Source organism: Cibotium barometz, chromosome 38, assembly GCF_041138505.1.
Source record: "Cibotium barometz isolate CiBa-2024 chromosome 38, ASM4113850v1, whole genome shotgun sequence".
Classification (NCBI taxonomy): domain Eukaryota; kingdom Viridiplantae; phylum Streptophyta; class Polypodiopsida; order Cyatheales; family Cibotiaceae; genus Cibotium; species Cibotium barometz.
The window spans coordinates 15,589,162-15,661,250 of record NC_141083.1 but is presented as its reverse complement, the minus strand read 5'-3'; the positions used below and the strand labels follow the sequence as shown (position 1 = coordinate 15,661,250).

General features: G+C 40.2%; 2 protein-coding genes across 5 annotated transcripts; one reads left to right on the top strand and one right to left on the bottom strand.

The window, feature by feature from the left end:
* Positions 1 to 35,956: 35,956 nt before the first annotated feature.
* Positions 35,957 to 37,841, bottom strand: LOC147616390 (uncharacterized). 4 transcript variants are annotated; one of them, XM_086777067.1, is made up of 6 exons: positions 37,685 to 37,841; positions 37,119 to 37,189; positions 36,950 to 37,030; positions 36,744 to 36,857; positions 36,605 to 36,641; positions 35,957 to 36,500 (listed from the first exon to the last, which is right to left on the bottom strand). In XM_086777067.1, the coding sequence occupies exons 1-6, from the start codon at positions 37,696 to 37,698 to the stop codon at positions 36,401 to 36,403; spliced, it is 417 nt and encodes a 138-aa protein (XP_086633193.1). In that variant the 5' UTR covers positions 37,699 to 37,841; the 3' UTR covers positions 35,957 to 36,400. The 4 variants fall into 4 exon arrangements, 3 of the variants coding, with proteins under 3 accessions (XP_086633193.1, XP_086633194.1, XP_086633195.1); XM_086777068.1 differs by having other exon boundaries at positions 37,131 to 37,189; XM_086777069.1 differs by having other exon boundaries at positions 37,119 to 37,262; positions 37,685 to 37,833.
* Positions 37,842 to 48,350: 10,509 nt separating this feature from the next.
* On the top strand, positions 48,351 to 51,160 carry LOC147616389 (tubulin alpha-4 chain-like). The gene is made up of 4 exons (XM_086777456.1): positions 48,351 to 48,564; positions 49,242 to 49,476; positions 49,818 to 50,188; positions 50,322 to 51,160. The coding sequence occupies exons 1-4, from the start codon at positions 48,472 to 48,474 to the stop codon at positions 50,976 to 50,978; spliced, it is 1,356 nt and encodes a 451-aa protein (XP_086633582.1). The 5' UTR covers positions 48,351 to 48,471; the 3' UTR covers positions 50,979 to 51,160.
* Positions 51,161 to 72,089: the final 20,929 nt, after the last annotated feature.

The window sequence follows — 72,089 nt, the reverse complement described above, 5'->3', positions numbered from 1 at the left end:
TGCAGGGCATTCTCATGTTGATGGAGAGTCTAGTGGCTCAGATATGAGCCTTGATGAGGAGCTTGGGATCCCAGCTATGAGAACACCTGGTGTAAAGAAGGCTATGGAAGCCATGAATGAAAAGCTGCGAAGATCAGGGAGAGTGAAGAACCCTGTGCAGAGATTTACATATGATGGTTATGTGGCACATCACTATGCATATATGGCAAAGGTTGTGCAGGTTGTTGAGCCCACATGCATTGATGAGGCTATTGGAAATGTGTGTTGGGAGAAAGCTATGGATGAGGAGATGGATGCACTATATGGAAATGAAACTTGGGATTTAGTGCAATTGCCTGAAGGCAAGAAAGCCATTGGATGCAAGTGGGTGTACAAAGTTAAACATAACAGTGATGGAAGCATAAACAGGTACAAGGCTAGATTAGTAGCCAAAGGATATGCGCAGACATATGGGATTGATTATGAGGAAACTTTCAGCCCAGTTGCCAAGATGGCAACGGTGAGAGTTGTGATAGCAGTGGCTGCATCAAAGCAATGGTCTTTACATCAGATGGATGTAAAGAATGCATTCTTGCATGGGGATTTGCAAGAAGAGGTGTATATGTTGCAGCCACCTCTGGTTATGAGGATGTGGGTCACCCCGAGCATGTTTGCAGGTTGAAGAAAGCCTTGTATGGCTTAAAGCAAGCACCAAGAGCATGGTCTGACAAGATTTCTGAATATCTTGTCACTATTGGCTTTCATGTAGCCAATGCAGATTTCTCATTGTATGTGAGACATGGTGATAGAGGGGTTGTGCTTGTTGTCATCTATGTAGATGACTTGATCATTACGGGGGACCATGATGCAGAGATCTTTGATGTAAAGATCTTGCTAAGACAGAAGTTTGAGATGAAGGATCTGGGGGAGCTCAGATATTTCTTGGGCATTGAGGTGATTAGGTCACCACATGGTATTGGATTACTGCAGAGACAGTATGGCTTGGACATGTTGTCCAAGTATGGTATGACAGGCTGTAAGCCTATTTCTGTGCCATTGGATCAGAATGGCAAGTTAAGTGCAGATTCAGGAGAGATCTTGGAGGATCCTACTATGTACAGGAGCATAGTAGGAAGTTTGATCTACATGACGATCACCAGACCAGATTTGAGCTATGCTGTTGGGTTGGTGAGTCAGTTTATGCAGGTTCCACGGAAACCGCATTTGGATGCTGTGAGATGCATACTGAGGTATGTGAAGTCTACTTTACATTGTGGACTATTCTATGAGACTGGGACAGAGATATGTGTACATGGGTACACAGATGCTGATTGGGCTGGTAGTATCTCAGACAGAAGATCTACCAGTGGATTCATGTTTTCTTTGGGGAGTGCTGCTGTGACTTGGAGCAGCAAGAAGCAGCCTACGGTTGCTCTATCGAGTACGGAGGCCGAGTACAGAGGAGCTGCTATGGCAGCATGTGAGGTAGCTTGGTTGAGGAAGCTACTTGCAGATTTGGGTCTATCAGTGGATAGACAAGTTGTCATTTTCTGTGACAACATTAGTAGTATACAGTTGGCCAGGAACCCAGTCTTTCATGCTCGTACGAAGCACATAGAGGTCCACTACCACTTCGTCAGAGAGAAGGTCTTGGCAGGAGACCTTAACCTTGTTTATGTCAGCACAGAGGATCAGGTAGCTGACATCTTTACCAAAGCATTGGGTACAGAGAAGCTCCGCAGATTCAGGGCTTCGCTTGGTGTACATGAGATGGAGTTGAGCTCGAGGGGGAGTGTTGAGATATCGAGCTCTAGTGAGGCGGTGGACACTGATGACCCGCCTGGGGGATAGGCCCCGCACTTACACCACTGGCATGGTTGGTGAGATCTTGGGTGATATGCGGCCAGTGGGATGACAGGCTGTGTGACAGCCACTCTAGAGACTGGCATAGTTATAGCGCCAGCTCATTTAGTCGGGTTCACACTATAGAGAACCCGTGTATGTATTTGGTTGAGTACCTTTCATATTGTGTGTACTCTTATTCTTGTATATGGTGTGTTGAGTGTTGAGTAGAGAAAAAGAAGATTTTCAGCCTCTCACCTTGTATGTTCTCTATTAGGGTTTTGTGAGTGTGTGTGTGTGCTTGCAAGAGCTCAAGCTCTCCTCCCCCCTGCATCTTTTCATAGGCCGCCCGGGAATAAGTGACCCGGGGTGCCCAAAACATAGTTTACAAGGCTTTTCTCTATGATTTGGCCAACTGACCAAGATCTTCTTGTGTGTCCTTCGAAGTTCAATACTTGGGAGAATCTTTAGGGCGTTTCCCTCTTCAAATGACAGGATTTACAATATAGTGCCAGCGCCCATTATATAAGTAGGCAGACATAGTTGTTATAGGAATGTGTTAACCAATATGTGGTTAATAGGTGATAGTTAACTTTTATTCAATTATCGAATAGAGTGGAATTATCGAATAGAGTGGAATTCAATTTTACTTTGTCGAATAACAAGTGAACAGAGTGGTGACAAAGAACTTCTAATTAAATAAAAAATAAAGGGAATTTCCTTATTCTTTTTCGAATAACAAGTGAACAGTGTGGTGGTTGTGAGATTTGATTACTTTAATATTGAAAAGGGAAATCACTTTTTCTTTTGTAAATAATGAGAGACACTTTATGCGCACCCAATAAAGGAGTGCTATTCATTTTTTCATGCACCTAAAAAATGAGAGGTAATCCTTGCATGGGTAAACCATTTAAAGGAATGCTGTTCCTTTCTGTATGCACCCAGTCAATGAGAGGTAATCCTTGCGTGGCCAAACATAAAAAAGGAGTGTTGTTCCTTTAACAAGTACTTTTGGCATGTAACAAAAAGGAGAGGTCCCTGCTATTGAAAGTGGTATGAAGAGGCTATAAATTGTAAAAACTTATGAAGGCCCCCCTCTCTCTCCCACTAGACGTACCATAATTTCTCTAGTTAAACCTATAGTCCCTGAAGAAGCTTTTCATCATTCCTTCTCTGTCTCTCAACCCTAAACACAAAACCCTCATTGTCTCTCCTTCTAATCACTCCAACATGCCTACCTCTTGCAGCACCATGACGAACATGAAAGAAGCATTCACCAAGGTCTTGTCTATGCTATCAGTGCAAGTCCGAGAGAGAGAGAGAAGAGCCTGAACGTGAAATATTTAAGCACATGCAATAGGGTCTAGAAGAGCAAAAGCTATGGAACAATGAAGATATTACATTTGAAGATGGATGTATATCAATGGAATTTGAAATTGAGTAATGCAATAGGGATATGGCGGGCATTTGAATACATCACTGATAAGAAACCATTCTTCACTAACTTCCCAAGAGGAGCTTGGGAAGTTAGTGAAAGAGAAGGACACCGAGTTTAGTAATGGTGCAAGCAGATCATGTAGTGTTACCCGTCGTTAATTGAATAAAGGAGAATAATCAGGGCAGCTAGAATATCTATATGTGTGGATTTGCTCTTTTTGGTTAGTTAGAGAACTCTCATTTGTATGGACTTTTTCTGCTTTGTACCTAGGCTATGCATAAATCTTCTCAACTGTGAGACCGCATACTGTATATCTGGCCTCGTGTTACACACATAAAGAAGGGATCCAACAGCTTGATGATGATACAAACTAGCATCAAAAGAGTCTCCTGCATCTTGAAGACTAAGTCGAGTACCTGTCTCCATAGGTGTAGCCATAGGTTTACATTCGTTAAGATTAAACCTCTTTAATAGCTTCTATATATATTTAGACTGCAGCATAATAATGTCATCATTGCGCTACATAAACTGAATCCCCAAATAGTAATGCAAGGGCCCCAAATTTAACATCTCAAACGATGATTGCAAATCAGCCTTAAAGTCTGAAATCTGATCTATATCGGGTCCCGTGAGTAGCATGTCATCAATGTATAGAATGATGACCAAAAATGTGTCCTTACTCCTCTTCACATAGAGGGTACTCTCGGTTGGACTGTTGTAAAAATCATTTACAAAACCAAGTATGCATGAATCTTCTCATACCATGCTCTAGGAGCCTGCTTAAGGCCATAAAGAGCCTTTTCAACCTGCATACTTTAAACTCTTCTCCTTTTACATCAAAACCAGGAGGCGGCTGCGATACATACACCTTCTCATGTAAATCACCATTCAAGAATGCAGTCTTAGTGTCCAACTGATGTACATTCCACCCATGATGTGCTGCCAAAGCAATGAGACACCTAATGGTAGTCATACGAGATGTGGGTGCAAAGGTCTCATCATCAATGCCCTTTTGGGCATACCCCTTTGCAAACAAAACAAGTCAAGCCTTGTAGCGATCAATGATACTATCTGCTTTGCATTTTAACTTGTAAACCCACTTAGTACCAATGGCCTTCTTAGGTAGATCTGTCAAATACTAGGTGTCATTATTGAGTATAGAGTTATACTCACCCTACATAGCATGCATCCAATGATCATCATCTTGTGCTTCCTGAAAGGAAAAAGGTTCCTCCTCATTACATAAAGTAGAAATGAGAACATGATCCACATGAGAATAATCTGCATGATGAGAACCTGCACGAGTTCTGCTAGGTAAAGAAGCTGCCAACTTGCTATCCCTCAATGTCTGCACAAGCGATTTTGGCATACGCCTAGATTCTTCTATGGCTTCTCTCTCCTCATCCACTACATCCTCAATAATTGCCTCATCAAAAGGCTGATTTTGCACCTGCAAAGGGTGAATTTCAACACTTGGTTGACCATTCAATTTCTTTACATATGGCTACCCTCCATTAAACAAAGGTAGGAGCGAATCAAACATGTCCTATGAGAATACATTCTGCTATTTTTGGCATGAAAGCATGGGCTAAACTAAGTTTTCGACAAAAACAACATCTCTACTTACCAAAATCCGCTTTGAGGCTGAATGGCAGAGTCTATATCCCTTGCTTTTTGAACTATATCCTACAAATATGCATTTACCTGTCTTATCATCAAGCTTACTGCGTTATTTCTCATGCACAAGAGCATAAGCAAGACAACCAAAAACACACAAATGAGCCACAGATCGCTTCGTGCCATGCCAAGCTTCATAAGAAGTTTTAGACTACAAGGCCTTGGTAGGGCATGTAAGATTCCTCCCTCCAACTTTTGATGATGTAAAGATGTAAGAACCTCCCCTTCAGTCTCTTGTAATCATCCCCCCCCTCAGAATGGAAAAAGATCTTGTTTGACCTTGTTTTGGTCTAGAGAGAGAAAATATTCTAGAGAGAGATAATATAGTTTTGAGATATTTTTGGATACAAAGTTACCCTTTAATATTAAGATGAATTTCCCTGAAACAGAAGGTTAAAAAGAGTTTTTTAATGTGCATTAAAAATTAATTGAATATGTGCACTGGACACCTTAGCCTAGGAGGGGTACCTATTTTTAGAAAATTATGGATTAACGTCCAAAGAGTGTTCTAATGGGCCTATATGATTAATCCAAGTGTTTGAGTAGAAAAATTCAAGAAGAAAAGAAAATCCACCAAAAATGAATAAATTTTCACACAAGATGAAGAGTTGACTAGTATTGGTACTAGTCTCTTGTAATCATCCCCCCTCCCCCTCATAATGGAAAAAGATCTTGTTTGACCCTGTTTTGGTCTAGAGAGAGAAAATATTCTAGAGAGAGGTAATATAGTTTTGATATATTTTTGGATACAAAGCTACCCTTTAATATTAAGATGAATTTTCCTGAAACAGAAGTTTAAAAAGAGTTTTTCAATGTGCATTAGAAATTAATTGAATATGTGCACTACTGAACACTTTAGCCTAGGGGTACCTATTTTCAAAAAATTATGGAAGTGTTTGAGTAGAAAAATGCAAGAAGAAAAGAAAATCCACCAAAAATGAATAAATTTTCACATACGATGAAGAGTTGACTAGTATTGGTACTAGTCTCTTGTAATCATCCCCCCCCCCTCAGAATGGAAAAAGATCTTGTTTGACCCTGTTTTGGTCTAGAGAGAGATAATATAGTTTTGAGATATTTTTGGATACAAAGTTACCCTTTAATATTAAGATGAATTTCCCTGAAATAGAAGTTTAAAAAGAGTTTTTCAATGTGCATTAGAAATTAATTGAATATGTATATAGAGACTTTCTTACAACCAAATTTCTACCGTAACTTTGTACCAAACCAAAAATTAGGCATATAGCCTAGGGGTACCTATTTTCAGAAAATTATGGGTTAACGTCCAAAGAGTGTTCTAATGGGCCTATATGATTAATCCAAGTGGTTGAGTAGAAAAATGCAAGAAGAAAAGAAAATCCACCAAAAATGAATAAATTTTCACATAAGATGAAGAGTTGACTAGTATTGGTACTAGTATAAAAAAACAAATTTTGACACCTCAGGAGAGAGAGAACCCCTCATCAAGGAGGCGCCTAGAAATCACATCAAGGAAGTCATTTTTTATTCAAAAAAATCATAAAGTAGCTAGATATTTCATCTCTCCTCTCTCCTCTTCCAAACTAAATCAAAAAGTGGGCATAACTAGTCTGCAACTTGTCCAAATTGGATCAAACTGAAGCTGGAAGCCTCTAGATCCTAGTTAGGCTTGGTTGGTGGCCTCCCTCACCTATCAATAGAGCCTCATTCCTTTGTATTTTCATCTTAGTGTATAAACCTCTTCTTCTCTTGGAGATTACCCTCTTCTCTTGGAAATTACCCTCTTCTCTTGGAGATTACCCTCTTCTCTTGGTGGCCAAGCCTCTTCCTTGCGGTCTACATAACTCTTGCAAGGTAAAGAATCAAGCACACCAAGGGTACGCCTAAACAATGATGTTTACTCTCTTTTTTTATGTTAATATTCTTCCCAACCTCTCTACATGCTTGGGAAGCATTTTATTTCATGGTTTCTTCTTGAAATCATGCCCTTCTTTATTTATGTTGTTGTTTAGATGCAGTAATGTTAATCTCCTATGCTTAAGTGTATTGTTTATGATTTATATTCACTCTTTATGAAGCAATACTCACTTATTATGGTTAAATCCTTCTTGGAAGGTTAAACCTTAATTATTCTAATATCATTTTCTTACCCAAAACTCTTAGCCTAACAAGCTAGAGATGAAGATTAAACATTTTTATGATTATTAACCTACTTAGAATGAGGTTAATTCATTTAAGCTTGTTTTTATGATAAGAAATTTCATATTGATTCATTTTATGATGAAAGAGAGCTTAGGATAACATTCATATATTTATTTTCATATGAAAGTTATATTTGGATATTTTTTTAATAAACAAGATGCTTAGATGCAATTATGCTTATATTTGTGCTTAGGTTTATGCATAAACTAATTTTTATATTAAAAGTGTAATTTTGAGCATTTTCATTTCATAGAAAATGTGGGGAAGCTAGGGCAAAATTTTTAGAAAATGAATTTAAATTTATGCTTAATAAATTTTATGTTAAAAGTGGAATTTTGACTATTTTCGTTTCATAGAAAATGTGGGGAAGCTATGGCAAAATTTTATCATTAGAAAATGAATTTATGCATAATAAATTTTATGTTAAAAGTGGAATTTTAAGCATTCTCATTTCATAGAAAATGCAAGAAAACTATGGTAAAAATTTTATCATTAGAAAATGACTTTATGCAGCATAATAAATTTCATGCTAAAAGTGGAGTTTTGAGCATTATTCATTTGCCAGAAAAATAAAGAAGGTTATGCACAAATCTTTCTAGATTCATTCAATTTATGAGAATTATGGAAAGGATTATGAATATAATTCATTTAGATAAAAATGAATTAGTATGTGTGCATAAATGTTCTATGGAATTATGGGTATAATTAATTTTGTAAATCCCATAAGGTTGTATGCACACTTTGAACAGAATTGAACTTTATTATAGGAATCCATCGATCCAGTGTCTAACCCCATCCAATCCCATGGGTTAGCCAACTGCCCAACCACTGTATTGATGGGATCCATTATAAAAATTTGGTTATGTTTTGTCCCGAGTAGTATCAGCAGGGAAAAGAGTTCCCAGGCCCCCTAGCCGACACTCATGCAAAAATTAAATAGACTCACCACTTATACACCCAATATGAAGTTGCCTTTTTCTTAGATTCAACTATTTCCAAACAGAATTGCAATAAAACCACAGTGTTTCCATCATAATCCTTAGTATTCCATTTCTAGGGTCCAAATTGCAATAAAACCACAGTGTTTCCATCATAATCCTTAGTATTCCATTTCTAGGGTCCAAATTCCAACTTTTCCACATTCCAACCATAAAATCCAAATTCCGGTCATTCCTTCCTCAGCGTACCTATGGCATCATCGGCAACCAAAACGATCACCACCTGGTCAATCCCTCTAGGCTTACCTAGTATTTCACTTAGGGGCCTTTTCAATAGTTCTAGCTCATAGTACCAGGAGTATAATCTCATAAAATCCATATGGACTCTTCGTTGACAATTAGCTAGATTAACCAACAAGATCCATTTACCAAAAAGAGCCATGGACTCATCCGTTGAAGACTAGCAAGGCCAATCAACCAAATCCATGCCCGTGTTTAGAAAACAACTCCAACTCAATGTTCCATTTCTTCCTCGACGCACGCGTGGGTATCCTAGGCCAGAGCCCAAGCACCATATGGTCAGCACCCTCTAGGCTCTTTCGCAACAAGTGACCTAGTGATAGGCCGCTTCCTTGGCCCCTTATCCACCGTACCAGAAGCTCACCATTTTAACCATTAAGACCTTGGCCGAGGACCTTGCCATGCGAGACGTCCTTCTTTGACTCTTTGTCTGGTTGTTGCAACCTTTTCCAATCAGGTCCATGACCTCATTCCATAAGATAGTCAAAATGCTTCCCCAGCATTCTTGACGTAAAACAATCTTTAAAACACAGGTTTCACATGCAAATACAGTCTCCAAGCAAAATTCTCATCTTTCCATATCATTCCACATCAATTCCACATTATTCCTCATCATTTCACATCATTCCACATTATTCCTCATCATTTCACATCATTCCACATTATTCCTCATTATTCCATCATTTCGCATCATTCCACATTATTCCTCATCATTTCACATCCTTCCTCATCATTCCAAATCATGCCACATCATTTCACATTATTTCCACATTACTCCACATCATTCACATCATCCCACATCATTCCACATCATTCAACATCATCCCACATCATTCCACATCTTTCAACATCATCCCACATCATTCCACATTAATTCACATCAATCCACATTAATCCACACATCAATCCACATCAATCCACATCAACCACATCAATCCACACATCAATCCATATCACTCCACATCATTTCACACATCCTACATCAATCCAATTTCTACAAACAATATGGTCTCTTTTCGCTTTGAGCGAATGATTATCAACTTTCCTTGATCTAGTTATCGAAATTTTTATTCCACAATCAACCAGGTTAAGAGTACAGTTAATCCACACATCAATCCACATCAACCACATCAATCCACACATCAATCCATATCACTCCACATCAATCCACAAATAGGGGCCTCCACGCAAGGCCCCTATTTCGCTTGTGCGTGGGCAACTGAGCTTGGCTGCCCAAACTTGGGCACACCTATCCCTAACCAATCCGAGAACTTGGCGCGTCGTCGGTGGACCATGCTGCTGCAGGGCTTCCCGCCAGAACACAATGATAAATCACTGTTGCAGATCGATTTCCATCACCAAATGATTTGTAGAGCGATCTCCATCCAGGGAAGCCTCATTTTTTTTTTGTCTTGCTCCTCTCTCTCCGTATCTTCTGTATTTTCTGCATGTTCTGTATTCCTCTCTCTCCGTATCTTCTGTAGTGTCTGCAACATGCTGTATTTTCTACATGTTTTTGTATTTTTTTGTCTTGCTCCTCTCTCTCCGTATCTTGTGTATTTTCTGCAACATGTTGTATTTTCTGCATGTTCTTTATTCCTCCCTTGATGTAAATTGCATGTTCTGTATTCCTCTCTATTGAGCTTCCGGTTTTCAATCTATTCCTATTGGGTTGTCACAAGGACGAAAGCATTGCCTTTCGTTTATGTTCTCTTTTTTTTTTTGCACGTAGACCCTTCTGTCGTCTATTCATCTTCTTTAAGTGGATCGATGAGTATCAACACATGTATAATACTCTTAAGACAGCCTTGGTCAGTGTCAGCACATGTATGATACTTTTAAGAAAGTCTCAATGCACCGATTCTCAAAGCACCCAATCAGGACATCATTAGCATAACATCAATTTTTTGTTAGCTTTGCTAGTCTTCATTTTCTGCATGTTTTGTATTCCTCTCTCTCCGTATCTTCTGTATTTTTTGTAACATGCTATATTTTCTGCATGTTCTGTATTCCTCCCTTGAGCTTCCTGTTCTGTATTCCTCTCTATTGAGCTTCCTGTTTTCAATCTACTCCTATTGGGTTGTCACAAGGACATAAGAATTGCCTTTTGTTTCTGTTCTCTTTTTTTTTTGCATGTAGACCCTTGTGTCATCTATTCATCTTCTTTAAGTGGATTGATGAGTATCAACACACATATAATACTCTTAAGAAAGCCTTGGTTAGTGTCAGTGGACATAGATGCTTCAACATTTGCAATCGAATGCATAGCATAACATCAATTTTTTGTTAGCTTTGCTAGTCTCCATTTGAATAACAGTAAGAAAAACTATACCACCACCACATAAGAAGACTTAGCCATAGATTATACCATTAAGAAGTATTGTCATTATCTTTGGTCGACTAATTTTGTATTTTTTATAGACCATCAACCACTTCTTCACCTTTTGAACAAGCCATGTGTGCTATGGGTAGGGCAATGGGTTAGGATCACTTGATGGCTTCTAATGAAGTTTGATTTTACCATCATTGTGCAGAAAGGCTCTTAACATATACATGTTAACCACATGTTACATATACCCAATGTCTATACCATCTGTAGACCATCTTCTTTGATTAGCATCTAATAGATACCAGGTGTTTTAATCTGTATGTATCTTCTTTAATTTGCATCTTCTTTGATTACTGTTAATCATTAAGTGCTTTGATTATTGTTAATCATCATTAAGTGCTTTGATTAGCATCTAATTGACCCCTTTATTTTGACGTTCCAGTAATCCCCCAATGGATTCCTTGAACTCATATAGGACAGCGAGTACACGCCCTTATACTCCCAATATTCTCAGGCATCCTACTTTCCTTTGTCCGCTTTCGGTGGTTCACGGTTTGCGTTTACACCATACCAACGGCCCAACCCAATTGGCTACCAGTCTGTGCATCAAAGTCCGCAACCCTCACAACTCATCTTTGCCTCCGGAAGGGAGAAGTGATGTGGATGGGGTTTTTGCTCTCCATAAAAGGTAAAAACGGTTCCAGTAAAACGTACAGTCCAACAATCAGATGATGCAGAGGTGCAGGAGGTTGAAGTTTCCAACAAAGCCCCTGTGACCAAGAGAGGTAGAAAGGCCTCTACACCAAAGACCAATGTAGATGAACAAACACAGAAGAGGGAGGTTTTGAAGGATTCATGGGTTGTTCAGCTCATTCACATTCAGGGCTCAATGCATGATCAGTTTGGAAAAACTCCAAAGCAAGGGGTTGATCTATGGTCTAAAGTTACCACTCAACTTGCAGGGCTATTCCTATAGTGTGACAAAGACTCTGAAAGTTGCAGAAAGAAATGGGGTCGTGTGTATGCAGACTACAAGAAGGACAAGGCACATAATTCGATCTCTAGAAATGATCGTAAGGTAACATGTCAATGGTTTGATATCATTGATGAGTACATGCACAATCGGGCAAACGTGGTTAGCTTCACCCATGCTTCAGTTTGTGGGTGGTAACACCGATGGCCCAATTGGGGAAGTAGATGAAGGAGAGGGTACATAATCCTCTATTAAAACAGAAGCACCAAAGAGCAATGTCCTCAATCTACGACCACAAAAAGAACGGAAGATTGAGGATTCCCTTGTCAACATGGCCAGCATGGCCAAAGTCATGGCAGATCAACACACGGACTCTCTTGCGGATTGCAAGGCAGCAAAAGACCAAAAGTTGCAAATGCTTAGCCAACTTACTTCAGCTGTGTGACTGGCCTTTTGGATGTAGTGAAAATTTTTAAAAAGGAGTGATTTCACTTTGTTATCTCTGCAAATTATGGTGTTTTAACATGTTTACTGCAATTGAAATCAATCATCATGTAATGAAACACTTCAATTTTTCAACTAATTTCAAGTTTTAACATGTAAATACACTAATGTTATGTAATCATAGGAATTTAGCCATTCTTCCATGTATTGCAAGGGATGGAAGACGAGTTAATTCTCGTACTTTGTCTCATTGCAATCATCATTTCTTTGATTGCAATGATTGAGATTATGGATTCATATTATGATGAGGATGATTTATGCATGCAACATGTACCAATACCGAGTCAGTGTATGGCTCAAGTTTGGCTTGCACAGCAGGCTCGGATTGCTAGAAGGAGACATGAGCGGCGGTCATGTTTGGGCTTATCCTAGACCCCAAACTTTTATGGAGCGTGGTTTGCTTGGAAGCTACTTAGACAGAATATTCAAGAGGAGGCTCCGCCTAAGGAAGGAAACACCTACTTCTTGACTGCACGGCTTGCTCCTCGCTTGCAACGGTCTAAATCTAACTCTATCGAAATGCAATCAGTGTGGAGAAGCATGTATGTGTGGCTTTGCACTGTCTAGCTACAAGATCAAACTTACAAGTAATAGCAGATTTGTATGGGGTTTCCATGTCTTCATGTAGAAGATCATTCTGGAGTTCTATGATGCAATCTCCACATCAGGTCTTCATGACCTGTACATTAAATGGCCTTCTTTTTATAGGATGTGTATCATGGCTGAAGCATTTCAGGCAATACATGGCATTCCGTTTGTCATTGGTGCAGTGGATGGTAGCCATGTTCCAATTATTGCCCCTCATGTGCACCATGAGGACTACTTTAATCGGAAGGGGTTTCGTTCTATAATTTTGCAGATGACCGTTGCTTCTAATTGCTTGGTTTGGGATTATGACATTGGTTGGGCAGGTTCTATAAATGATTGGAATATATTCCTCCAAAGAAGTGATCTAGGACAAAGGTGTGAATCAAACAGCTTAGGCAATTATTGTTTACTTGGTGATTGTGCTTACCCTGCAAGGTTTTGGATGCTTCCTCCATTTAAAGGTAGTAAAGATGAATTATCCTCTGAGTGGTACTTTTGGAACTACATTCAATCTAGTTCATGGATGCCTATGGAGCGGGCTTTTGGAATGCTGAAAGCCCACTTTCGTATTTTATTGAAGAGATGTGACATGTTATTGTAGAATGTGCCGAATATGGTTAGCACTTGTTTGGTCCTTCATATCATGTGCATTGTGCATGGAGATTCATTTGATGAGGGCTGGGTTCAAGAGGCACAAGCAAGGTGGAGAGAGCAAACAATGATGCATTAGCTTTGGATCCAATCATTCAGAATGGGCTACAAGTGGGTCTTGCTGAGGTTACAGCTTTGGTGCAGATCGAGACCTCAACGGTTGTGCAAAGGTTACAATTATAAAAAACAGCACTGCCTGATTCATCCCAGGTTGGGGGCGCAAAAAGGAGAGACAATCTTGCTAGAGTTATGTTTAAAGAGAGAGAGAGAGAGAGGACAAATGTGAGAATTGTATTTGGCGATCATGACTCGGTTGATGAGAATGACAATAGTGAGTAGGAGATGAAATAGTGCTTGGATGTTATGACTTTGGACACAATGTTGGTATTTTGTTTATCTCTAAGACATCATATTTTGTAGGCTTTATAAAATATATCCCAAACATCTTTTGGATTATTTAATTAGGATGTTTATTTGGTTTTTAATTCTCATATGCCTACTGATTCTCATTCTCTTTTGTAGATGGGAGGAGGGGAGGGGGTAAGATAAATCTAGTTCATCCCCTCCCCTCCTCTCGAAGAGAGCATGGTATAGCCACAATAAGTGTGGTGATGGGGTTCAAGTCCCTAACTCTCTATTTGTATAGATGGAAATTGCTTTTGCAGGGTATTGATGAAGTTTGGGAGCATCTTGTAAGTTACGGGGTGAAGGATGTAAGTATGTGGGTAAGTGATCATTGATTACCAATTCATTCTTCCATAGTATAGTAAGACAGTAGTAGCACTTGCACTTGTATCGTATGTGTTGAGCACCAAATTGGGATTAGGCAAGCACTGACTCAGGCTCTTTACATGTTGCATGTATACGCAAGTTAACATGCTGGTGGAGATGCACGTTGTGTAAAGGGTGGTGTGTAAAGGGGGAGCCCATGCATGGGCAGTCACTTTTTTAATAAATGCAGGCATGGGCAATTGGTGTGTAATGGGGTACGCCCATTCAAGAGTGCATAAGGCACTTTTTGGGGCTACCCACATGTTGGGCAGTATTGTGACACCCTTAGGCGGTCTGTATCCACCCTAAGCATGTGGTTGTTGGGGCTGGCGAGAAAAGCCCATGCATTAAAGGCCCACACTGTTTTTTCTCATGGTGTATGCAAAGCTCCCACTACCATTTTTTAATAGTAGCCCTTTTAAAGCTGCATTTTTTACAATTTTAAGCTTTAAAAGGTGGGGGGGTTTAGGGTGCTAGCACCCATATACCCCCTCCTTTTTTACACGTACACTAGTTTCACCTTACTCTCTCTCTCTCTCTCTCTCTCTCTCTCTCTCTCTCTCTCTCTCTCTCTCTCTCTCTCTCTCTCTCCCCCCTCCTCCTCTCTCTCTCCCTCCCTCCTCCTCTCTCTCTGCCTCCCTTTCCGACATTTCGCCTCTGCCTCCCTCCCCGCCACTTCGCCTGTGCCCCCAGCATCTCGCCTGTGCCCCGCATTTCGCCTCTGCCTCCCTTTCCGACATTTCGCCTCTGCCTCCCTTTCCGCCATTTCGCCTCTGCCTCCCTCCCCGCCATTACGCCTCTGCCCCCTTTCCCCACCCACCCTTGCTCAGGCCCCCAAGGCAGCAACATAACTCTCTCTCTCTCTCTCTCTCCTCCCTGCCTGTGGGAAGGACTGCAGAGTGATTTGGAGGAATGGCCCCGAGTCTCCAAGAGAAACTCGAGGCCCTCGAGATGGCAATGAAGGCATTAATCAAGGAGAACAAGAAGACATCCGATTCCAACCTCAATGAGGTGGAAAACAAACTACACAAGCACATCATAGCTCTCGAAGCACGGGTCACGAACCTCGAACAAGAGAACACGGCACTCAAGGAGGAGGTGAGTGCATTGAAAGTGGAAATGGTAGCCATCAAGAATGCTGAGAAGGAAGAAGGGGAGATCAATGACAACACTCTCACGGCCATCAAAGAAGAGATCTCCAAGGAGATCACAAAGGACATGGAGGGAAAGCTCGAAGCCAAGCAGTCAGGATGGGTCGAGGTGGTGAAGAAGAACATCCGTAAAGAAGTGAGGGAGGAAACTCAAAGGGAAGAAAACCAAATCATTCACACCACCATTGAGGAGGAGAAGATGAGGCATGCCCGCCGCCTCAACATTCGAGTCACAGGTATAGCCGAGACACCCGACTCCACTCCCGAGAAAGATGGACAGCTTCTATGCATGAAGCTCGGCTACAAGGAAGAGCACCCTCTCCCCTTTACCAAAGCATGGAGAGCCGGGAAAGACTCAACACGCAAGCGAGCCCTCATCCTACAGTTTGCAGGAGAGACGGAGAGGGTCACCTTCATGAGGAAGAGGGTCATACTACGGGGTTTAGAGGGAGCTCCTATTTTCTTGGATGATGATCTCACGAGGATGCAGCTTGAGCATAGGAGAACTTGCATGCCACGAGTCTTACACGCGAGGAGAGAAGGCAAGAAGGCCTTCTATCGAGATGGTCGGGTCATCATTGATGGCCGGCCCATGGATTAGCGGTTTGCGGCCTATGGGACACAGACCAGGCCACTGACAGAGATACACATAGCAGTATGGAACTGTAATGGTTCACTATGGGTGCAGCCTGGACGACTGGAGCATGTTATGGTGGGGAGAGACATCATACTTCTGGCAGAGACACATCAGAGCCCAGAGAGAGAGCTACCTCGAGTAGAGGGATTCCAGTGGGAGTCAGCATACAGGAGGACCACACGCCAGGGTACCTCGAGATTATTGTTAATCATCATTAAGTGCTTTGATTAGCATCTAATTGACCCCTTTATTTTGACGTTCCAGTAATCCCCCAATGGATTCCTTGAACTCATATAGGACAGCGAGTACACGCCCTTATACTCCCAATATTCTCAGGCATCCTACTTTCCTTTGTCCGCTTTCGGTGGTTCACGGTTTGCGTTTACACCATACCAACGGCCCAACCCAATTGGCTACCAGTCTGTGCATCAAAGTCCGCAACCCTCACAACTCATCTTTGCCTCCGGAAGGGAGAAGTGATGTGGATGGGGTTTCTGCTCTCCATAAAAGGTAAAAACGGTTCCAGTAAAACGTACAGTCCAACAATCAGATGATGCAGAGGTGCAGGAGGTTGAAGTTTCCAACAAAGCCCCTGTGACCAAGAGAGGTAGAAAGGCCTCCTACACCAAAGACCAATGTAGATGAACAAACACAGAAGAGGGAGGTTTTGAAGGATTCATGGGTTGTTCAGCTCATTCACATTCAGGGCTCAATGCATGATCAGTTTGGAAAAACTCCAAAGCAAGGGGTTGATCTATGGTCTAAAGTTACCACTCAACTTGCAGGGCTATTCCTATAGTGTGACAAAGACTCTGAAAGTTGCAGAAAGAAATGGGGTCGTGTGTATGCAGACTACAAGAAGGACAAGGCACATAATTCGATCTCTAGAAATGATCGTAAGGTAACATGTCAATGGTTTGATATCATTGATGAGTACATGCACAATCGGGCAAACGTGGTTAGCTTCACCCATGCTTCAGTTGTGGGTGGTAACACCGATGGCCCAATTGGGGAAGTAGATGAAGGAGAGGGTACATAATCCTCTATTAAAACAGAAGCACCAAAGAGCAATGTCCTCAATCTACGACCACAAAAAGAACGGAAGATTGAGGATTCCCTTGTCAACATGGCCAGCATGGCCAAAGTCATGGCAGATCAACACACGGACTCTCTTGCGGATTGCAAGGCAGCAAAAGACCAAAAGTTGCAAATGCTTAGCCAACTTACTTCAGCTGTGTGACTGGCCTTTTGGATGTAGTGAAAATTTTTAAAAAGGAGTGATTTCACTTTGTTATCTCTGCAAATTATGGTGTTTTAACATGTTTACTGCAATTGAAATCAATCATCATGTAATGAAACACTTCAATTTTTCAACTAATTTCAAGTTTTAACATGTAAATACACTAATGTTATGTAATCATAGGAATTTAGCCATTCTTCCATGTATTGCAAGGGATGGAAGACGAGTTAATTCTCGTACTTTGTCTCATTGCAATCATCATTTCTTTGATTGCAATGATTGAGATGATGGATTCATATTATGATGAGGATGATTTATGCATGCAACATGTATCCATACCGAGTCAGTGTATGGCTCAAGTTTGGCTTGCACAGCAGGCTCGGATTGCTAGAAGGAGACATGAGCGGCGGTCATGTTTGGGCTTATCCTAGACCCCAAACTTTTATGGAGCGTGGTTTGCTTGGAAGCTACTTAGACAGAATATTCAAGAGGAGGCTCCGCCTAAGGAAGGAAACATTTCACTTCTTGACTGCACGGCTTGCTCCTCGCTTGCAACGGTCTAAATCTAACTCTATCAAAATGCAATTAGTGTGGAGAAGCATGTATGTGTGGCTTTGCACTGTCTAGCTACAAGATCAAACTTACAAGTAATAGCAGATTTGTATGGGGTTTCCATGTCTTCATGTAGAAGATCATTCTGGAGTTCTGTGATGCAATCTCCACATCAGGTCTTCATGACCTGTACATTAAATGGCCTTCTTTTTATAGGATGCGTATCATGGCTGAAGCATTTCAGGCAATACATGGCATTCCGTTTGTCATTGGTGCAGTGGATGGTAGCCATGTTCCAATTATTGCCCCTCATGTGCACCATGAGGACTACTTTAATCGGAAGGGGTTTCGTTCTATAATTTTGCAGATGACCGTTGCTTCTAATTGCTTGGTTTGGGATTATGACATTGGTTGGGCAGGTTCTATAAATGATTGGAATATATTCCTCCAAAGAAGTGATCTAGGACAAAGGTGTGAATCAAACAGCTTAGGCAATTATTGTTTACTTGGTGATTGTGCTCACCCTGCAAGGTTTTGGATGCTTCCTCCATTTAAAGGTAGTAAAGATGAATTATCCTCTGAGTGGTACTTTTGGAACTACATTCAATCTAGTTCATGGATGCCTATGGAGCGGGCTTTTGGAATGCTGAAAGCCCACTTTCGTATTTTATTGAAGAGATGTGACATGTTATTGTAGAATGTGCCGAATATGGTTAGTACTTGTTTGGTCCTTCATATCATGTGCATTGTGCATGGAGATTCATTTGATGAGGGCTGGGTTCAAGAGGCACAAGCAAGGTGGAGAGAGCAAACAATGATGCATTAGCTTTGGATCCAATCATTCAGAATGGGCTACAAGTGGGTCTTGCTGAGGTTACAACTTTGGTGCAGATCGAGACCTCAACGGTTGTGCAAAGGTTACAATTATCAAAAACAGCACTGCCTGATTCATCCCAGGTTGGGGGCGCAAAAAGGAGAGACAATCTTGCTAGAGTTATGTTTAAAGAGAGAGAGAGAGAGAGGACAAATGTGAGAATTGTATTTGGCGATCATGACTCGGTTGATGAGAATGACAATAGTGAGTAGGAGATGAAATAGTGCTTGGATGTTATGACTTTGGACACAATGTTGGTATTTTGTTTATCTCTAAGACATCATATTTTGTAGGCTTTATAAAATATATCCCAAACATCTTTTGGATTATTTAATTAGGATGTTTATTTGGTTTTTAATTCTCATATGCCTACTGATTCTCATTCTCTTTTGTAGATGGGAGGAGGGGAGGGGGTAAGATAAATCTAGTTCATCCCCTCCCCTCCTCTCGAAGAGAGCATGGTATAGCCACAATAAGTGTGGTGATGGGGTTCAAGTCCCTAACTCTCTATTTGTATAGATGGAAATTGCTTTTGCAGGGTATTGATGAAGTTTGGGAGCATCTTGTAAGTTACGGGGTGAAGGATGTAAGTATGTGGGTAAGTGATCATTGATTACCAATTCATTCTTCCATAGTATAGTAAGACAGTAGTAGCACTTGCACTTGTATCGTATGTGTTGAGCACCAAATTGGGAGTAGGCAAGCACTGACTCAGGCTCTTTACATGTTGCATGTATACGCAAGTTAACATGCTGGTGGAGATGCACGTTGTGTAAAGGGTGGTGTGTAAAGGGGGAGCCCATGCATGGGCAGTCACTTTTTTAATAAATGCAGGCATGGGCAATTGGTGTGTAATGGGGTACGCCCATTCAAGAGTGCATAAGGCACTTTTTGGGGCTACCCACATGTTGGGCAGTATTGTGACACCCTTAGGCGGTCTGTATCCACCCTAAGCATGTGGTTGTTGGGGCTGGCGAGAAAAGCCCATGCATTAAAGGCCCACACTGTTTTTTCTCATGGTGTATGCAAAGCTCCCACTACCATTTTTTAATAGTAGCCCTTTTAAAGCTGCATTTTTTACAATTTTAAGCTTTAAAAGGTGGGGGGGTTTAGGGTGCCAGCACCCATATACCCCCTCCTTTTTTACACGTACACTAGTTTCACCTTACTCTCTCTCTCTCTCTCTCTCTCTCTCTCTCTCTCTCTCTCTCTCTCTCTCTCTCTCTCTCTCTCTCTCTCTCTCTCTCTCTCTCTCTCTCTCTCTCTCTCTCCCCTCCTCCTCTCTCTCTCCCTCCCTCCTCCTCTCTCTCTGCCTCCCTTTCCGACATTTCGCCTCTGCCTCCCTCCCCGCCACTTCGCCTGTGCCCCCAGCATCTCGCCTGTGCCCCGCATTTCGCCTCTGCCTCCCTTTCCGACATTTCGCCTCTGCCTCCCTTTCCGCCATTTCGCCTCTGCCCAGCATTTCGCCTCTGCCTCCCTTTCCGACATTTCGCCTCTGCCTCCCTCCCCGCCATTACGCCTCTGCCCCCTTTCCCCACCCACCCTTGCTCAGGCCCCCAGCTCAGGCCCCCAAGGCAGCAACATAACTCTCTCTCTCTCTCTCTCTCTCCTCCCTGCCTATGGGAAGGACTGCAGAGTGATTTGGAGGAATGGCCCCGAGTCTGCAAGAGAAACTCGAGGCCCTCGAGATGGCAATGAAGGCATTAATCAAGGAGAACAAGAAGACATCCGATTCCAACCTCAATGAGGTGGAAAACAAACTACACAAGCACATCATAGCTCTCGAAGCACGGGTCACGAACCTCAAACAAGAGAACACGGCACTCAAGGAGGAGGTGAGTGCATTGAAAGTGGAAATGGTAGCCATCAAGGATGCTGAGAAGGAAGAAGGGGAGATCAATGACAACACTCTCACGGCCATCAAAGAAGAGATCTCCAAGGAGATCACAAAGGACATGGAGGGAAAGCTCGAAGCCAAGCAGTCAGGATGGGTCGAGGTGGTGAAGAAGAACATCCGTAAAGAAGTGAGGGAGGAAACTCAAAGGGAAGAAAACCAAATCATTCACACCACCATTGAGGAGGAGAAGGTGAGGCATGCCCGCCGCCTCAACATTCGAGTCACAGGTATAGCCGAGACACCCGACTCCACTCCCGAGAAAGATGGACAGCTTCTATGCATGAAGCTCGGCTACAAGGAAGAGCACCCTCTCCCCTTTACCAAAGCATGGAGAGCCGGGAAAGACTCAACACGCAAGCGAGCCCTCATCCTACAGTTTGCAGGAGACACGGAGAGGGTCACCTTCATGAGGAAGAGGGTCATAGTAAGGGGTTTAGAGGGAGCTCCTATTTTCTTGGATGATGATCTCACGAGGATGCAGCTTGAGCATAGGAGAACTTGCATGCCACGAGTCTTACACGCGAGGAGAGAAGGCAAGAAGGCCTTCTATCGAGATGGTCGGGTCATCATTGATGGCCGGCCCATGGATTAGCGGTTTGCGGCCTATGGGACACAGACCAGGCCACTGAAAGAGATACACATAGCAGTATGGAACTGTAATGGTTCACTATGGGTGCAGCCTGGACGACTGGAGCATGTTATGGTGGGGAGAGACATCATACTTCTGGCAGAGACACATCAGAGCCCAGAGAGAGGGCTACCTCGAGTAGAGGGATTCCAGTGGGAGTCAGCATACAGGAGGACCACATGCCAGGGTACCTCAAGATTATTGTTAATCATCATTAAGTGCTTTGATTAGCATCTAATTGACCCCTTTATTTTGACGTTCCAGTAATCCCCCAATGGATTCCTAGAACTCATATAGGACAGCGAGTACACGCCCTTATACTCCCAATATTCTCAGGCATCCTACTTTCCTTTGTCCGCTTTCGGTGGTTCACGGTTTGCGTTTACACCATACCAACGGCCCAACCCAATTGGCTACCAGTCTGTGCATCAAAGTCCGCAACCCTCACAACTCATCTTTGCCTCCGGAAGGGAGAAGTGATGTGGATGGGGTTTTTGCTCTCCATAAAAGGTAAAAACGGTTCCAGTAAAACGTACAGTCCAACAATCAGATGATGCAGAGGTGCAGGAGGTTGAAGTTTCCAACAAAGCCCCTGTGACCAAGAGAGGTAGAAAGGCCTCTACACCAAAGACCAATGTAGATGAACAAACACAGAAGAGGGAGGTTTTGAAGGATTCATGGGTTGTTCAGCTCATTCACATTCAGGGCTCAATGCATGATCAGTTTGGAAAAACTCCAAAGCAAGGGGTTGATCTATGGTCTAAAGTTACCACTCAACTTGCAGGGCTATTCCTATAGTGTGACAAAGACTCTGAAAGTTGCAGAAAGAAATGGGGTCGTGTGTATGCAGACTACAAGAAGGACAAGGCACATAATTCGATCTCTAGAAATGATCGTAAGGTAACATGTCAATGGTTTGATATCATTGATGAGTACATGCACAATCGGGCAAACGTGGTTAGCTTCACCCATGCTTCAGTTGTGGGTGGTAACACCGATGGCCCAATTGGGGAAGTAGATGAAGGAGAGGGTACATAATCCTCTATTAAAACAGAAGCACCAAAGAGCAATGTCCTCAATCTACGACCACAAAAAGAACGGAAGATTGAGGATTCCCTTGTCAACATGGCCAGCATGGCCAAAGTCATGGCAGATCAACACACGGACTCTCTTGCGGATTGCAAGGCAGCAAAAGACCAAAAGTTGCAAATGCTTAGCCAACTTACTTCAGCTGTGTGACTGGCCTTTTGGATGTAGTGAAAATTTTTAAAAAGGAGTGATTTCACTTTGTTATCTCTGCAAATTATGGTGTTTTAACATGTTTACTGCAATTGAAATCAATCATGTAATGAAACACTTCAATTTTTCAACTAACTTCAAGTTTTAACATGTAAATACACTAATGTTATGTAATCATAGGAATTTAGCCATTCTTCCATGTATTGCAAGGGATGGAAGACGAGTTAATTCTCGTACTTTGTCTCATTGCAATCATCATTTCTTTGATTGCAATGATTGAGATGATGGATTCATATTATGATGAGGATGATTTATGCATGCAACATGTATCCATACCGAGTCAGTGTATGGCTCAAGTTTGGCTTGCACAGCAGGCTCGGATTGCTAGAAGGAGACATGAGCGGCGGTCATGTTTGGGCTTATCCTAGACCCCAAACTTTTATGGAGCGTGGTTTGCTTGGAAGCTACTTAGACAGAATATTCAAGAGGAGGCTCCGCCTAAGGAAGGAAACATTTCACTTCTTGACTGCACGGCTTGCTCCTCGCTTGCAACGGTCTAAATCTAACTCTATCAAAATGCAATTAGTGTGGAGAAGCATGTATGTGTGGCTTTGCACTGTCTAGCTACAAGATCAAACTTACAAGTAATAGCAGATTTGTATGGGGTTTCCATGTCTTCATGTAGAAGATCATTCTGGAGTTCTGTGATGCAATCTCCACGTCAGGTCTTCATGACCTGTACATTAAATGGCCTTCTTCTTATAGGATGCGTATCATGGCTGAAGCATTTCAGGCAATACATGGCATTCCGTTTGTCATTGGTGCAGTGGATGGTAGCCATGTTCCAATTATTGCCCCTCATGTGCACCATGAGGACTACTTTAATCGGAAGGGGTTTCGTTCTATAATTTTGCAGATGACCGTTGCTTCTAATTGCTTGGTTTGGGATTATGACATTGGTTGGGCAGGTTCTATAAATGATTGGAATATATTCCTCCAAAGAAGTGATCTAGGACAAAGGTGTGAATCAAACAGCTTAGGCAATTATTGTTTACTTGGTGATTGTGCTTACCCTGCAAGGTTTTGGATGCTTCCTCCATTTAAAGGTAGTAAAGATGAATTATCCTCTGAGTGGTACTTTTGGAACTACATTCAATCTAGTTCATGGATGCCTATGGAGCGGGCTTTTGGAATGCTGAAAGCCCACTTTCGTATTTTATTGAAGAGATGTGACATGTTATTGTAGAATGTGCCGAATATGGTTAGCACTTGTTTGGTCCTTCATATCATGTGCATTGTGCATGGAGATTCATTTGATGAGGGCTGGGTTCAAGAGGCACAAGCAAGGTGGAGAGAGCAAACAATGATGCATTAGCTTTGGATCCAATCATTCAGAATGGGCTACAAGTGGGTCTTGCTGAGGTTACAACTTTGGTGCAGATCGAGACCTCAACGGTTGTGCAAAGGTTACAATTATCAAAAACAGCACTGCTTGATTCATCCCAGGTTGGGGGCGCAAAAAGGAGAGACAATCTTGCTAGAGTTATGTTTAAAGAGAGAGAGAGAGAGAGGACAAATGTGAGAATTGTATTTGGCGATCATGACTCGGTTGATGAGAATGACAATAGTGAGTAGGAGATGAAATAGTGCTTGGATGTTATGACTTTGGACACAATGTTGGTATTTTGTTTATCTCTAAGACATCATATTTTGTAGGCTTTATAAAATATATCCCAAACATCTTTTGGATTATTTAATTAGGATGTTTATTTGGTTTTTAATTCTCATATGCCTACTGATTCTCATTCTCTTTTGTAGATGGGAGGAGGGGAGGGGGTAAGATAAATCTAGTTCATCCCCTCCCCTCCTCTCGAAGAGAGCATGGTATAGCCACAATAAGTGTGGTGATGGGGTTCAAGTCCCTAACTCTCTATTTGTATAGATGGAAATTGCTTTTGCAGGGTATTGATGAAGTTTGGGAGCATCTTGTAAGTTACGGGGTGAAGGATGTAAGTATGTGGGTAAGTGATCATTGATTACCAATTCATTCTTCCATAGTATAGTAAGACAGTAGTAGCACTTGCACTTGTATCGTATGTGTTGAGCACCAAATTGGGAGTAGGCAAGCACTGACTCAGGCTCTTTACATGTTGCATGTATACGCAAGTTAACATGCTGGTGGAGATGCACGTTGTGTAAAGGGTGGTGTGTAAAGGGGGAGCCCATGCATGGGCAGTCACTTTTTTAATAAATGCAGGCATGGGCAATTGGTGTGTAATGGGGTACGCCCATTCAAGAGTGCATAAGGCACTTTTTGGCTACCCACATGTTGGGCAGTATTGTGACACCCTTAGGCGGTCTGTATCCACCCTAAGCATGTGGTTGTTGGGGCTGGCGAGAAAAGCCCATGCATTAAAGGCCCACACTGTTTTTTCTCATGGTGTATGCAAAGCTCCCACTACCATTTTTTAATAGTAGCCCTTTTAAAGCTGCATTTTTTACAATTTTAAGCTTTAAAAGGTGGGGGGGTTTAGGGTGCCAGCACCCATATACCCCCTCCTTTTTTACACGTACACTAGTTTCACCTTACTCTCTCTCTCTCTCTCTCTCTCTCTCTCTCTCTCTCTCTCTCTCTCTCTCTCTCTCTCTCTCTCTCTCCGCCCTCCTCCTCTCTCTCTCCCTCCCTCCTCCTCTCTCTCTGCCTCCCTTTCCGACATTTCGCCTCTGCCTCCCTCCCCGCCACTTCGCCTGTGCCCCCAGCATCTCGCCTGTGCCCCGCATTTCGCCTCTGCCTCCCTTTCCGACATTTCGCCTCTGCCTCCCTTTCCGCCATTTCGCCTCTGCCCAGCATTTCGCCTCTGCCTCCCTTTCCGACATTTCGCCTCTGCCTCCCTCCCCGCCATTACGCCTCTGCCCCCTTTCCCCACCCACCCTTGCTCAGGCCCCCAAGGCAGCAACATAACTCTCTCTCTCTCTCTCTCTCCTCCCTGCCTGTGGGAAGGACTGCAGAGTGATTTGGAGGAATGGCCCCAAGTCTCCAAGAGAAACTCGAGGCCCTCGAGATGGCAATGAAGGCATTAATCAAGGAGAACAAGAAGACATCCGATTCCAACCTCAATGAGGTGGAAAACAAACTACACAAGCACATCATAGCTCTCGAAGCACGGGTCACGAACCTCGAACAAGAGAACACGGCACTCAAGGAGGAGGTGAGTGCATTGAAAGTGGAAATGGTAGCCATCAAGAATGCTGAGAAGGAAGAAGGGGAGATCAATGACAACACTCTCACGGCCATCAAAGAAGAGATCTCCAAGGAGATCACAAAGGACATGGAGGGAAAGCTCGAAGCCAAGCAGTCAGGATGGGTCGAGGTGGTGAAGAAGAACATCCGTAAAGAAGTGAGGGAGGAAACTCAAAGGGAAGAAAACCAAATCATTCACACCACCATTGAGGAGGAGAAGGTGAGGCATGCCCGCCGCCTCAACATTCGAGTCACAGGTATAGCCGAGACACCCGACTCCACTCCCGAGAAAGATGGACAGCTTCTATGCATGAAGCTCGGCTACAAGGAAGAGCACCCTCTCCCCTTTACCAAAGCATGGAGAGCCGGGAAAAACTCAACACGCAAGCGAGCCCTCATCCTACAGTTTGCAGGAGAGACGGAGAGGGTCACCTTCATGAGGAAGAGGGTCATACTACGGGGTTTAGAGGGAGCTCCTATTTTCTTGGATGATGATCTCACGAGGATGCAGCTTGAGCATAGGAGAACTTGCATGCCACGAGTCTTACACGCGAGGAGAGAAGGCAAGAAGGCCTTCTATCGAGATGGTCGGGTCATCATTGATGGCCGGCCCATGGATTAGCAGTTTGCGGCCTATGGGACACAGACCAGGCCACTGACAGAGATACACATAGCAGTATGGAACTGTAATGGTTCACTATGGGTGCAGCCTGGACGACTGGAGCATGTTATGGTGGGGAGAGACATCATACTTCTGACAGAGACACATCAGAGCCCAGAGAGAGGGCTACCTCGAGTAGAGGGATTCCAGTGGGACTCAGCATACAGGAGGACCACACGCCAGGGTACCTCGAGAGGGTCGGGGGGAGTAGCAGTCCTATTCAGATGGGAGCTACAGGGGAGACTGAGAGTGGTAGCACAGGATCCAGAGGCCAGATACAGGAGGAGAGCCTGCGAGACCTGGGACTATGCCCCAGAACAGATGGTATGATGACGAGTGCAGAGCCCTATACTCACGACTCCGTATACAGAGAGCCTTGGGAGCCATCACAGAGCAGGAGTCGAGGAGAGAGATGAGGAGACTTACTCGCCGCAAAAGGCGGGCCTTCGCAGAGATACAGGAGCTAGAGATCTTTCATTTCTTCATGAGTAGAGATAGCCCTGTCTCATGGCGGCACTTTAGAGAGCCCCGGACCCCGACACCTATTGCAGACCCACAGACATGGCACACATATGCAGAGGGTCTATACCATGCCCCACAGCAGCCACCTATACCTCAGCCACAGGAGCCTCAACCTACCACAGCTAGCTTCTTTACCCACTCGATCGTACAGGAAGCTATCCGCCGTCTACAGCATGGACGGGCCGCCGACCATATGGGCCTGCAGGGTGAGCATCTCATATATGCAGTAGATTCTTTAGCTCCTTTTCTTGCACACCTGTTTAACAGGGCACTAGCAGAGGGTTTGCCTGCGGAGTAGACGATGCACACCATTGTGCCGATTCACAAAACAGGGGATATGCTCGATCCGAGCAACTACAGGACGGTTATGGTTGGCCACGTGCTGGCCAAACTCTATGGTGCAGTGCTGGAGCAGGAGCTTAGCTTATATGCTGAGCGAGCAGGTTTACGCTCATCAGGGCAGGCAAGCTTCAGGAGAGCTTTCTCTACCACCACTGACCATGTATTCACTTTGAGATGTATGATTGATCAGGCCAGAGTGAGGAAGAGAAAGCTCTATTGCTGCTTTGTGGATTTCCGCAAGGCATTTGACACAGTACCACGAGAGAGGCTCTTTCAGCGCCGCCTGCAGTCTCTTGGCATACCAGCAGATATGACATGGGGCATCTATGCATTATATGAGCAGGTTTTTAGGCGAGTCAGATGTCCAGGAGGTATGTCCGAGACTATTGCTAGCACCATTGGTGTGAAGCAAGGATGCCCACTTTCCCCCACGCTATTTGGGTTATACATTGATGAGGTGGCTGACTTCATTACACGGGGAGGCGGAGATGGAGTTGATTTAGCAGGTACCTCAGTATATATTATGCTCTATGCTGATGATATTGTATTAGTGTCTGAGTCCCCAGGTGGTCTACAGCAGCATCTACATGCACTCCATGATTTCTGCACACAGAGGGGTCTTACTGTGAACCTTGGGAAAACCAAGGTTATGGTCTTTCATACATCGAGACAGGGCAGGAATCAGCTGACATTCACTCTCGCAGGATGCCAGGTGGAGGTGGTGACATCATATGTGTACCTAGGGGTTACCTTCTCTGCAGCAGCCACACGCTTTACCATGGGTTCAGCAGCCAGAGCTAGATTGACACGGGGATATGCAGCATTGGCTATGCTAGAGAGACAGTGCCACCAGGCGCATTTTCAGGAGCCCCGGACGAAGGGGTGGCTATTTGACACATTAGTCACACCGGCATTGATGTATGGAGCAGCAGTATGGGCGCCAGGCCTTGCTACCCATTGGTGGACACAGATAGAGAGACCACAGACCCTCATGATGGCACGCATGATACGCAACAAACCGTCAGTACCTCATGACATTATCCGAGCAGAGTTTGCTGCGCCTCCTATGATGGTAGAGGCCATATTTCAGACTATATGCCTGCTAGACAGATTCAGAGAGATGCCACAGGACAGATTATCATACAGAGCTTTTCAGGCATCTAGATAGCTGGCTGAGGCAGGAGACAGAGGATCATGGTATGCACAGGTCACACATTGGTTCTCACAGCATGGCCTAGACATGGATCATCTACCACCATTCCAGTATGACAGGGATGCACCACATATCCGTCTCTCTCATAGTGAGAGGAACAGAGTATTGAGACAGGATCTATGGCAGCTCTATACACGAGAGACATGGATATCGCCTACACAGCCTCTTCCACCGAAGATGCTATACTACAGAGATCACTTCATGAGTATCACTGATGATGGATTTATAGAGAGGCCTAGATACATGGAGGGCTTTTTACCACACGGCTCCCGAGTGGCTATGGGTCAGCTCAGAGTTTCATCACACCGATTGGAGATTGAGACTGGCAGAGCAGCACGGATCCCCCGGAGAGGGTATGTAGATTGTGCAGAGAGGAGGTGGAGAGTGAGGAGCATTATGTATGCAGATGCAGAGCATATACAGCCATCAGAGAGAGATATCCCATTTTATTCAGAGAGCCACATTCCCTACGCCAAATCTTTGAGACAGCAGACCAGCGCATACTTGGGAGATACATTCTAGACATACAGCGCATACTGGGGAGATACATTCTAGACATACAGCGCCACAGAGAGACATTATTACAGGCTCAGACAGCTCCAGAGGGGGGGGGGACAGACACAGATTACTACATTTTTTCAGAGATCCATACCCCTCCCAGCTCCTACACGACAGGGAATTACTCTCCAGAGAGCAGAGACACTTAGAGCCCGCAGGGGACAGAGGACACCTGGCTTTCGGACACCATGCCTATACCAGAGAGAGATGACAGAGATCAGAGCTCAGTTTCACAGAGAGGGTGCGGAGCGACTGGCTCGCTTCAGAGCACACCCAGGCATGTTCTTCAGGGAGCTGTGGACACCCCCTTCACTGATGTATACCATTTTATACCCCCAGTATGGTACAGGATGGAGCTAGCTAGGTTGCATATCATGATTGTATACTCCATGCATATAGCTTTGCATTCTCCTAGTAATAGAGCTCCATCCCCTGCACACCCAGATTCAGCTTTTTTATTCAGTACTTTTTCATTTTGTTGGGATGACAGAGGATACCCCATACAGGTTCTCCGATTTGTCTCATAGGCCGAGTTCGGTCTTTTGGAAGACGTTAATAAAATCTTTCTTTCTTTCTTTCTTTCTCTCTCACCTTACTCCTTCCCTTCTCTCCCTCTGTCTCCCCCTCCCTCCTTTCCTCTCTCCATCGTCTCTCTCTCCCTTACCATGTTATGGTTGGGGAGGTTTTTAACATGCATTAAAGGCCCCAAAGAGTGACATGATACAAAACATTGAAACAAACAAACCTTAAATCAAGGTTATAGCTATATTGTCACCGTTTTTTGATATCCGCATTGGATTTGACCCCTTCCCTTATCTCTCTCTCTCTCTCTCTCTCTCTCTCTCTCTCTCTCTCTCTCTCTCTCTCTCTCTCTCTCTCCCCCTATCCTCACCTTACTCCTTCCCTCCCTCCCTCTCTCTCCCTCTACCTTGTTCTTCTATATTTAATGTAGAATATTCTTCATCAAATATATAATATCTCTCATTTAATGTTGAATATTTATTTACATCTTTCTATTTTCTATTGATACATACAAAATCTTTAATTTATTAGGTCTTTGTATCAATATTAGATTATTTGTTCCATTTTGTACATTCTATTCTTGATTTTGAGATTTTTCTTCTTGGATTTGGAGATTCTAAGTCTGTCTCGCTCACGTTTTAGAGCTAATCATGCTTCTTAATTCTCTAAGTGTCCATCAAGAGCTTGCATTTGTAATGGATTGCTCTACTATATTAGTATTCTTTGGTGCCTGCAACAATGACCACATGGTCTCCTTCCCATGTGTAGGTCAATATTTGGTACTAAAAGATTGGGAGTTACAATCTCCTCTCTTTCATAATCCTAATGCTTCTATTAGTGTGTTTGCCATATATGAGCAAGAAGGCAACCCAAATCACTTAATCCAATTGTATCCAAGCAAGACCACCTCCCTCTCTACCATGTATTTTTTTGATAGGGAGTTGTTAAACAGATACCTAGTGAGTCCGTCAAGTGAGCTTGAGCAGTCTACTCCAATTGATGAAAGTACTTTCGTGGATCTCAAAAAAGGAGGTCCATCAGGGTCTTTGGAGGTGGTCAATCTCACAATTGATGAACCTTCGACAATGAGCCTAGATACAGTGCCAAAGGGTGATGAGATGAACAACATCATCTACTTATAATGAACTCCTACTCTTATGGTGATATTTTGAAGAAAATGTTAGTGGCATGTTCATGTATATAGAAAGTCCAAGAAGTGCCCAAAATATATAATGGTAACATTGATTTTGAGCTCCTGTGCATAGGTGATTCTTCTCTTTCTCCCATACATGAAATGGAACAAATGTATGATGGACTGCTGGACCAAACTAGTGAAGAGTATTGTGAAGTTCCCGAGTGTTGTGAGGAAGAGCTATTGTGGAGGGGTTTTCGATTGCACCAATATTCTATGTGGGAGCTTCAGAATCAATGGCCAAGAAAACAAAATGTCATGGTGTGGTCAGTTTATATATATTTAATTCAGTACTCACACAATATGATGCAAAGAACTAATTTCTTGAATTGTAGGTAAATTATCAAAGAAAATGCCCCAAGTGGGGATTTCAACCCATGGTATTGGATCATTGAGAACATACCTATTTGTATTGCAAAGTGTGGGGCCTTTGTATACTATTGCATGGCTGACCTTGCTTTATTCAATGAGGCTGATGATACACCAAGGTGTGCTTCAATATTATGTAGTCTAAAAAGGGACTTGTCATGTTGCCATCGATAGGACTAAGGAGCTAGTGAAGCAAGGAGTATCTGAGTTATCATCCTGCGGATCACGCAAGATTCAAACGACAATTGCAAAGCGCCTTGTTATGGATACCGTGGTGAGTCACAAAATCCAATTGATAATCAGATTGGCCTAGTGGAGCTTGGGAGTCTTTTAGAGAAAATGTAACCTCTCATTCAAGCACACACGTGCAGGGGTCTATAATGTATATATTTTGATCAAAGTTCAATTGAAAAGATTTTTAAAATTTTTAATTCCATATTTCATGTGTACTTCAAGAGAATGGTTAAGGCTTCGAATCATTCTAGACGTTCTAGTGGAGCAGAGTCAAGCATATTAGAGCTGAAGAAACAATGTGCGTATAAATTCTTTCACGGGAGAAGGTTCCTTGGACAAGGGACAAAGGACCACGAGCGTTGCTATGTCTTCAAGATGTCTACTACTATGGAACATCTTCGGGTGTAGACCTGGTGAGTCGGATGCATTACTCTAGGAATGAAGATCTGAGACATACTTGGGTTTGTTTTGACCATGTGCGGAGGGTTGCCGGGTGGACTGCAATGGCAACACATGCTTATGACCCCAGGTATACATCACGATTGTACTTATGCAAAGTCCATGCCTATTAAGACTTTACATGTACTTATGTAAAGAAGATCATGCTCTAGTGTACAGGAGCTTATGACAATTACCACTTTTCAAAATGGAGGAAGATACCGATGCACAAGCCATGTTTTGGTAGATGCTTAGTGAGGTAGTGGAGCAAAAGGGGTTGCCAAAATTGGACTTTTCTGGCTTCATGGCAGACAAGGCTAGGGAAAATTGGAGGGATGTGAACTATTTACAATGGGGGCCACACAACAAAATGGAGGGTAGAGAAAGATCATGCTTGTTCCATTGGAAACAAAGTCTCCACATACACACGCAGCAATACGTGGTGAAGAATCACCAAGATGAGCAACAGCTTTTGTGTAGGCAATGGAGGTGTGTTGAACGTGAGGAGGGCGCCTTAGCCGAATATAGATATATAAGAGCGTGGTGAGGTAATGGCAAAAAGGAAGATGGAAAAATTTATGCTATGCATTTTTGGGGACTGAGCTGGTGGTATGTCCGATACCCTCATTGGAGAAAATAGCTTGTCGAGAGGTGAGACAATCGTTTAGTGGTTGGTGGTAGTTATATTTGTATTTGATATTATATTTGATTCCCTTCTTCATTAGCACGTTGTGGATGAATCTACGTCGGAGTACGTTCCGCGGACAAACTTGACAGAATCCAAGCACACAAGTTGGCTTGCTGGCGAGGGGTTCAAGGGGGTCATATCTCTTTATGATGCAGTAGTGATAGGCCTAGCAAACACACTGCTTCAAAGTGTAAAAAGGCAAGCATTCCAACAAGGGAAGCACTTAGGGTCTGGTCCAAGCATCAAAAAGTTATTAGAGAGGTGTTCTAATAGGAATGGAGGCCCAACTGCATAACAAGTAGGTTGGTTAGAGAAACAATCAAAGGAACTCCTATGTTTCACGTTCCCAATGTCATGGGCAACAACAAGACAATGCACCGTAAGCAGCGTCCACAAACTATCATGGATGAGGATGGAAATAGCTCCCATAGGCCTGAATATGTTACTAAGAATCAACCTCGAAAGGGTAAAAGGGAAAAAATTTGAATTTGCCGCACAAGAGCAGCAAACAAACGGAGGTGTGCAAATAGAGGAGGAAGAGGAGGGAGTGTAAATAGTACATGAATCAGATATTCATGATACAATGTGGGCAATTAAGCAAGGCTAGGTGGGCAAGCAGGGAAATGTAGAAAACAAATCAAGCAATCAGGAAGAGGGGTCTCGGTGCCTAGCTTTTATGGGATGTGTGAGTGGATAGGTCGACAGTGTAGACAGTTCGTGTGGTTCTACAATATAAGCATGGACCACACGTGATGGTCCATATGCTCCACAATCACAGATGGACCTCTGCACCCTCCCAACATTTGGCCGGTTCAAAAGGGCACAAACCTTATGAGAAATGAGGTGCAAGCTCTAGAAGAAGCATGATTTGTTCTACAAAAGGAGAGTTTTCAAGAGAAGAACACAATAGAAAACAAAACCCCGAGGTACAGGACAAGAGTGTCGCAAATAGCAACAAAGAGAATAGACAATGCTCTCACTTTGTTAGCTTCAGTAATTGCAGAAAGGGTTGTGAAGAAAATGGAACATGAGGTGTTTATAGTAGAGTCTGACTCTTCAAGGATGCAAGGTGAGAGGTATGCTATAACAATTTGCAGTTGAGAGCAGGCGGTGCACGTCCATTTGTTGCATGTAAGCATATGTATTTTGTCTACCTACGTGTACTTGGGCTAGATGAAAACCATAACGTGTTCATATACTAGCCACATTTGAAGAAGGAAGACCTTTCCAGGATTTTGAGTGCCAAAAGGTTAATGCCAGTGTAAGCATGCAGTAGGGAGAGATCGTTTGTGTATCTCTCCTTGAAAATGACCTTATCACATGTCTTCGGATGATTTTTTTGTAATCCTATTTATGAATAGTGTCATAAAAGATCTTCATTTCGTGAAATCCGTGTCTTGCAAACATCTTTTTCAAGGACTTTTCAAAGAGGAAAATACTCATTTTTAATGATGTTAATGAAATAGAATAGAATGGAATGGAATTCATATTTACTTTTTCGAATAACGAGTGAATAGAGTGGCGACAAAGAACTTCTAATAAAATAAAAAAATAAAGGGAATCCCGTTATTCTTGTTTGAAAAATGAGTGAACAATGGCGGTAATGAGCTTTGATTAATTTAATATTGAAAAGGAAAATCACTTTTTCTTTGCGAATAATGAGAGGTAATCCTTTCTCTTTTTGGTTAGTTAGAGAACTCTCGTTTGTATGAAGTTGGAGTAGCCATAAGGGGGGGGGGGGGGAGAGAGAGAGAGAGAGAGAGAGAGAGAGAGAGAGAGAGAGAGAGAGAGAGAGAGAGAGAGAGAGAGAGAGAGAGAGAGAGGTATAGATAGAGGTGGAGACAACATGAGGGTGCATGTTGAAGGACGAAGAGAAATAGAAAGAGAGAGAGAGAGAGAGATTATGTGTAGAGGGAGAGGGAGAGAGAGAGCGAAGAGGGAGACAAAGTGTGTAGAGTGAGAGTGAGAGTGAGAGAGGGCGAGAGAGAGAGAGAGAGAGAGAGAGAGAGAGAGAGAGAGAGAGAGAGAGAGAGAGAGGGAGGGAGGGAGGGCATGGAGAGAGAGAGAGGGAGAGGGTTGGACAAGGGGAGAGAGCATACGGTGGCAATGAGAGAGAGGGAGAGGGATGGAGAGAGGTGGAGAGAGCGTGAGTGTGCGTATTGAAGGAGGAAGAGAAAGAGAGCAAGAGAGATAGAGTGTGTAGAGGGAGAATGAGGGAGAGGGATAAACAAAGGTGGAGAGAGCATGAGGGTGCATGTTGAAGGAGGATAAGAAAGAGAGGGAGAGAGATAGATTGTGTAGAGGGAGAAAGAGAGAGAGTAAGGGAAGACATGGAGAGAGAGAGAGAGAGAGAGAGAGAGAGAGAGAGAGAGAGAGAGAGATAGATTGTGTAGAGGGAGAAAGAGAGAGAGTAAGGGAAGACATGGAGAGAGAGAGAGAGGTGGAGAGAGAGAGAGAGAGAGGTGGAGAGAGCGTGAGTGTGCGTATTGAAGGAGGAAGAGAAAGAGAGCAAGAGAGATAGAGTGTGTAGAGGGAGAATGAGGGAGAGGGATAAACAAAGGTGGAGAGAGCATGAGGGTGCATGTTGAAGGAGGATAAGAAAGAGAGGGAGAGAGATAGATTGTGTAGAGGGAGAAAGAGAGAGAGTAAGGGAAGACATGGAGAGAGAGAGAGAGAGAGCGAGAGCGAGAGAGAGCGAGAGAGAGAGAGAGAGGGATAGATAGAGGTGGAGAAAGCATGAGTGTGCTTATTGAAGGAGGAAGAGAAAGAGAGGGAGAGAGATATTAAAGTGTGTAGAGGTAGAATGAGGGAGAGGGGAGAGGAAGGGAGAGGGATAAATAGAGGTGGAGAGAGCATGAGGCTGCATGTTGAAGGAGGATGAGAAAGAGAGGGAGAGAGATAGAGTGTGTAGAGGGACAAAGAGAGAGAGGGAAAGAGGGAGGGAGTGCATGGAGAGAGAGGGGGGAGAGGGCTAGATAGAGGAAGAGAGAGTACGGTGGTAATGAGAGAGAGAGGGAGAGGGAGAGACAGAGGTGGGGAGAGCATGAGGGAGGCACCCCAAACAACGAGTGGGCGGGAACGAGCGAGACAAAGTCTGAGAAAACCCCGTCATTTCAAACAGAATGTACAATGCATTTGGCCCATTTTATATCATATGAAAACGATTGGTGGACTTTTGTGTGTGTGTGTGTGTGGGTGTGTGCGGGTGCGTGTGTGCATGAGAGAAAGATATATCAAGAGAGAGAAATTTAGTTCATGTAGGTTACAACTTGCAAAACAAAGGAGGCAAAAGAACACTCTCAAAGCTACATTACCACACAATGCTACTCAAAACTACACTCATCATCCACAAAAATGGACCGTTGTTGGGTGACGGTCTCGACTCCGCTACTCATATCTTGATCCCCCATTATTTGTCTAGCCATAGCCTCAACATACACTAGCAAAGTACTTTTAAAAAAAATGAAACAAGTCATCAACAATGCATGGAAGATGCACTAACTTAAACTAATATGCACACCGCATGGGAAGGCAAAAAAGAGATAGAGATGCTTTTAAAAACCAAGGCCACATTACATAACAAGGCAAGGCCCAAAAAAAGGCAAAAATACATATCCAGAGTCCATGACAAATGCCAAAATAAACAAAAGCACATAAAAGCAAAATAATGACCCAAATGGTTAACTATAGTCATAGAAGCATAGTGCATCCAAAGTCATTGGTGCAAAATAGACGACCTAAATGGTCAACTACAGTCATAGAAGCATAGTGCATCCAAAGTCATCAATGAAAAGTAAAAAAGGGAAGGTGCTCACTAGTTGTAAGGGCTCTCCCCAGCTAGAGGATCAACCATATCAACACCCTGCTATACTGCTGTTGGCTAAGGCCAACACCAATCACCCTCTCCTGACATGCAAGGATAGGTGACACATAGTCTCTCAGGACCCTCTCGTCACCATGCACATTTGCCTAGTAGCAAGGCATGCTTTAAGAATGGGTGCAATCCCACATCCCAACTCCAAGACTGTGCCTCAAGGATGGCACAAAAGCTCCAAGTAGCACCCCACAAAAGTGGAGCTCATCACCAAGGCACCATGCAAATCTGAACCGTCTTCGCTCATATCTCGTCGACTGCCAGCAGGCATGTGATGATATGTCAAAGTATCCAAGGGCCTCATGTGGAGACTCTAAAAAAGTGGTGTGCTCCAGGACAACATACAGGGGAGGGTCCATACCAAGTCGACGCACAAAGAGGAGCATAGATGTCAAGCACTGAAAGAAGAGTCATTCACGTCATAAGGTTGTTTGATCAAAACAAACATTAATCTATATTCCTATCATTTTAAAGAATCATTAACAAGAAAAATAACAAACCTTGGTCCTCATGCCAACAATATCTACATAACCGTAAGGCGAGTGATGAACCACAGTTACTCGATGCCAAATTTCTAAGCCAGAAACTTGACAATATCTTTCCAGTCCCCAAACCTGCCAAACAAAGAAACACTACCAAACTCTATTTGCAATTCAAGCAATAGTAAAGAAAAGATAAATGAAGAATAGTTTCTTAATAGCAATACTTGAAGAAGATGCAACAATCAAGAGCCATCCGGAGTCCAATACTTGAAGAAGATGTACTACCCATTGAACCATTGAAACATCTTGCACATAATCAAACCATTAAACCATTGAAACATCTTGCCATGGCCAAGATCATCATTAAAAAAAGGGGGTGGAGGCGGCCCGCACCAGTGGACATACCTCTGACCATAATCAAACCATTGAACCACGGCCATACTTCTGAGCATAATCGACATAATCTACATAATCACCATTGCCCTTTTGTTTATGATTTCCATGGCCATTTTGGCCATGGAAAGCAATGGCCATTCTCTGAGCAACATAAAAAAAAGGGGGCTGGAAGCATCCCGCTTCCAGCCCTTTTTTTTAGAAACCATAGCCATTATGCAACACAACCCAACATGGTGTTGAATTGCCTTCTTGCCATAATCAACATAATCAACAGATTGGTAGCAAACAACATTAAAAAAAGGGGGCTGGAACCGCGCGGGCTGCTTCCAGCCCCCTTTTTTTAAAGAAACCATGGCCATTATGCAACACAACCCAACATGGTGCTGAATCACCTTCTTGCCATGGTCAAGGTATTCATTAAAAAAAAGGGGGAGAGGCGGCCTGCGCCTACGTGAGCTGCCTTCACCCCCTTTTTTTATGAATACCTTGGACATGGCAAGAAGGTGATTCAACACACATCTGAAGTGAGCAAGCAAGAAAAATCTGTAAGTGAGCAAGCTTACCTTTTTGGAGCCATCGTGGGGTTACGCCGGATTCGATCTTTGGAGGAGAGAGTGGTGAGCCCGATTCAATCTTTGGAGGAGAGAGTGGCGAGCCCGTTGCTTGAGAAGGGAACACCACAATACTAAGAGGAAGAGGAAGAGAGAAAGAGGGAGAAAATGTAGGATTTTCAGAAAAGAGAAAGAAAGAGGAAAAGAGACACATTTAAACTGTGCACTTGATTTTTGGTCGGCTGGTACCTCAGTGTCATCATAACTCTTGGGCGACCGGGTACAAAGTCGTCACACTCATTATTGGGAGTTTTGGAGCATTATTACTTGCCCATCATACATATATACATACATACATATATATATATATATATAATATTTATTATTTTTAAAGATAATATAATTAGATATATATCTTGAGTACATGAATATAATGTACTTATGTAAATACATATTAATAAGGTTTATATATATTGAACAAACATAATACTTATTAATTGAATATATAAATAAATAATACATATATATTATATTTATGAAATATATATTAGAGGTGGTTATCTAATATATAATATTAGCTTTATTGACAATTGTCATAATAAATTCTTTCTAGCCCCTATAATTAACGATGGTTATTTCGTATGCCTTGAAATTCAAGAATCGATTACACTAAAATATTGTATCTTGTGAGCTCAGGTATACACATTGTCTATTAGTGTACATGCATTTCCTTGCTCAGGTATACACATCATTTGGCCATTTTCCTTCTTGTTCTTGGTTTCGCCCCTACTCTTTTGACATCTACAATGGCTAGGTGTGTGACCATCTATGGTCCACAGGTGGGAACACACCTTGTTATACGTTCAAGCCAAAGATATAATGAGATATCTCTATCGGAATTACAAGAACACTTTGCACTCTCTAGCAAGAGGTTCACTTTGCACCCAATAACTTTGGGTGTAGAAAGTATTTAGATTGAAGCTCAAACTCTTGTTGATGGGACCGAGGGATATGTGTTGGATGTAGATGTTCAAGCATTTTATAAGGTTAGGTTGCATAGTGTCAACTTGGTAGTGCTTGACGAAGAGGAAACTGTGAAGAAAGATAACGTGGTGGATGAGTCATCCTCTTTGCATTGCTTGAGTGTTTTTTATCTTATTTGTGTTCAGCCTAGAGGGAGCATCAAATAGCATATGTTGATGAACTGCCTATGTTCTATGACAGATATATTGCTTTTGAGCTCCCTCCTTCTAGGTGAATTCTTCAATGGTGGGAATGGAGCATAAACATGATGGTCATGTATGGGCAGTCTATGTAACTTGTAGTAGTTATTGCTTTCCAGGTGTACAATGCGACTGAGGAGGAGTGCTGGTCACCTACGTTGCTACAATCTAGAGTGCCCACACATTGTGGCCACTTCAGTTGTGAATGAGACTCACTGGATCGGGAGAGTGCGGAAGTTGCCTCAAATTGGGAGACTAGGAGAAGAGACTGGATCTCTTATATTATGTAGTCATTATAGACTTCCACCTCAGTGTGTGAAGCAATGTCATGCGGTCATTTATTATTGTGTTCCAAAAGATCAGGAGAATTATACTAGATGTGCAATGCATTTGGGTTGCCATGACCATCCATGTGCAGAGGGAAGTAGCAGGGCGCAAAAGAGAATAATTGAAGATAAAGCGTACACACATGCAAAGAGGAGTCCACATGCAATACCTAAACAGGTCGAGGAGAGTGTAGCCCAAGAGCTGGTCCTTGACATTTTGATTAAAGAATGTGAGGGAAAAGAAGGAGATTTTGGTGACAAGGAGCTGAATGACCTACTTAAGGTTGTCACTCCGTTGTCGGATAAGAAGAGAATTGAGAGATGTATTTGAGAAGCTAAAGGGAGCAGTGTGTTTGGCCCAAAAGTACTCAAAGCCATTCTAGATTTGAAAAGCAAGATTGGTTATCCGTTTTTGCATAGCATTCTTTTCCTAGGGCAGTTGGGTTCGAACATGCAACCACATGTTTTCAAAATGTCAACTCTCGGTCCTAGGAGTGAAGTAGATTTGGTAAACAGAATGAGACCGTGTGGTAACTTGTAGGAGATGTGGGTGCATTTTGATCACGTGCATTGTGTTCATGGTTGGTCTACAATGGGAAAATGTTAAATGTTGTTGTGCTAGAATGTGAAAAAAAACAAAGAACTTTCATTTTTTGCAACTTGGATAGTACACACATGTCTAAATCCATTCAAACCTACTTCAAGGAGTGCTAGAGACCAATTCACCAAGAGAACTCTTTGATGTGAACTAATGTAAACTCGATCTAACCTAATGGGATAATTGTTGGAAATGACAATCTAGTCAATTATAGTGCATCAAACCATATCCCATCGAGCCTTTGGTCCCATAAAGCACTCAATAAAGTGTGCTTCCATATTAAGAAGACAAGACTCCTTTGAATCTACCTCAAGCAAGGGCTTTGGGAAGAAATGAGCAAAATAAATGTTGGGTAGAGGAAGCGTTGAGCCCCTAGAAAGACAAGGCACCATGGTTCTTTAAGCCCAAAATTTTCCAACATGCTTAGTAAATAGCACCATGAACTTTGTGAAAAGGGCATGGAACTGTCCTCTTTTTAGGTGAATCTCCAATGAGTGAGAGAAAGACCATCAAGGTTCACTCAAGTTAGAAGTTCTCAACCCATGTTGAATGACACACGTTTTTAAGCCCTTGGAATTAACCCCGAATTAGGAATACCCCAAATAGTCACATCATTTCCCTAGCATTTCCCTAGCGTGGATAGATAGGATCCTGTCTCTTTTGTAGCACCACCAAGGGATAGGCAACCCATAGCCACACCATCCCCAAATTGGTTGGTAAGCACACACATTGCAAGTGGAAGTACCACTTCCTAAAGGAGCCCATTTCTCTTCACCACGGAACCAAGTTCCAATTCCTCTTTTGGACAAGGAACATGAAATGTGAAAAAGGTAAAGAACCAGCTCAAGGGAATCCTTCCAACCTAGGTGTTCCACAAGGGCAATCACCTCATGTTTTCTTAGCCACCCACAACCCTACCACCTCATGGACAAGTTGTTGAGATATCGAGCTCGTCTAGTGAGGCGGTGGACACTGATGACCCGCCTGGGGGATAGGCCCCACACTTACACCACTGGCATGGTTGGTGAGATCTTGGGTGATATGCGGCCAGTGGGATGACAGGCTGTGTGACAGCCATTCTAGAGACTGGCATAGTTATAGTGCCAGCTCATTTAGTTGGGTTCACACTATAGAGAACCCTTGTATGTATTTGGTTGAGTACCTTTCATATTGTGTGTACTCTTATCTTGTATATTGTGTGTTGAGTGTTGAGTGAAGAAGAAGAAGATTTTCAGCCTCTCACCTTGTGTGTTCTCTATTAGGGGTTTGTGAGTGTGTGTATGCTTGCAAGAGCTCAAGCTCTCTTCCCCCCTGCATCTTTTCACAAGTAAGCATAGGACATGTGCCATTGGAAATTGCACAGCCCAACCCCATGGTGAAGAAAAATTCAAACCTAGAGGACATAAAAGGGTTTGCACAAACATTGCCTTACATTCCAGTGCCATATGAATGTAAAGAAGATATGCTGAGGATGGCATGTGAAATGAGAAAAGGGGTTACCACAAATGTAGGATAGAACACATGGTAAGGATGGCATTTGAAATAAGAAGGGGGGCTACCATGAATGTAATACACCCAGAGGCTAGGTCTCAGTAAGACCAAGACAATCTACATCTTAAGGCTAATGTGACCAAATTTGATGGAATTGGAGATCCCATTCAGTACCTAGAGAAGTTCGATAAGTTGTTGATCAACATGGGTACCAGGCATGCAACTATGGAAGCTTTCAAACAAAAAACCTAATCTAGGTGATTAGCGTGTCCTAATCCTATGGTGGGTGAAACCTAATTACACACATGATAAAAACCCTAATCTAATTATAACATTGACTTAAGCTCAATTAGGTTATAATATTAAGACGTGTACTCATAGAGAGGCTTAAGAGAAGCTTGTTCCCATTACTTGAAAATGATCCCTTTTATATGAGGGAGGTACAACTTTTGCATATGTGCTCAAGTGGGATAATGCCCAAGTGTGATGTGGCTGAATACTCTTGATCCTGGTCCTCTACTCATGCCTTGCCCCAACTTTGTGCTCATGGCACCATATTTCTCAACCCTTGGTTCCATGATGTAAGCTAATTCAAGATGGTTGGATATGAGTCACAATAGATCCATCACTCCCCTCAATGCAACATGCTACTGGGTGGTTGAGTGTGGTAGAACAACATGTCATCACCCCGCCTTAGTGCTAAACTATTAGTAGGTGGTCAAGAGATTAGGTCTACTCATTTGGTGACCTTTTGTTAACAACAAAATGGGCTAAGGTAGTGAGGTTTTTGTTGCTACTTGTTGATCTAGAAGAGAAAGTCCCTTTGTTGATTCATCTTCTTGACTTGTTGTCGATGTAGATGCCATGTAGTTTGCTTTAAATTTGCAGTCTTCTTCTTTATGACCGATCTTCTTGCAGTTGTTGCATTTCGGCTTGTCCTTGAATATGCATTCATCACTTTGGAAGTGTCCTTTCCTCCCACAATAGGTACACTTCATAGTGCTTTTGTTAAAGAACACTTACTTGATGGTTGTGCTTCCTTGCTTCATCTCCTTCTTTTTTTCAAGTAGGGAAGAGATGCACTCTTCAAAGATTGGATCTGGAAAATTTTTCAAAGTGGTCACAAGTGCATTATATTCCTTAGGCATGCTTTTTAAGAGTATAGCTAATGTATTTTTTTCTCCTATTTTAGTGTTTATGCCATCAAGCTAGGTCATGATGCTTTTCATTTTACTTATGAATTGTGCTACTAACTCGCTGAAATTCATTTGTAGCCCATAGAACTCAATTTTAAGATGGATTTCTTGGTTTTTTTCTTTGACTCCAAATATCATTTGTAATGGTTCTCTCTCATAAAAGGCGAGGGATGAAAAGGAAGCTAACGCAAGTAAAAAAACATACAACTAATCCTATCTAGCAAGCATCCATCAAACATGCAAGATTCAATAGCATACATGTAAGCAAGAAGAGGGATGAAAAGGAAGCTAACGCAAGCAAAAAAACATACAACTAATCCTATCTAGCAAGCATCCATCAAACATGCAGGATTCAATAGCATACATGTAAGCAAGAAGAGGGAAGAAGAGGTCTCAGGTCTCACAAGTATTCTACTGTATGGGAATGATTATGTATTGCTTATTATCAAAAAGGACTTATATACAAGTGACTAGTTTTCACACTAGGCCAACCAAACTTAAAAATGGCCAATCTCTATTACTCGTCTTAAGCAAGTATATACATGAAGCCCACAAACTTGCCATATTTAACATTAAGCACATGGCAAGGTGATCCATTGCCGTCTTACAAAAGATAAGTGCATGCTCAAGTGGTAAGATGGAAAAGCACCTTATGGTAGGTCGGGTGGGTTAAACCATGTTTAACATAACCCCCTTCCTAATGGTGATCGTATCTTTGTGTCACCATAGTGGTGCAGCTGTTGCTGGGGTGGAAAGGTGTGAATCATCCCAAGATAAGCCATGAAAGGTTAAGTGGTCTTAACATGGGTGAGGCTTGCGCCGATCGTGGTTCCCCGCCATCCACAGATATACCTGGACAATTAGCAGATGAAGCTTTATATAAGTTTGGGAAATAGTGGTGGCCATGTGTCTCTTATATGTAGTGCTTGTATATATTGTAGGTGGCATGCATGGGTAGTAGGTAAAAGGTGGGCCCTGTAGAAGTTGCTTCTGTTGAAAAATCTAACACGATGCTTTCTTTGACAATTTTTCATTCTTCTTTCTTCAACTCTTTTTTGCATGCATCTTGTGCGCGATTGTCACCGGGACCCTTTTGTACTTCTTAAAGAAATAATTAAAAACTCATAGAATATATCAAAAATTAAAACAAAGACTTGAATTAAATTGAAAATCAAATAGCATAGTATAACACAAAGCAAAGGAAAATAAAATAACATCATCATCAAGACAAGATTAGGTGCAATCTCCACCCCCCATGTATTAAATTTTTTGTGCATATTATTTTTTATCAATGTGATGATCACCAATTTTGGTGTCGCACGAGTTTTCTTGATTGGTATTCCATGTCCATAAGAACCTCTGAGCCATGTCTTTGTGTCTCTGAGCCATGTTCGGACCTCTGAGTTTACCTTGGAGGTTATGACATCAATAATCTTGTCCTCTCGACATTTTTCTTACACAACTAAGGACAGTTGCTTCCTTAAACGGGAGGATTGTTTCAGGTGTATATTTTATCATATTTTTTTATGAATTAATAATCGTATAAAAATATGTTTAATTTAATTTGTGCATAATTAAGCTTAATGGAATGTGCAAATGAGGACAAGATTATTATATGTGCAAATGTGCACAAAGTTATTTTATGTAACAAGGCCCATTAGCAATATTATTTGGGCAAAGGTTTTTATGTGTACAAACCTTAGCGATTTCGATATGGTTAAAAATATGTAAAACAATACCCCAAAAGTGGGAAAAGCAAGCCCAAATTGTATGCTCATCTATTCTTAGCTCCTTGGGCTACTTTTATGAAAAAAATTCTCTAAATACTCATGTCGTGGAAGTGGAGCTACACGGAAATAATCATCATCTTCACACCACCGCTCAATCCACCAGCCAGACGACACCTCAATCAGTACCCTTGTATAGTGCGACACCTCAATCGATACCCTTGCACTTCTCCTTGCTATACTCAGACGCTATCCACGTTAGTCAAACAATTAATTGAACACATCAATTAATCCCAACGTCGTCTTGAGATATAGACAACCCATAAATATTCAAATAAAAGCCACACACATGTTTGCCAGGCGGCGTAAGTACCTCGGGAATCACCCCTCCATATACGTACCAACTAAAACAAACAGTGGAGGCCTAAAAGCATACCATATACGGTCGTCCTCGATATACAGTTGCATAAACGCATGAGAGGATGGCTTTATGATTGGTGTGGAAGACTAGATCTACACAAAATGCATATGCAGTGAACTAATCAAATGAATGTATGTAAGACGAGTCTAAGTGTCCCATACCACATAGGCGCATTGTACATACACGCATAGGATGGTAGAAGATAGAAGACATAAATGTGTATGGAGTAAGTATATGAAACAAATCTGATGTCCCATACCACCAGATTAATTCCATACATCACTTCCTTTAGAATAGAAGTTTGAGGTGGAGTGGCCAGTTCCCTCTGAAACTTAAATTCAGACACAAATTTTCTCTATCTAGAAATTTTATTTAAGTTATTGAACTTGAACTAATCTTAATGTTGAATCTATGGTTTATTAATTAGGTTCTTAGGTTGGAAAGATATTATAGAAATACTTATTAAAATGGTTGTATAAAAGGAAGTGAATATATACATATACATACCTCCATCATTGTGGTGTAATTGAAATTATCTGTCAAAAACAATATTAACACTCGAAAGAGATGTGAGTCATTATTATTACTTCTATGGATAGGATATATATAAAGTTATTAAACAGAATCTCATGAGAAACTTAACATCATAAGAATAAAAGTTAAATTGGTTATGGATATAAGAATAGGAAATACTAACCTTGAGTTGAAAGGTTGTTTGAGAGGATGTGAGATTATAAATGAAGAGTAGATAAAATTGATTTTTCAATATATCAAAAGTTTAAGTGCAAATATGAATGTGAATGACTAGTAACAATTCTAACAGTCTTACTTAAGTAAACAAGTTTAGATGATAAAAGATTAATTTACATTTGTAGCTGAAATAGACTTAAACATGAAACTGAAGCGTAAGAGAGTCGTACCTTATATATATCCGATTGCAATAATACTCTACATTGAGAAAAATGAGAAACAATGCGAATGGATTGAAATATAATTATTCTTCCAAACGTAACTAGGGTTGTATTAAATTATGACTTTATAAGAAATAAAACTTATAATAGTATGGTTTGAGATTCTACGCACAATTATTTAAGCATGATTATTATTGTAAGAATAGCAATGAGAAACTTCCTTGGAAGGTGTTCGAATCACTGTCTGGAAGATAAAGCATACATAGAATTATTAAAAGAATTATTCACTAAGTTATGAAGGATAGCAACTTACTTGCAAATGTCGAATAGCTTTGCTACAAAATACATCATTAAAAGGACACAAATATCACAAGCATAGGTGATGTTTTAATTATGGAAAATGGAGGAACTTACTTGGGAGTGTTGGAATCATTCTGAAAGAGAAATATTATTGTACATGCTACATGGTACCAAACAATTTTAAAAGAAGTTCTAGGATTCATATATTTGAATTAATTAGTGTGAATTTTAAACACATGATGCAAGTAATGAATGGGTTGAATACGTAGTCATATGATGTTGGGGAAGCACATCTACATGGTAAAGTGTTAGATAAACAAATGTAGATATGACAGATACAATTAATAATCACAGATAAGAAAAATTACCTCAAGGTGTGATGAGTTGAGAATAAACAATAAAAGTGGTGTTCAAATATCACAACAATAAAAAATATGAAAACTCTTGGAGATTTGCTCATTGTTGTCTATAGCCTGAAAATATTATAATTTATGCATCACAAAAATAATTAGACTGGAACAACAAAATTTAGGGTCTCTTCTAAGCCTTGAAAGAAGGTCTTGGAGCAAGATTTTGGTTCCTATGATCTAAGGTCTTACTCCTAAAATTTAAAGCTTTTTTAGGTTTTCAACAAAGCTTTCTTTTCCTTTTTATGGATTTTTCTAGCATGCAAACTATATTTTTCAGACAATTTTAATTAAAAAGTAGGAAATAAACATTGAAATAATTAATTTTGCACATGCAAAATGAAATAATCATCCTTTAAAAAAATGTGATAATCTCAACAATGACGTATGAAATTTATTTGGATTTAAAAGGATACTGTTTAACAATTTTAAACAAATTTAAAGAATTGAGGAACAATGACGTATGAAATTTATTTGGATTTAAAAGTATACTGTTTAACAATTTTAAACAAATTTCCACCTGTTGTTCTTTTTGGGGGAGGAGTTTTCATGGGATCTCTAGCCAAAGATCGAGACCCTCCACCCTCCACCCTTTTCAAGCAAGATCAATAGCCAAAGGTTAGCCTTCTCTAAGGCTCTTCACTCATTTTCCATATATAGAATATCACAACCATCCACACTTAACTTTTAGGAGGCGACCAACATATGTTCTAAGAGTGGAAATCTTAGCCATGAGGGATGCACATGCCAACAATTCAATTTTTCTTGGGCAGTTGTCACATATGTAGGGCCCATTATTTTGGTTTTAACCTTGCATGAAGTTGGTGGTTGGGTTGACAATCAACCTGAGCCACTCTTTGAGTGATCTTGTATAACTAATGACAAACCTCCACTATTGTTGTGACTCTTCAAGTGATCTTGTATAACTAATGACAAACCTCCACTATTGTTGTGACTCTTCAAGTGATCTTGTAACTTCCACTGATGTTATAACTAAAAAGGGAGCTGTATGCTAAATAAACCATTGAAGAAACTCTTGCTAAGTTGAAGTGCTATTTTGATGGGATTTATATGTCAAAACCAATGTAGAAATATTATTAAAATAAGCTATAAGCACTATTCCTAGCGAAGTTTCAATCAATATTATTAATAAGCTATCATCAGTATTCCTAGTGAAGTTTCAACCATTGTTAGTTCCAATCATCAAACATGTTATCACCATGATAAACCTAAAATAATTCAGCTATCTTTAAGCCCTTATTGCAAACGGGCTGAAGCCACTTGACTAAAATTGTTCCAAGCCTTATGGTGTTACTAAATGTTGTTTGGGAGAGCCATTCAACAAATTATGGGCCACTGATGGAATCGAGCCCATTAATGCCCGTTTTCCAACATCATGGTTACCGAGAACCTTGACCAATCAAACTAACGAACATCATAGGATTCTCAAATCAAGAGAGGACATGTTAGGATGAGCATAATGCAAAGGAGATCCCCACCATATTCATGCAGGTGTGTATGTCAAAAGTGACGTGTTGGGTCAAAATTAGAGAGGACAATCCAATTGTTGAATTTGAAGTAACAAGCCCCCACTCATGAGACTTTCCACCCCCCCCCCCTCTCTCTCTCTCTCTCTCTCTCTCTCGTGCTGGTTTGTGCCTCATGCTTCCAACAACTGAGAGATCCCTAGTTCAAATCCCACACACACACACACTATACACTCAATCAACACACACATGCATGAGATCCCCCAAATTATCTCCCCTTCCCCCTCCCCACACACACACACCCTTCTCTACATGCCTTGAGGCTTGGGGTTACTTTTTTTAAACAAAAATGTTGCCATGATTTTACCCAGGAGGGCGTCGGTTGGGCAGCTGTCGCCGTTAGCTAGTGGAAGTTGGAAGTTGGAACTTTCATTAGTTTGCACATGCTACGTACCTATCAAAACAGGAAAATTTAATGGAGATTCAGACACGTGGCCAGAGCACCTTCAAAATTTATGGAGATTCAGACACGTGGCAAGAGCCTGCACCTTCTCTCAATAAACCATAAATCAAAACTATTTATAAATATAAACGATGCTTCCAGAAGATAAAACTCGACACTTAACACTCGACTCTAAGTTCCATCTCTGTTGCCCTGAGAGTTTCGGTAAGGGCGTCTTTGCACACGCCTCTCGCAGAAGCTTCTGCCACCATGAGAGAGTGCATCTCCATTCACATCGGCCAAGCCGGGATCCAGGTCGGCAACGCCTGCTGGGAGCTCTACTGCCTCGAACATGGCATCCAGGTACACTTCCATCTTCTCCATCGCTATCTCTGTGTAGATTTTCTTGGCGAACCTCTCTGTTCAGATACCTGCATTCTTAGTAGAGATAAGATCGGTCCGCACAAAATGTCCCTCGCCGTAGGAAGACCAGATTTGATCTGCACACAGAATCCATGGGCATGTTTTCTGGCGAAATCTCTCCTGTAGCTGAGTTCTGATACTGAGGCACCTTCCTGCGCTAGTCCCTCGATTCCTACATCGCTCGCCATAAACAGAGCAGATCTACATTAGGCATTTTAGCGTTTGAGACATCTTATCATTGCCATAGCACGAACAGGTGATCTACACACATTATAAGGTAACATTCTGTTTCATTCAGTTTTGCCTTTGAACTCTGCGCACTGCAGTGGGTCATGCTGTTTCTTGCACTACCTCGTGCTACGCACTGTAATGGTCATGCTTGTAATTTGTCTTTCTGTATAAATCGTGCTGTTTTATACATCTGTGGTAAAGTTTACAGAAATTTAAGATGTTACTTGTGTAATATGACATGCTACATGTATGAACCATCAGTTGCTTGAATTGACACATTTGAAATGTTTGAGTTCTGTACCTGCATTGCAGGTATCAGAGTTAATCCTTATTTTTTTTAAAAGTGTGATGTTGAGTGTTGTTCTGTGTCTTCTTTGGTTTTGCAGCCAGATGGCCAGATGCCGAGTGACAAGACTGTGGGAGGAGGGGATGATGCCTTCAACACATTCTTCAGTGAGACAGGGGCTGGGAAGCATGTGCCAAGAGCCATCTTTGTGGACCTGGAGCCAACTGTGATTGATGAGGTGCGTACAGGCACCTACAGGCAGCTGTTCCATCCCGAGCAGCTCATAAGTGGCAAGGAAGATGCTGCCAACAACTTTGCCCGTGGCCATTATACCAGTAAGTGCTTAATCCTGTTTTTCCAAGAAGCCTTACTTTAGGTCAGGTGTAGTCTTCTTTGGACCAGTAAGTAGTTCTCTGTGTTTCCAAGAGGCTAACTTTACTTTAGGTCTGGTCTTTTAGACCTAGTAAGTATGTACTTAGATCAATAAGTACTTAATCCTCTGTGTTTCCAAGTGGCCTTGGTTTAGGCCTGGTCTAGTCATCCTTAGACCTGGTAAGTACCACGCTCTTAATTTGCTGTTTCCTAGTCTCAAATTGCAGAGGAGCTTTCCAAAGAATAACCTAGTTTTTGCATTTTTATGTACAGTTGAGATGTTAATGTTGTGTCTGTTATCCAGTTGGTAAGGAGATAGTGGATCTCTGCCTGGATCGGATCCGCAAACTTGCAGACAACTGCACAGGCCTTCAGGGCTTCCTGGTCTTCAATGCAGTTGGGGGTGGAACTGGGTCTGGTTTGGGGTCTTTGCTCCTTGAGAGGCTTTCTGTGGACTATGGAAAGAAGTCTAAACTTGGTTTCACTGTGTATCCATCCCCTCAGGTTTCAACCTCAGTGGTTGAGCCCTACAACAGTGTGCTGTCCACCCACTCGTTGCTGGAGCACACAGATGTAGCAGTCTTGCTTGACAATGAAGCCATTTATGACATCTGCAGGCGCTCACTGGACATTGATCGGCCAACTTACACCAATTTGAATAGGCTTGTCTCTCAGGTGTGTGTGGTTCAGGCTGAGATCTGATCAAGTTTGTACCCTGAATTCTTTTTCCTTGAGCTTGTTTGGTTAAGTTGATCACATGCTGAGAACTTGCGCTGATGAATTCCTGGTTGATAACTGCATGTTGCAGGTGATATCTTCCCTGACTGCCTCCCTTCGTTTTGATGGTGCACTGAATGTGGACGTTACAGAGTTCCAGACCAACTTAGTGCCATATCCAAGAATTCATTTCATGCTTTCTTCTTATGCTCCAGTGATTTCTGCAGAGAAAGCATACCATGAGCAGCTGTCTGTTGCAGAGATCACTAACAGTGCCTTTGAACCATCCTCAATGATGGCTAAATGTGACCCAAGGCATGGGAAGTACATGGCTTGCTGTCTTATGTACAGAGGTGACGTAGTACCGAAGGATGTGAATGCGGCAGTGGCCACCATCAAGACAAAGAGGACAATCCAATTTGTAGACTGGTGCCCCACTGGGTTTAAATGCGGAATCAACTATCAGCCCCCCACTGTAGTACCTGGAGGGGACCTGGCCAAGGTCCAAAGGGCTGTCTGCATGATCTCTAACTCCACCAGTGTGGCGGAAGTGTTCTCTCGCATCGATCACAAGTTCGATCTTATGTACGCCAAACGTGCATTTGTGCATTGGTATGTAGGTGAAGGCATGGAGGAGGGGGAGTTTTCTGAAGCCCGTGAAGACCTGGCTGCCTTGGAGAAAGATTACGAGGAAGTGGGTGCAGAAGGTGGAGACGATGATGAAGGTGGAGATGGAGAGGAGTATTAGGTTGCATCGGTGTTGTTTCTTCTAAGAGTGTTTTGCGACATGATTTGTCTTAGCATCTTTGTGTGTGTGTGTGTGTGCGCGTGCGTGCGTGTGTGGCATGCCCAGCGAGAAGCATGTGTTGGATTTGGAAATTTGAAACTTTGTTATGCTTACAAGTTAGTGAATAGGTTTGTACTTGCTAAGAATTGGTGATCGTTGATTGTTGATTGCATTGCGAGCTCCATGTGACTGCTGGTTTGGTTTTTGAAGGTTGGTTGAATTTCTAAAGAGTTTATTATGCTTTCTACGCTGGCGCTACCTTTTGTTTCTTCGATATGGACCATCAAAGCCCTGGAGTTATGATACTGTACAACGTTTCACCTCAGTGCCCATATTTCAAACGAGGGTAAAGCTAGCAGCAAAGTGATGGCAGTAAAAGGTCTGTTGTCATCGGTGTCTAGTAACTATTATTGATATGGTAGGAAGAAAATCTTGTGTGGAAAAATGGCTGCATGAAAGAGGGCTGAGTGCGTGTTATTACCAAAGTCAGCAAGGTGGTAATGCATGTTACCCTAGCCTTGCAGTTGTCTTCATCAGAGTTAGAAGCGCCAGGAAGTGCCCTATTATCATGCCTTTACATTAAGCTATCATTGTTGAAAGGACCAGAACCAAGCCTGAGAGAAATGTAAATTAATTGCAATGATCACACACAATTACGCTAGAATTTCATTGAGAGGTATACTCTCTGCAAAATTCACATTATTTTACTACGTTTTTGAATTGTGGTTCTGATTTGAAAACTCCTCGAGCGGGCATGTTAATTTTTCAACTGGCTCTAGGTCAAGGACGGAAGTTGATTAGTCCTTATCCAGTTGCTCACATAATGCTCTTTCTTTCTAGGGTTTTAGGTGTTACGTAGCATTAGGAAATTCCAGTCAGAAAAGAGGCGTGATCTTAAGTAGGATTGGAGTAATTGCATACTGTGACAACACCGCACTTAGAGAGTGGGAACTAATAAGAGTAAGAGCTGTAAAGTGTTGTCATGGCCTGTCGTGACTTGGCACTAGCTTCTCTAGGTGACGGGTAGAAGATGTTGGAACGGATTTTCTTAGCACCTAGTTAAACACTCGAGTCTTCGTTTAGTTGAACAACAATAGTGTAACCGCCCTGGACCTAGCAACCGCACTTGGGAAAAGACATTCTACTCCGCTCAAGCAAGTAGATCAAGCATGTGAGGATATGTTTTTTTATTTTGTTGATTGGCCTTAGGCCCAAAAGTCACCGATTTTTATTGCCCATAGGTGTTTGATTGTTCGCCCGTAGGCGATGTTGTTGAGGAAGCACCAAGGGGGGTTTTGAACCCAGGACCTCTTGGTCCTATGGTCCTAAGGCAAATGCCTTCACCACTTGAGCTATCTGCTTTTTAACTCAAGACGTTGAAAGATCTCACAACCATGGCTTAAAGCTAAATCTTGAGCTATAACTCCTTACAACCTTGCTTGAACTTAACTAAGAGCTTACATTGAAGCTAAAACACTCACTAATGCAGTGGTGCTTGCAAACCAAAGAGAAAGACAGACACTTCTCCCCAGCTAGCTTGAGCAAACACTCAAAAATCTATCCTACATTCAATCATGAAGGTACACTCCTAAGGGACTTAATATCATATCGACTAGTATACCATCTTGTAAATAAGGCATATCCTGTTTGGGTAAGATCTTTGACACAATACCTTAATTTCCATGCCTGAGCATCATCGCGTCGAGCAACTACACGAGAGCTAGAAACGTAGTTTATAGTTTTGGATAATGCATTGAGCAACTACAAGAGAGTTGTAGTGTGTAGTCTTACATGATGCAATGTGTGGTCCATTTATAACATAGAAAAAATGTTTCTTATACAAATGGATGATGGGTGGTTTACAATTGCATTATTCCCAAAACTTAGTATACCTTACTCTCTCATTTCTACAAAATAGTGAGTATGTTATTGGGCATATCTCAGTGTTGTCATGGGCTTCTATGAGCACACAGTACTTGTTAATTAACTCGAAGATTGTTGGAATAATGCCAAATTGGCTTCTTGTCATGCAATACTATTTCGCGCATTTGTCTTTAGGAACTTGTCTTTGGTTGATGTATACACCTTAGTCGTTGAATTCATATTGAAGCAATGTTCACAGAAAACCTACAAACTATATCGCAATGCATATGTAATATTGTTGTTTTAACTTGTAAATTTTAATTCCTTGTTTTTTTTAAAATTGTAAAAAATAAAGAATGCTAGTTATATTGTAGCTCAAAAATTTATAAACTCTTCACAAAAACTTAAAGTTTTGTGATTTGTTGAGAAAAATGTTGTATGGGAATATTAGTGTGAAGTCTTCTTAGGGCAATCAAATCCTTGGTGTGATGGTACTTGTAAGCTTACATCACCTTGTGAGAGCTTTGAATCTTGCCAGAAACTTTGACAAAGCATTGATATGATTTTTGTTTTTTGGTAAGCAGTTCAATCTCAATCCAATTTGATGGTAGACAAGAAAAATTTGTGTTTTCCCTTAGACCATTGTTAGGTTGGTCCCACCATTGTCACTCGTAACTTGTTATTTTTAGGTAATACGAGTGTGTAAACTCGGACTTCACATCTTTTGAGACCTCCAAATTCTAATTCTTCCCGAACCTTCTCAAATCTCCTCCTCTCCTTTTCGAACCTCCAAATTCTTGCCACGTGGTAGCTTTGTGAAACTCAGCTCAAGGGATAAATTTTCAAGTTCAATTTCTTATCCACTTTTTAGATGATGTATTAGCATGTTGACATAACAAGCATAGGGAGAGATGTGATTGTTGTGATGGACACATTTAGGGATAGATATTTTAGAGGGAGTCCAAAACATCTTAAAGAATTCTTAAAAAAAGCTTAAAGTGGGTTTTGAAGTATAAGAATAAAGATGGTGAGATAATTGAGCATATTTTAGAGTTAGAAAGTCTTCTTGATAGTAGATGAGTGGGAGATATTAGAGGATGCATTGCTTTGGCAAAAGATTTTATTCAAGAAATACTATCAGGATTCGATGATGAAAGGTTTTTTGATTGCCAATGCAGGAAATCTCTTTTCACCTAAAAATTACGCGGGGAAAAAAGTAGATTGAGGTAAATTTTCAAGATAATTTTTGGATTGGCTTTGTGATAGATTTGCAAATAGTTTATACGCACTTGTAGATAAAGATGAATGTGAGATTGAATTGCCATGTTTTGTCACAACCTTATTAGAAGCCTATCCAACCAGAGGTCTCTTTGATACATGGACTCAATGTGGCAATGAACTAGAGTGGAGATAGATGTTTCCAGTGCTATTTAAGCTTTGAAAAAGTGTTTGTCTTTGCTTGAAGACCTTGGATAGACTTATGATGTTTATGTCACTTTCTATTGATAAGAAACTTGATGGTATGAATACAAATAGAATATTTGACATGTGAGAGTCATTGAAGGAAAGAAAGTCTCAAAGGTTGAGTGAGAATGAATAATATATATGGCTTCTTTATTTTTGAAGTATAGCTTTTATAAGAGATTTATCTTTCAATTTTTTTTTCTCTCATGTTTTGTGACAAACATTGAAAAAGAAACATTTCCCAACTCTTAAATATTATAGCTGTTTGTCTTAAATATAAAAGGATATATAACTTTTGCAAAAGTATTATTTTTTGATATTTATTTATTTTTCATATTTTGTGAATACTATTAAGGTAAAGAAATGTTTCTCAAGTTTGTTTTGGAAAATATGTAGCTACATATAAATTTTAAATGTTTCTCAAGTTTAAGACAGAATAGTTATTGTTTTTTAATATAAGAGGATCTATAGCGAATAAAACTAGAATGTATCAAAGAAAAGCTGTAAAACAAAGTCATTTTATCAAAAGAAGGGTAAGTGAAAAAATTTCCCTTCTTATAAGAAGGGAAATTTGGATTTTTCCCTTTTAAAAAAAAGTAGGGGTCACCATTCAAAACCAAGGGCTACTCATAATATAGTGCATTCTTACAAAGATGACCATCAGGTGGTGACACGATGTTCAAACTTCACAGCAAGGACACTAGCCTTTGCTCTCCTCTGATAGCTAGAAATTTTATTAGCATGTCAAAAAACATGAAATGTGTCATAAGTTGCTTTTCATTATGAAATATAGTGCTCTAAATTACCTTTAATTTGACATGGCATTTCTAAAAAAAAATCTCATTTTTTCTTGTTATATATGCATATGTATATATATTGATACATGTATTACAATATTATTATGTACATTGCTACTAATATACATATTATAATAAATTAAATTTGAGTTTTATTAATTGCATGTCATCATAACAACTACTAACACCTAACCTCTCTTCCTCATTTCTCCTCTCCCCTTCATCTCTCCTGCTCGTGAGGCTTCTTACATTGAGAACCAAGCCCTAAACAAGTCTCCTCTCTCTCCCTCCCAACCCATTTATTGCTTCCCTCCCACACTCCCTCTTGTCCTTATCATGTGGCCCAAGTGGAGATGCATGGCTAAGGTCTCATGGTGGTGGGTCATGTTGTGTAATGCAAGGACGGTTTCAAATGTAGGGTTGGGCAAATCCCCTATATTGTGAAAGGCAAGGTCATAAAGGCCTTTGGTGGTGTAAGCCTAGCAAGGCAAAAAAGAGAGGACATAAAAGTTCATAATTAAGAAATAGTTGGAGCAATTCATGGTGGTTTAGTAGGGTTTTTGGGGATACAAGAGTGTGCTAGAAGTGCATGCAAGGGGCTGGAGCTATGAAGAATTTCAATAAAGTCGGGGGCCTTGCTGTGTGGGTGTGCTGCTAGAAGTGCTTGCAAGGGGTTCGAGCTGTGAAAAATTTCAGTAAAGTCGGGGGCCTTGTTGTGTGGGTGTGTGAGAAAAGTGTGTAAAAGTATAAGGGGGGCTCCTCTTTAATTATTGAGGGTTGTGTTAGGAAGATGGGTTGAGGTGTGTCATTGAGGAGCCCTATGTTATAACCCAACCCATTAGTGGGACGAGACATTGTAGAAGGTGATCTCTGAGCATGGCATAGTCTATATCATAAAAGCTTTTAATTTTGAATCTCCCTTATCTTTTTTTTTTTCACACTTGGGTCAAGTTCCCTAGTTCACCACCTAGTTGGTGTGCCTAGTGCACCATGGATGATAGGAGGTGGGTTGGGTGGCCTAGCTCACTAGCGATGGGAGGAGGATGCAGTTAAATAAAGGTAGGGGGATGCTTCTATATCTCGATGACCATAAGGTTGACTCCTAACGGGTGGTGTAATAGCATCCATTCCTAATGGTTCTTCAAATACCAATTATCCAAGGCATGGCTCCTACATTTCCCTATGGTAAGTCTTTAGTCATGATGTGGGTATGCTTTTTTATGTTACTATATGTTATTAGGAATACATGTTATGGTCATAAGTGCTCTCTCTTTAAATATATGTCTTGATATATAAAGAATGCATTTCATCTCATGTATCCAATGTCACTTAAAAGGTATAATTCTAAGATTTTATGTCAAATGAAAAGAAACTTCAAAAATTGTATCAATTGAAATTTTAAGAAACTTATCAAATTTTGGCCCTGGTCATGTGATCGTGTGATTTATAATTGGGTACTTGAAGCCTAGGCAGATTCAACCTTTGGAAAGAATTCTCAAGAAGCACACTAACAAACCCAAGTAGTCAAAGGACAACCAAAATCAAGTACTCGACTTAAAAAAAAAGAGTCTACTACAAGCATCAATGGATGGTAGTAAGGTGTACTGCATAGCCAGTTTGGCACTTGTGTTGTCCTCGGGTAATTGCATCTAGAATTGTGTGCGAGCATACAAAATCAACAAGCATGACTAGACCCTTCTCCTTAAGCATAAGCCAAATAATGTGCTTGGTGTCAAGAATAGTGGCTTATTCCCACCAAAAAAAATTTGGTTGCCAAAAAAGAGTTATTCATACATTCCTATATAGGGAGTACTAGAAATACAATGAGCTTATGGGTAAGGTCAAAGCCTAAAACAAGTTGATGATGGGCATATAGGCACCAGGGGAGATCACAAGTGATGTAGTGATTGATGACTCGCCCAAAGTGAAATGAAGAATTACATCTAAAAAGAGAATACAACAAGGTCACAGGATCTAGATCCTAAAGTCAGACTTTGGATTCCCAATTTTTGGTGGCTTCTTTACAATTGATCAGATGTGACTTCGTGGGTCATGTGGTCAATAACTGGTACCATATGTGCCTCTGATCCCACAAAGATATCCCATGACTTTTGAGATGCCTAAAGGATTAGTGCCATGGAGCCAAGTGCCTCTCATTGGTTAGTGATTGTTTAATTCCCACAAGCATAGATTGAGCTTTTTATCACATATGCGAATAAGACATATATATTTAGTTTTACTTTCACCACAGCCACCTTTAGATAGATACATAATGTACATAATTAGATGTTTTTCATAATGACGGTTTGTGCTCTCATCTATAGAGAAAACCAAACTCACACAAATTTCTTTTCTAAGGGCTTCCCAATTAAAAAGATAACTTGCCTTTTCTGGCTATTGAGTTAGTGTAAGATAAGTACTCATTAGTTGATGGCATATTTGGTGTGCACATAAATATGTGAAAGTAACACATTTCCTCAAATGAATCTAAAGACATATCTCGTTTCACCACAAACCACAAAATTTGCATCAAACTTACTATATGACTTTTCTCTGCATCTATCATTAGATCCACATGTTTTTTAATAACCTTAGATGGGGCTCTTTTTTGCTAATTAAGTCTCTCTTATGACTTTTTGTGTGCTTTAGAATTTTGATGCACTTCCAAGGCTTGTTTTGAATAGTTTTACTACCCTTGTCCCCAAATGGAGCGTTCACTTTTAGTTGTAAACACACAACTTACATTTTATCTGCTCATTGCCTTCATCAATGAGAGGATAAGCCTAAGAAAATGTCAATTTCCAAACAAGAAGAAAGTTTCTTACATAAGTATCCCTTAGAGTCTTAAGATAAAAACAAAAACAAACGAAGTACCTTAGAGAGTGCTGCAGGATGAGGGAGAAGAATTGAAGAATGGCAATCAATGGAGTGCCTTAGTGGAAAACTAAACATCTATCATTTTGAAATGGGGGTGTTGCTATTTGAGAATAAGAATACCAACTCTTTGGTGGCAACCCAATGGATATTCTTTTATGATTCGTGTATGTTTATGTGCCATCTCGTAAATGACATATATGGCTTGTTAGAACACATTCCACTCCTGCCCTTGTCTTCTTTACAATGGCCACAACACCTAGCACGGACCTAATAGAATCTTGTAGGTTGAAGATTGCAAATGACATGCAAGCTTCTATGAAACTAGTTTTACTAGCTTGAAAGATGTTCACTTGAGCTGGTTTATTCCATTTGTCTATTTTGCATACTTGTTTACAACTTGTGAGGGTTTAAAGAAAACAAAAATAGGATATAGTTAAATATCGAGTGACCAAATCTAATGCTACTCTTAGGTCATAACTTATCCAAAATGTAAATTTATGCATATTCTATAAGAAATTATGCTCTCTTAATTTGTTTTTGTGGTAGGTACTTTGTTTCTCGACAAACATAGGCATGCGATTCACGTACATAAGATGGAGGCTTGTTAGAGGTGATTGAATAAGCTTAGATCAAGACACTCGAGGTTTCGAGAATTCTCTAAAATGGTGGATGCCAAGGTCGGCTGAGGAGGCCATGACACAATTACAATTAGTGTGAAGGAAAATTGGCCTCTTGTATTTCTTAGATTGTGGAATCCCTGTAATGATCATCTGGCTATTTTTTATTAATGAAACGAATTGTATATGTCTATTCCCTAAGTATTTTCAATTTATGTTATGATTATTTTTGTAATGTTAGAATTTTAGTCTTAATATAAGATTTTTTTAAAACCATAAATATAAGCATTAGTATGAATAAGAATTAGTATAAAGATCTTTAATGATAAATATAAAAATTAACATATAGAAAACTATAACTATGCATGGATAAGTATAAAGAAGACTAAAATTATGAGTGAACAAGTATTAGTATAAGTATAAAAATATTTTTAACCATAAACATAAATATAAATATATAATTATATATATAAGTGTAAAGATAAGTTCACTATAAGTAATAAATATAAGTATAAGGATAAGTCTAGTGTAAGTAATAAGTTCACTATATGTAATAAAATATAAGTATATATATAAGTAACAAATATACGTGTAAAGATAAGTTCACGACAAGTAATAAATATAAGTATAAAAATAAGCTATAAAGATATATATATATATATATATATATATATATATATATATATATATATATATATATATAACTATAAATACATATATATATATATATATATATATATATATATGTATTTATAGTTATATATATATATATATATATAAGTGTAAAGATAAGTTTAACTATAAAGGTAAGTTTAGTGTAAGTATAAATATGAGTAAAACTGGGGCTCATACTATGTTCTCTTACTTTCTACCATCTTGCCTACTCTCCTTAGCTTTCCTAGCACTCCCTCTTGATGGCTACTTAGGATGCTTTTACAAGATCTCTAGAACTCGAGATGCTCACCTTGGGGACCAGATCCACCCAAGGTTTTGAAAGAGCGTCAAGCTCTAGAGAGCTTGTTTTATCGCTGTAGTGCCTACTAGCATAGTGCTTTGCTATGTTTTGTGTGGGATGTGATACTATCACATTCTCCATCCCTAACTCTGCCTCTCATTGGATATCTTTGGATTTCCTCTTCTCCATGACGAGTGGAGATAATCATAATAAGGTGGTCAAGAGAGTGCTAGTGCATGTCTCTCCACATCTTCACACACAATCTCCACCCCTATCTCCTATGAAGAGCCTATCTCAATCGATCTAATTGAATGGGATATTGATTTTGCTATTTACATTTTGTGCTCTAATTTTGAGGAGGACCCTACTGAGCCTCGAGACGTTGAGCTACCGTTTGACATACATAGAGGGATCCAATAGATACGGCTCTTGACCTTCACGAGGAGGCAACATAGAGCTCTCGTCTCGACTTGTTGGCCATCCCCCTCCCCCCCTTAGTCATGACCCATGTCTTGCATCATTGAGTGCCATGAGCGTAGATGCTCTAGATTATCTTCTTATGTAAGATGTTCTTTAGGTCTTCGACACATGAGGGAGCAAGAGCTCTACTACCCCCCTTAGTCATGACCCCATGTCGTGTTTCATTGAGTGCCGTCACCATAGATGCTCTTGAGTATCTTCTACACTGATAACCTCTTAACCTCATCTTTTACTGCTCACCTACACTGATAACCTCTTAACCTCATCTTTTGTTAAGAGAGGTTACCGCTCACCTACTACTTGTAACCTCTTAACCTCATCTATGGTTAAGTCGAGGAATTCCTTAAGGTATTTTCTTAGCTCCTAATCTATAATGTTACTTGCTATAGTGCACACATAGAAGGTAACCATATTCATTGTGCTATAAGAAATAGAATTCAAGCTTTTGTTGTGTTTTTATTGTGTTTGATAGAAAAATCAAAAGATTGTGCTTGGATTGCATTTCGTATACTCGATTGAAAATTAAAAGATCGGTTCAAAGTAATAATCACACATGACATCAAATGCTACAAGTGCTTTCACATTGATAACTTTAAATCTAGTACATTTCATCTTACATCTAATACAACACACACATAATTCCTACACAGTAAAAATGACAATTCATAAGTGCACACACATGAATCAAGCATAGACTCCCTAATGACAAGTATCCTCCTTTCTATTTAAAGCATGCCGTGATTCAAACTAAAGGCATCACCATTGTTGTGAAGCCTTCACACAAGCCTCAGATCCTTGTCCTTAAGAGTGATGTGCCCAGCATGGATGGCTACCACGATTGGCCATCGTGCAACAAACAATCAAGTAAGCTTTAGCTCCTTCTTGGATAGCAAGCAAGCTCATCCACCATTGCTCAATCTCATTGACATCATTATTAGCTCGAGAAAAAAAACTGGTAAGAGACCATTACTTTAGGACTTGAAATACCTTTCTCACCAACCTTGAGAAGGTGCCCTTGATATGAGCAGCTTGGTAGTTTTTTGTTACTTCCTTATTTCTCAAAGAGGGATGGTCTTTGGTTTTCATATTTGGAGCTTCATCCCTAGCAGGGTTACGCAAGGGTTTCATTGATGTGTATAGTTGTCACAACGCACACCTTGTTGAGATTCCTTCCATCACTTTTCTTTTTGTATGCTCAATGACTTCAATGAAGGAAATTAAAGCAAGCTAGAAGAGTGGAGAGAAATTAAATAAGGGTGGTTCTAATAAAAGAAATAAAAGCTATGCCTTCATATTTATATATAGGAGTATGATAACTTTTCAATATTCTCAACATGATAACTTATCTATAATCATGGATCGAAACTTACTACTATGATAACTTACCAAACATAAACTATAACATGCTTTTATACACAACCAATTTCGACTATGAAAACTTATCCAACATCATATACAACAATCATGTTTTCCATTTACTACCATCGCTTATTTGAGTTCTCAAACCAATTCGCATGGTGTTGTCTAGCTGTTGAATTCTCAAACAATGTTTTTATCATAACATATTGCTCTTTGAATCGCTTATTTGGACTTATTTTCCTCCAACCTTATCTCTATCTTTCTATACCACCATTGGAGTAATTATCTCATGCAGCATTGACATCATGGACCTCCACCTCTATGAGATGTTGCCTTTTGGAAACCACAACATTCTTGCTAATTAGATCACTCTATTTCTTCTATAGACCAGATCACTCTATACCTTGTGTTGAACATATTGCTAAACTTCCTTTGTTATCTTCCTCTACCACCATTGGAGCAATTGTCTCCTGGGATTGGGATCATAGACTTCACCTCCATGAGTTTTTTCCTTTTGGAAACTGCATCATGCTTGCCAATGAGAGCGCTCCATACCATGTGTAGACTAGATTGCTAAACTTCCTTTGTTTACAAAGTAAGGACCATGAGCCTCTAAGATGTACTGTAATCATAAGAAACATTCCACAATTAGATTTCGAATAAAATGTGTAGTAATTTTTGTAATACTAACTTCAAGATCTCTTACCATATAACGTGCGACTCTACTTAAAGTCCAAGCCTTTGTCTTGTAAAATATAGTCACCACCTTAAATTCTTTGGCATTATCTGATGTAAATGTCATCTCATGTAAATGTTATGCTAATTTGTTAAGTGCAATCCATAAATTTATCTTTTCTATCCATGTCCTTCTTACATTGCTCTGATCAAGTATGGCCATGTGTAATTTATTCCATGCATCACAATTCTCTGGTTGCCAAACTAGCAAGTCACCATTTGTGTTTTGTGGTGTAGAGAGGAATTTCTTTGCCTTTGCATGGTTTTTACAAGTGTTGCATGTTAAAGGTTTTCTTTAATTTGACAAAGATACCAATTTGATAGAGATACCAAATCTCTATAAAATTGAAGAAAAATTGAAGATGATCCTTGTTTGGTACCTCAAATGTGGTGAGTCACCATATTTCATTCTCAGAGAATGCACACTAAAGTAATCCGGATGACTAGGAAATATGTTAGGATTGAATTGTTGAGATTGGCAATGCCAAATTGTTGGGGGTGAGAGATGAGTTGGTCAAATTGAGGGATGGTTAAAACCACACCAAAAACTCCATGACTAGAGAGAGAGAGAGAGAGAGAGAGAGAGAGAGAGAGAGAGAGAGAGAGAGAGAGAGAGAGAGAGAGAGAGAGAGAGAGAGAGTAGCACACTGAACAATACTCTATTGCATATGTTGAACCATACAATGAAATGAATGCCCTATTCATGGACGTCAAGTTAACTTGCTCTAAATTTTGATCCTTCAAAACCTCTCTGCTTTAAGATAAAATTTAGATTTCCTCCACATTCTCCAATATGTTGTAGAATTTTGCCATTATTGCTTAAAACTTGCATGCATCTATTGTTTGCATGTAGGGTAAAGGGCACTTCTTTTGAACAAAACTTATATTAATATATGTATGACATAGATGCTAAAGCTTACCAATTAGCTCTAAGACCTTACCATTCAATAAATTTTATGCTTGTCAAACATGAAATGGTTTAGGGAGGCAAAATCCTTATCTTTTGTATCACTGCCTTAAACCCCGCATCTAATTGTTTATATATCATTGCATATGATTGGCAACTTATCCCTAATTTGTCACGTACTTCCTATGTCTCATTTTCTATTAAGGTATTGCTCACCTCTTGTAAACTATCTCTCGCAACATCATCACCACTAAATGTTTTAAACATATGGTATTTGAGTGTAAACTTTACCACTCCTTATGTGATAACCTTTGCAATTGCTTCATCCACTTCCTTGTTTGGATAACAAAACATATTCTTCATGTTTTCACCCTACAAAGACTCGATGCCTGTATTGCCCACTTTCTTTGACCAATTCATGGATTAGTTTGAGCGTTCTTGTATGTTCACGTGCCTACCTTCTTATTATCGTGGGTCCAAATACAACGGTCTTCTTCTTTTTATTCATGGCATCTAAATCCTACACCTTGGTAGATAATCAAGCATTCTCTACTTGCATTGCATGTACCATGTCTTGTAAATTTTTACATTCATTTTCTTTAGTTATAGTGCATTACTGAGATGCACAATCCTTGCTTCCTTCCTCATTAAGATCCATTGGGCAAATGTGTGAATACTATGAGCTTAGGTTGTAAGCCTCCAAGTACACCTCCAAGTACACCCCAATAACCATGCATTTCCCTCACACAAAAATACTTGATGAATGAGGTTAGCCCTAAAAATTGGGGAGGTCATTGAAAAAGAGGATCAGGTGGATAAATTGATCCATCCCCACCATGACCCATAGATCTACATGCTTGTATCCTACTTCTCTTTCTTATTTCATCATTGATGGGTTGCATCAATGAGACTTCAGTCCTCTTGTAGAATGGGGCATACTCGTTGGCATTTAGTTGGAAGTCTATATTCTTCTTCTTATTTCTTCTTGCATCTTAATCATTTTTCTACCATACCATTTGGATTAGTACACATTAACTAAAACAATTTAAACACAACATTTAAACATTACCTACATTCATCACATGAAATTAAACTTAATATAAGCAACAATATAGATAGCACAACACAACATTAAGTTTGATGCAATCACAATAGAAAAATAAATCACAACACAACATTAAGTTTGATGCAATCACAATAGAAAAATAAATCACAGTAGAAATATTAAACATAAAATTAAACCAAACTTAAATATTACATTTAACAAAAATATAAAATCAAACCTTTACTAAAACAAGTCATTAACACAAACATCTATATCTCTCTTCTATGTCTTTTATTTCCCTCTGTTGGCACACATCTTCAATATTAACACAAACATCTATATCTCTCTTCACTTTTGTTTCTTTGTGGATGAAGAGATAGTGTTAATCCACATCAAATCATTACAATAAATAAACCACATTAAACAACATATAATGCCAAGTAACAAGTATAAAAATTATCTTGGCATGAAATATAACTAACATAATATTATACATAACATGAAATCATTTAAATCCCAACACTAAACATAACTATTGAACTAATATTAATAGAAAATCAAAATAAAACATTTAAATACACCAACTATTCTTAATAAAAAATCAAGATAAACTTTTTTTAAAGATACCAACTAACCATAATAAAGCCCCAAAATATAATATAAAACATACCTCCATGGCTCTCTTCTGCTTTGAATTTATACAAAAAGATCAATGAATGGAAAGATGATTTTTTAGTTCCAACTAAATGGCACTAGAAAATCAGCAACACCCTTCATTCTCTCTCCCATTTGGTGTCTGTATCAAAATCGTTCTAGGATTGAGAAGATCTAGTGCCACCATAAATGTGAAAATGGAGGGAAAGGAAGAGTTTTAGAAAGAAAAATAGTTGGGATATGGAAGTTAAAGGATAGACACAAAGATCCAAATCTCTCTCTATACAAAGAAACGTAAGTGATAAAATTTCGAGAAAACCCTCCCAAACCCTAGATAAGTATACAAAGCATGGATATCTCAAAAACCTTTTTTCTAAACTATAACAAAATAAGTTTTAAAATTTTAAAAAAAATCTATAAACCTCATAGAATTTAATATAAATAGTGCAAAATTCATAGAATTTAATATAAATAGTGCAAAATTCATAGAAGCATTTTAAGAGCATAGATGTAGGCGTGTCTAGAAAAAAATATTCAAAAATCTAAATTCTACAGCTAGATATCTCAATTTAAAGACTTTAAATATGCCTAATTTGATGGACTTTGAAATTAAAAATTCATGTGGGTAGTTAAGAGTGCCACATCTTTCAAGCTGCACATTTTAGCTCAAATAAAAAAGTAGTTTTTGAGATTTTTCAAAATTTAATGAGCTATGGTCCCAATCTTAGAGAGGGTGTTGGAATTAATGGATTTATTTGGAATTTTAGATTTATTTGGAATGAGTTTTTTGATACATGTGAGTGCAGATCAGTGGGGCAGGGTTAGTGTGTGCAAGACGTGTGTAGATCCATTGGGTGTTGCGACATTGACGAATATTTGTAGAGGCGGCAATTATTTATATGGCTCGCGAGGTGTTGGTAAACATTTGTTGGACCTATATTTTGTGCGCACATTAGGTGCAAGTATTTTGTGCATACATTAGGTGTGAAAAGTTTTATCCAATGTATAAGGTTTGAATTATGATTGTGGAGCTTAGAGTGTTCACATATGTTGTATTGTACGTGAAAGCCCAAAGTGGAGACATACATATATTTTTCGTTCTTGCTTTTTAAGGAATACATTATAAATACATCATGGGAGGACGTGAGTCTCTCCCATGATGGGGGAGATTTAACCCAATCTCGCGTACCATGCAAAGTCTCTATTTTTATCTCAATGCTTTTGGTTTTGTGCTTTAATATTTTATCATAGGCTTCACCATGGCTTCCAACATTGGTATCAGAGTCAACAAGATGCTTGGGAAAATCAAGGAAGAAGGACAAGTCTCCCAGGTGAATTTCTGTGATGACAAGGAGGATTTCTTCTCCAAATTTTAAAGGTTTGATTCTCTTGAATTTCAAAATTTGAAGGATTTTCATTGGGTTTCTTCAATAAAGAAAGTATTGTCTTGTCCTGCATATTGCCCGAGAAAGGAATTCAATTCTTGTCAAGAAACTTTTATTTTCTTCTATTTTCAAGGCTTACCTACGTGTAACACCTATTGTGCCAAAGATGGTTTTTGCTTATTCGTCTCATGAAAATCCCATTAAAGACTTTGGATGATCTAATCCCTGCAGCATATGCTGAACATGGCCATAGTCTCAGATCTCTGTGAGAGCCTCATCTCACACACTGTGTTTGACGATGGAGGGCAGGCGAAGTCGTTGTTTTTAATTATTGGGCTTTAATTTAAGGCCTTCCGATTAAAGGCTTTAATTAAGACTTAGTTAATTTAGTTCTATGGCTTTTCAAAGCCTTCACTTTAAGGCTTTTAAGCCTTATTAAAAGTCTACTAAAGCCTTTGTTATAAGGCTTCACTAAAGCCTTTAAGCCTTTACCTTCTAAGGCTTTAAGAAAGCTTTGAACAACTTTATTACAAGGTTTTTTTAAACTAAACTTTATCACAAGCTTTTCTTTTTATGAAGTGAAAATACCATTAAAAGAAAACCTTTATATCATTGTCCATATATAATCTCTTTACATCCCCAGTGTAGAAAGATCCAGCCCCCTGGATCATCTGTTGAGCTGGCTATCTTGATTCTTGTATCAAAAGAGTATCACACATTTAGCTGGAGAGAGAAAGACCAGCTACTACTGGTCATGTATGGCATAAAACAAACAAGATGGCCCTCTTATCACAAGCTCTTCTAATGATTTTGCATCATCTAAGCCTTCTTCATGGATTTTTAAAAAAGGAAAATTCAAGTCAGTTATTTTTCTTGCAATGATGGTTGAGTTTTTCAAAAAACCTTACAACGATTTTTATTTTGAAATTTCAAAGGCCCTAAAGTCTTGTTTTATAAGTTTGAAATCGAAATTTTGAAAATTGATAAACTTGTTACATGTATAGATTAATTAAAATTTCATAACCTACTGATATTTGACATTGTTATTATAAGTTTTTATAACATCTACATGTGTGCCTCTACTTCAATCTGCGTAACCCCTTTCAACAAGATTTTTGTCCGACAAAGGAAAATCATTGCGTTCTTGATTATCAACCCTACAAATTTTCAAGCGAATGGAACCCTCAACGGACCACTTGTTCAGATTAGCTACACATCGAGTCTTATTCCTACCACTTGTTCAGATTAGCTACACATCGACTCTTATTCCTACCACACTCATTCACTACTTTCTCTCTACCAATATTCATACCCATTCTTTCCTTCATCTGCCTTACAGCTGAACATGCATAAATTTGGTATTTTAAATTAACACTAACTCCAGGTATTTTTCTTGAAAATATTTATGCATATATATATACCTTAATCAAATTTGTTCTAAAATATACCCTAGTAATAATATTATTAATTTGTGAAATTTTTGTTTAGTTCTTCAGTAGGGTGATAATTCATATTATTTAATTATTGATATATTTATAATATTTTCTATCATTAATTTATATTATTTAATTATTGATATATAGATATATATACATACACATATCTTTAGAATTTATCATTTATTTTGCATTTAATTATCTATACCCATTTTTCATCTAATAACTACACATACATATATCCATGTATTTATCTATATACATATTTTAATGAGTATTTATTCCCTTCATTCATGATTAAACTTTAATAATATAAAAATTTAGTTATATTTTCACCCTTTATTTATATCCATGTATATTTACGCGACTACTTTTCTATTTTCTTTCATTATTTGTTTGTTCTATACATCTGTATGTTTTATTGTCTCTACGAATTAAGTATTTACCCATATATATAAATGAGACCCAACCTTCCATTTTCATTTAGTACAACTATAAATCAAAAGTGGTCATGGGAATCTAACGCTCTTTTCATATTTTCTAGTCTAGAAAGAAAACATGAATTAGATCGTCCATTATTATTAAGATCCGAAAACTTCATCTTTCAATATGTGACTGCAATATTGCGCATAACTCACAAAACTGGCCATTGATGAGTTTTGTAATTTATTGTTATCTCATACTTTGAAGATGTTTTTAGACAAATTTTTTAATTATTTCGTAAAATGAGACATTAAGCAGTCAATAGAACAAAATGCATCCTGCTGTGATACTTTGTCTTTTATATTTATGCATACATAGGTATAGCTACATATGTCTACTATCCATTTGTTTTCATATAAATAATTTATAATATATGTTTGTTTTCCTTGTTTATACATATAAATTGATAATAGTTGTATATGGATTTATTTGGAATGAGTTGTTTGATACATATGAGTGCAGATCAGTGGTGGCAGGGTGAGTGTGCGCAAGATGTGTGCAGATCCATTGGGTGTTGCAACATTGGTGAATATTTATATAGGCGACGATTGTTTATACGGCGCGCGACGTTGGCAAACATTTGTAAACATTTGTTGGACCTGTATTTTGTGTGCACATTAGGTGCAAGTATTTTGCACATACATTAGGTGTGCAAAGTTTTATCCAATGTATAAGGTTTGAATTATTATTGTGGACCTTAGAGTGTTCACATATGTTGGAATTAATGGATATTTTTAGAATTTTTGGATTTATTTGGAATGAGTTGTTTGATACATATGAGTGCAGATCAGTGGGGGCAGGGTTAGTGTGCGCAAGATGTGTGCAGATCCATTGGGCATTGCAACATTGGTGAATATTTATATAGGCGGCGATTATTTATACGGCGCGCGACGTTGGCCAACATTTGTTGGACCCGTATTTTGTGTGCACATTAGGTGCAAGTATTTTGCACATACATTAGGTGTGCAAAGTTTTATCCAATGTATAAGGTTTGAATTATTATTGTGGACCTTAGAGTGTTCACATATGTTGGAATTAATGGATATTTTTAAAATTTTTGGATTTATTTGGAATGAGTTGTTTGATACATATGAGTGCAGATCAGTGGGGGCAGGGTTAGTGTGCGCAAGATGTGTGCAGATCCATTGGGCATTGCAACATTGGTGAATATTTATATAGGCGGCGATTATTTATACGGCGCGCGACGTTGGCAAACATTTGTTGGTGGACCCGTATTTTGTGTGCACATTAGGTGCAAGTATTTTGCACAGACATTAGGTGTGCAAAGTTTTATCCAATGTATAAGGTTTGAATTATTATTGTGGACCTTAGAGTGTTCACATATGTTGGAATTAATAGATATTTTTAGAATTTTTGGATTTATTTGGAATGAGTTGTTTGATACATATGAGTGCAGATCAGTGGGGGCAGGGTTAGTGTGTGCAAGATGTGTGCAGATCCATTGGGCATTGCAACATTGGTGAATATTTATATAGGCAGCGATTATTTATACGACGCGCGACGTTGGCAAACATTTGTTGGACCCGTATTTTGTGTGCACATTAGGTGCAAGTATTTTGCACATACATTAGGTGTGCAAAGTTTTATCCAATGTATAAGGTTTGAATTATTATTGTGGACCTTAGAGTGTTCACATATGTTGTATTGTACGTGCAAGCCCAAAGTGGAGACATACATATATTTTTGGCTCTTGCTTTTTAAGGAATACATCATGGGAGGACGTGAGCCTCTCCCATGATGGGGGAGATTCAAACCAATCTCACGTACCAAGAAAAGTCTCTATTTTTATCTCAAATGCTTTTGGTTTTATGCTTTAATATTTTATCATAGGCTTCACCATGGCTTCCAACAGAGGGATACTATTAGAATAAAATAGTTGGTGAATCTATTATAAAACTAGTAAAAAGAGATCTCCTTAATTCTAAAAGAGTAGAGAGAGTGACAATATTATAACATTTTGTTTACACTTTTCCTTGATTCATGAAAGAGCGAGAAGGCCCTTAAAAGGAGCTTTTTGAGTCCAAATTTTGTGTAATGATTACTTAATAGTAATATCTCTAATGGGATATTTGTTGGTAAATTGATCAGTGGGTGACAATAGAGCTCCAGTGCGCTCATGTTCTACCACTTCACACCTTCCCATGGTGTGTAGGTTTTCACAAAGGAAAATTGGCATCATTGAAAAATCTTTTGGAATAGTCATGCTTGCCACCCCCTTCTCGGAGTCTTCCCTAACTTTATTTGTTTGACCTTTATTTATGATCATGACTCTATCTCCTTGAGAAGATCCCACTTTATGTTGAGATATATATATTTTTTCCCTATGGGTGGCTTTGGGTATGCTCCTCCTCCACTTAAATCCAATTTTGCTCGCTTGTCAACAATCTTTCTTTGCCTTCCATCTGTGCCAAATTTGCCTTTTCATTATCATCTAAGGCTACACCAGTATCCTTTTTCTCTTGACCCTTATGCTCTTCTTGATGTTGGACCTTGGGAACTCCACTTCTTCTTGCCTGCCTTCTTCACATCATGTGGCATTAATAGATCCAGTGATGTAGATGATCCTGGGCAAAAGTTGTAAAGTAGTGTCTAAAGTGATGCTTGCATTAGGCAATTTTGATTCACCTAAACTCTCCACACATGTAAAGAATTGTGTTTGTTGCACCTTATCTAGACATTATAAAATCCAATGATTTCCTTCACATTCAAAGTACTCCATTGATTCAATTTTGTGAAGCTCATGTCATAATTTTGTGAATGCCATGTTCCCATATACTTTTGTGGACACATTCATTTTTGTGAACGTGTCATTTACACTTTCATGTAGATCCTCAGTTTCTTCCTCCTTTACTCTCCATCTAGTGTTTGTGTTTCCTAATGCTTAGATCTTTCCCTTCCACTCAAGTTATGCACAATGGGAGGGGATTCTCTCCCATTGGTCTCACAAATATTTTTTCAACTTCCATCACTCTATTACTACTTTCCCACACTGCTTCGTAGCTACTCAAGTTTCAACACCCATAGCTCATAAGCTTCGTTCTTCCCTTTGTTCCCACTCCACTCCACTCAAGCATGCACAATCAAGCAAGAAGACATGCTTTTTTCACTTCAAGATGCTCTATGAAAGCTCTCATAACCATATCCTAGATATCAATCTTGAGCTAATTCCTCACAAACCTAGTCAAATTCAACAGCTAAGAGCTCAAATTAAAGTAAAACACTCACCAGATAAGTTCTTCCCTTTGTTCCCACTCCACTCAAGCATGTAGAACAAGCAAGAAGACATGACTTTTCACTCAAGATGCTCTATGAAAGCTCTCACAACCATAGCCTAGAGCTCAATCTTGAGCTAATTCCTCATAAACCCACTCAAATTCAATAGCTAAGAGCTCAATCTTGAGCTAATTCCTCATAAACCCGCTCAAATTCAATAGCTAAGAGCTCAAATTGAAGCTAAAATACTCATGCATGGAATGAACTGGAAAATCATAGAGAAAGATGCACACTTGAGCATATTATTGATGAGCAATTGTGTTAGATATCCGTAATGCCGCTACGGGCGTTACCACAAGAGGGGACGGCCTCTGGCTCACCACCCAGCCATAGAGGAAGAATGAGGATTGCCCCTCATCCCCTAGGCTATATAGTGTGTGGCCTGCCGTCCACACTAGCCTGGCCGCCCATGACTCCGCATGGGCGTCCTCTCCCACTGAACCCCGGATATGGCCATCCGGTCTGCCGTCGGTCACACAGGTGTTACAGCCTACGTGACATTACCCCCCCTTAAGAAGAGTTTTCGTCCTCGAAAACAAACTGGGGAAACCTTTTGGAAATTGCACTACGGCGTTTCCAGGTAGCTACCTCCTCATCCCTATTTGTCCATTTAACAAGTATTTCCTGGTACACTTTATGTCGGGTTTGTCTATCACGATACTGTAGAATCCTTTTAGGTTCATGTTGTATCTTTGGTGGCTCTATCAAGTCCACCAAAATC

Coding starts and splice junctions, on each gene's coding strand:
- LOC147616390 (XM_086777067.1), bottom strand. Junction 36,642..36,743: donor TTGTTGGCATGAGGACCAAG/GTTTGTTATTTT, acceptor CTCTTCTTTCAG/TGCTTGACATCTATGCTCCT. Junction 36,501..36,604: donor CCTCTTTGTGCGTCGACTTG/GTATGGACCCTC, acceptor GCCTGCTGGCAG/TCGACGAGATATGAGCGAAG.
- LOC147616389 (XM_086777456.1), top strand. CDS start 48,472: ATGAGAGAGTGCATCTCCATTCACATCGGCCAAGCCGGGATCCAGGTC. Junction 48,565..49,241: donor GCCTCGAACATGGCATCCAG/GTACACTTCCAT, acceptor TTGGTTTTGCAG/CCAGATGGCCAGATGCCGAG. Junction 50,189..50,321: donor TGAATAGGCTTGTCTCTCAG/GTGTGTGTGGTT, acceptor TGCATGTTGCAG/GTGATATCTTCCCTGACTGC.